Here is a 69,307-nt window from a genome sequence, read left to right on the forward strand (position 1 = left end):
ATCTGTGTTTCCCTAGCATGTCATGATGTGCAGTATCTTTCTCATTCACCCTTTCTGGTGAAGTATTTGTTCCACTCTCACTTTAAAAAAAAAAAGTTATTTATTTGAAAGTCAGAGTTACAGAGAGACAAAGAGAGGTCTTCCATACACTGGTTCACTCCCCAGATAGTCGTAAGGGCCCAGGGCTGGGCCAGGAAGGAGCCAGGAGCTTCTTTCAGGTCTCCCATGTGGGCAGCAGGGCCCAAGCATTTGAGCCACCTTTCATGGCTTCCCCAGGCCATTTAGCAGGAAGCTGGATTGGAAGTGGAGTGACCAGGACTCAAACCAGCGTCCGTATGGAATGCCGGCATCACAGGTGGTGGCTTTACCCACTACACCACAGCACCAACCCCTGTACTCTCACTTTTTTAAGTGTTTTTATACTTGCGTTATGAATTCTTTATATATTCTAGATACTAAACCATCATGAAATGTATGCTTTACAAAGGTTTTCTCCCACTTTGTGGTTGTCTTCTCATTCTTTTACAAGTGGCTTTTGGAACAGGAGTTCTTCATTTCCATGAAGTCCTGTTTATTAAGTTTTTTCTTTTTATGGATCATGCCTTTGGTGTTGTATCTAAGACATCATTGCCCAACCCAAAGTTACAAATGTTTTTCCCTTGGGGCCGGCATCCCATATGAGCTCTGGTTCTAGTTCCGGCTGCTCCTCTTCTGATCCAGCTCTCTTCTATGGCCTGGGAGAGCGGTAGAAAATGGCCCAAGTCCTTGGGCCCCTGCACCTAGGTGGGAGACCTGGAAGAAGCTCCTGGCCTCAGATCAGATCAGCTCAGCTCTGGCCGTTGCGGCCATCTGGGGAGTGAACCAGCGGATGGAAGACCTCTCTCTCTGTCTCTATCTCTCTCTGTAACTCTGACTTTCAAATAAATAAAATAAATCTTTTTAAAAAACATTTTTCCTTTGTTTTCATCCAGAAGTTGTAGCATTTTATAGTTTATCCTTAGTTCTCCAATCCATTTTGAGTTGATTTTTGTCTATGTTCTAAATGTGAATCGAAGTTCTTTGTTAGCACATGAATTTCCAATTATCCTAGCACCTTGTTAAAAAGACCCTCCTTCACCACTGAACGATCTTTGCACCTTTGTCAAAAATTGTCTGTATGTGCACACTGACTATTTCTACACTCAGTTAGCTATTTCTACCCTCAATTCACGTCCACGGACGCGCCCATCTTGGTGTAACTCCCACTCCCTCTTGATGACGGTGCCTTCATTAGGCTTGAACTCACTGGCATTACTTCTCCAACTCTGCTCTTTGTCAAACTGTTTTGACTCGAGTTTTCTGGCACCCTGTGAAAGAGCAGAAGCAAGATCAGGCCCTCTCATCTAGCGCCCAATCTGGCCGAGAAAAACACTCGCTTTCTTGGCGTGGAGTGTGCTCTTCATTCCAGCATCCTCACAGCTGTCGTTGGCCAGCCTGAGGGAGTTTCCTTCTGTTTCACGTTGTTGGAGGTTATTATCAGGAAGGGATGTGGGATTTTATCAACTGCCTTTCCCACGTCTATGTAACATTCATATAGGTGTGCATGTGTGCCTATGTATGTGTGTGCGTTAGCTGAGTAATATGGTGATTGACTTTTGAATGTTAAATGAACTTCCGATTCAAATTAGGGATACACTCAACTTGGGCATGATGTATTCTATTTTTATCTATTGCTGCACTTGATTGGCTAAGTTTTTGTTCAGAAATTTTTGCTACTTTGTTCAAGAGGGGCATCGCTTTCCTTTTCTTGCCAGGATTTTGTGTGAAGGTAACACTGGGCTCACGGCCTACATCAGGGGTGTGCCCTGCTTTTCCATCGTCTGGAAGTATTTCTATGAAATTGGCACGACTGCTTTCTTAAGTGGATGGTAGAATTCATTACTAAAGGCAGCTGGAGTCAGTTTTCTTTCTGGGAAGGTTTCTTGGTTTTGTTATTCTTGTTAACTGCTCCAGGAATGAAAGGGACGCTTTCCGGAGGCCGCCCTGTGCGGGCGGGGCCTCTTTGTCCTCCTTCTCGGGGTGCAGGTTGTCGGTGTGGCCGCATGTCTTCTTGGGGCACTGAGAGCGCGGGGGCCCAGGCGAGCATTGCACCTGCGGCGGATCATGTCACAGTGCTGCGAGCTGGCAGAGGGAGGGCTCGATGACGCCACCTCGCGGGCAGAGCAGCAAGTGCAGGGCGGCCTCTGTCCAACGCCGTAGTCTGACAGAGCTAGATGGTCCTCTGGCTGTTTGCCCGCCAAAACCGGACACTTCAGGTCGGATGGGACCCCTCCTCAACTTGGCTTTCGGCTTGGACATTCTCAATGGTGTCGCTGGGCTCGACCTCAGGGGTGATGGTCTTGCCCGTCAGGGTCTTCACAGAGACTGCATCTACCTCATTGACGAGAAAGACCTCTGGGGAGGTTTTCAATAATGACCTGAAAAATAACAGGTAATAGGGCAATTCAGGTTATCTATTTCTTCTTAAGGTAGCTTTGGAAGTTTGGACTTTTCAAGAATTTATCAAATACAGGGCTGGTGCTGTGCACAGTAGGCTAAGCCACCTCCTGCAGTGCCAGCATCCCATTTGGGTGCCAGTTCAAGTTTCGGCTGTTCCACTTCCGATCCAGCTCTCTGCTATGGCCTGGGAAAGCAGTGGAAGATGCCCAAGTGCTTGGGCCCTTGCGCCCATGTGGGAGACCCAGAAGAAGCTCCTGGCTCCTGGTTTCTGATCAGCTCAGCTCCAGCCAATGTAGCCATTTGGGGAGTGAACCAGCAGAGGGAAGATCTCTCTTTGTCTGTCTCTACTTCTCTGTGTCTGTAACTCTGTCTCTCAAGCAAATAAATAAAATCTTTAAAAAAAATTGTCAAATACATATAGCCATGAAGTTGCTCATAATAATCCCTTATACTTGTAATATCTGTTGTGTCTGTAGTGTTGTCACCTCTGTCCTTGACTTTAGAGACTGAAATTCTGAAATTCTCTCTCTCTCTCTCTCTCTTTCTCCAACTTCATGTAGAAGACCCTCCATGGGAGCCTTCACTCTCTCTTGGCACCCACTCTGAGACCAGACTCTTCACAGGCAGACCCACTTCACCCATGGGTGAGCACTGCCGTCGGCTGAGTTCACACTGGCAGGAGAGTCTAACAACTCCACAGCACACAAACCGCAGCTGCCAAGCTGGGTGTGAGGAGGGAAAGCAGAGGCCTCAGACACAGGCAGCCAGGCTCTGACGCCAGCCCTGCCATGCTCTCCTAGCTGGGTGCTGTTTGAGCCAGCTCAGGCTTCTGTGACAAAGTCTCACAGCCGAAGCGTGTCTCTCGTGGCTCTGGAGGCTGGGAGGCCATGCTCAGGGTGCTGGCAGCACTGGTCTCTGCAGCCTCCCTCCCTGGCTTGTAGACAGCCACCTCCCCTTGTGGCTTCCCGTGGCTTCCCTCTGTCTGTAGCTGCCCCAGTTCCCTCTTCAAAGGGATCACCCTGACAACGTCATCTCAATGTACTGACGGCTTTACAGACTCTGTCCAAACGCAGTCCCACTCCATGGCGCTGGGGGGAGGACTTCAACACAGGCATTTGGGCTGGGGCCAAATTGGGCACAAGTCAACCCCACCCATCTGGGCCTCCAGTTTCCACTGTCCTTGAATGGGGCCAATGGTCCCACCTCACAGGAGCATCATGGGCATCAGTGAGGTACTGCACGCAGAGCCCAGCACGTGGGGAGCACTGGAGTTCTCACTGGCCTTTGCAGGTGTTGCAGCCCATGCTCTGTTCTCTCTGCAGCCAGCCACTCAGGCCCTCCTCCCCTTTCCAGCAATACGCCTTTCTTGTGCTGGGCGATTGCCCTTGGCTAGACAATGGTTAGGTTGCATTAAGCTTGCCTTTGAGGGCTCCACGTCCTTCCCACCCAACCGATGACCTTTCTTCCTCTGTCATAGGCGCCTGTGCACAGAGCAAGGGGAGTGAGTGGCAGGTGCTGCAGCCCGAGGGCCCCATGCTGGTGGCAGAAGGTGGGAGCCTCCTGCTGAGGTGCGTGGTGCTGGGCTCCTGCCTTGGCAATATGATCAAATGGGTCAAGGTGAGCTCTCACGACCAACAAGACGTTTATAACTTCAAACATGGCTCCTTCCCTGGGGTGACGCCCTTGACCCAACAGACACCAGAGCCACTCGATTGCGATTATTCCATCTACATCCACAACGTCACCAGGGAGCACGCCGGGACCTACCACTGCATCAGGGTGGACGGCTTGGGTGAGCGCTCAGAAAGGCAGCTGGAGGAGGGCACATCCGTGCATGTGAGGGGTGAGTCTCAGGCCCTGCTGCTCACACGCTCGCTCTCGCCCAGCTTCCGGCTCGGTCCCCTGTATGCACCAGCACACAGCATCACACCAGACACCAGTGAGCCAGATCTCCATCTCACTCTCGTGTCTCCTGGCATCTGAGGCTGTTCTGTTCCCCGTGTGTCATGCCAGGTCCCAGGCAAGAGAGGTAGCAGCTATTGGGGCTATGTTTTTTCCCTCCAGGGAGTGGCAGAAGGGTAAGAGGTCCAGTCGGTGACCCCAGTGCATCTGGGGCTTTCTGACAGCACTCTGGGCAAAACAAGTCACAAGACAGCTCGGACTCAGCAGGGAGGGACTGGTAGTCCTCCCTTGGGAGGGCGTGACGGGAGTGTGGATGTGACATGCTGTGCTAGGAGGCATCTGCACCTGGAGCTGACTGTGCAGTCGACCCACTCCCTGTGGAATCAGTCACGGTACCTGTGATTCCACCACCGGAGACCCGGACTCCCAAATCCTGCGTCTGTCCCTCGGCGGCATCATGTCCTGAAGTTGGTCACAGAGACTTGGAGGCTTCGGGAGCTTAACTTGCAGAATGGGCCCCAGGTCCGTCCCCAGGGGTCACGCGGGTGATCTGGCACGAGCAGGGAGCCCGTCTGCTCCTGGCTCAGAGAGCGTGTGTTGGGGGTGGGGTCACGCTAATTCAGACAGCGGGTGTTGGGGGTGGGGTCATGCTGGCTCGGACAGTGGGTGTTGGGGGTGGGGTCACGCTGGCTCAGACAGTGGGTGTTGGGGGTGGGGTCACACTGGCTCCACGCCACCCTTCCAGGAAGGCTCCTCTAGCTCCCTCCCAGCTGCAGTAGGGCCTCCTCTGGGGTCCTGCTCTCCTCCAGATTTCCTGTCTCAGGCCAGTTCACTCACTGTGTCCAGCACCTCATGGAGAGTGACTTCAGGGCAGGTGTTCATGTGTCTCTCTGAGCTCCGTCTTTCCCAATCCCAGCATGGGTACAGAGCAGGAATGCAGCAGGTGCATAAGGGAGGAGCTGGGGGGAGGTGGGTGCTGAACACACAAGTCAAGGATCAGGAAGGAATGAGAGAGGAAGTGGGTGGGCGACGGAGGAGGACGGGGACCTAAGAAGGACCCTCTCTTTGGCTTCAGGTGCCGGGGACCCTGAGCCAGATCTCTGGCTCATCCAGCCCCAGGAGCTGGTGTTGGTGGCCGCTGGAGACAACGCCTTCCTGAACTGCACGGCACTTGGAGGTGGCCCCCCTGGCCCCATGAGGTGGTTCCGGGGGGCTGGTCTGAGCCGGGAGGCCATCTACAACTTCCAGGGCATCTCCCACCCCAACATCACCGCCGTGCGGGCCTCCAACAGTGACTTCAGCATCCTGCTGCAAGGCGTCTCCACTGAGCAGGCGGGCACCTACTACTGTGTCAAGTTTCAGAGGAAACCCAACCGCCAGTACCTGTCGGGGCCGGGCACCAGGCTGAGAGTGAAAGGTGGTGTGGGTGTCCAGGACATGTTGGGGAGGGGGCAGATGGTCCACAGGCAACTCTTCCTCGTGTCCCAAAGAAGCCAGCTCTTCCCCCGACCAGGAATCCTTTCCCCTTTACTCTGGAGAACTCGTACTCATCCTTTAAGACCCAACACAAATAGCCCCTCCTCTGTGAAACCATGAAGAGGTCACCACTCCCCACTCAGGCCTCCATAGAACTTCATCGAGGATTCAACACGGGTCTGTCACGTGCTTACTGAGTGCTTTTCCCTGTGCCAAGTGCCTGGGAGACTGTGCTGAATCAGATACTTGCTGTGCCCCAGAGCTGCTCAGGCAGGAGGTCTGACTAGTCCTCCCTAGCCACAGGGTTTAACTCGTAGCCCCCACCCCCACCCCGCCCAGGGTAGGAACTGGCGGACTTGTGTGGGTGGCATGTGCTCCTAGCACAGGGCTCAGGGGTGGCAGAGGGAAGAGGAAGGATGAGCAAGCTTCTTTCCCCTACAGCAGAGCCCACCGCTCCTGAAGACGTAGAATTGAACAGAGGACATGCAGTGCGGCAAGCTCCGATGGGTGAGTGTGCCCGCCCCAGGGGGAGTTCACAGACCCCTCAGATGGGAGACCACGGAGAGCGTGGCTGTGGGAAGGGAGTGGCCCCAGACTCCTGGGGCTCATCTGCCACCCAGAAAGTTCCCAGGGCCCCATCTCAGCTGCACAACAGGAACTGAGAGAACAGCGGTGTAAGGGCTCGGTCCACGAGGCGGTTCTGACAGCCAGCACCATCTCACTGTTCAATGGGCGGTCTTGCGTGAGTGCCTGTGATTGACAGTTCTGTGCCCCAGTGGTGAAGAACGTGGCTGTGTGGCCAGGCCTCCCGGATGCTGTGTGATTGCAGGCGGTGGCCTTGCTCCATGAACCTCTTGATGTCCAACTCCGTGAAGGAAGGGAGACAGGGACAGGAATCCGAGAGCCTACCTCATGGGGCTGCCACCAGCCAAGCACCGGGGACTGACCTGACATGGCGTCTGTTACCAGTCCTGGGCACTCTGTGTCCGTGGGCACACGGCAACCAGGTGGCCCGACTAGTTCCCCCTGATGCTCAGCCCTGCTCCTGCGTTCATGGGACCAGCCAGGGCCCCTCACTTCCTTGACACAGGTGGTCCTGAGCAAATCTCTTCCCCTCTAGATATGCGTCCTCATCCTGAAAATGGGGTCATTATCCAACCTTGGAGGACCAGTGTGAGGATTCAAACAGGCAATAAGAAAGGGCTTTGGGCCGGCGCCGTGGCTCAACAGGCTAATCCTCCACCTTGCGGCGCTGGCACACCGGGTTCTAGTCCCGGTCGGGGCGCCGGATTCTATCCCGGTTGCCCCTCTTCCAGGCCAGCTCTCTGCTATGGCCCGGGAAGGCAGTGGAGGATGGCCCAAGTCCTTGGGCCCTGCACCCGCATGGGAGACCAGGAGAAGCACCTGGCTCCTGGCTTTGGATCAGCGCAATGTGCCGGCCGCAGCGGCCATTGGAGGGTGAACCAACAGCAAAGGAAGACCTTTCTCTCTGTCTCTCTCTCTCTCACTATCCACTCTGCCTGTAAAAAAAAAAAAAGAAGAAGAAAGGGCTTGGCCCAGGGTCCGAGGCAGGGAGCTCAGAAGCCAAGAAAGGAAAGCCCTTGGCAGAGCTCTGTGATGGAGAGGACAGGATGCTGGGATGCGTTCCGGGTTCCGGCGCAGGCAGGAGGCTGGGCCAGGATGGGGTGGAGCGGGAAGGGGTTGCTTTGATGTCCCCTCCCCGTGGTCAATCCGGTCCCAGAGTTTGTACCGAGCTGGGGCTGAGCCTGCCCACTGTGGCTATGAGGGGTGGGTGGGGCGGTGCTCCCCCAGGGGCCTGGCTGAGCTCTCGCCTGTGTCCCCCAGGCTTCCTACCTGTGCTCACGCTCGCTCTGGGGCTGAAGGCCATGACCTTGGCCATACTGCTGCTGACCCTGGCTGCCTGCTGGAAGACGAGACAGCGTCAGGACCCCCGGCCCAGCAGAACTGTGGACATCTCAGCATGGGACAAGGGACGAGAGTGAGAGGTCAGCCCCAGAGCAGATCCTCAGAGTCAGAGAGAAGCCAGGCTCCTCAGCCACCTCTCTGCCTCTGGCCCCAGCCTTCCTACGTCCCCAGGCCTTACATGAACCACCAGCCCCGCACACCTGCTTTCAGCCCACCTGGAATCGCCCTGCTCGGCACTGGGCTCCCCGATGCGGCTCCCTCTCTCTTCCCAGCCCCTTCTGCACCTCTTCACATCTTTCTTGTCTTTCACATGCAACTCAGAGTCTCCTTCCAGAAGGTTCCCTGGGCCTGAGTTCACCCAGCAAGACCGCCTGTGTTTCCCCACGTATATCCCTCTCTCCACACTTTCTGTCTCCTTCTTGGCTTCTTTCTTTCCCGCCATGACTGGCGTTGGTGGCTGTAATAGTTAAAAGGCAGGCTTGGCAACAGTCACAAAGCTCTTAAACAACAATGGTGGGGCCAGCGCTGTGGCTCACTTGGTTAATCCTCCAACCGTGGCGCCAGCATCCCATATGGGCGCCGGGTTCTAGTCCCGATTGCTAGTCCCGATTGCTCCTCTTCCTGTCCAGCTCTCTGCTGTGGCCCTGGAGTGCAGTGGAGGATGGCCCAAGTCCTTGGGTACCTGCACCCGCTTAGGAAACCAGAAGGAAGCACCTGGCTCCTGGCTTCAGATCAGCACAGCACACCAGCCATGGCAGCCATTTAGGGGGTGAACCAACGGAAGGAAGGCCTTTCTCAATGTCTCTCTTTCACTATCTAACTCTGTCTGTCAAATTAAAAAAAAAAATGGCTTAAACCATAGAAAAGCTGACAACTCTGATAATATCCAACCATAAGCAGGTCAGGCCTGCTGTGGAGACCCAGGCTCCCTGATCTTGTCGGTACGAGGTCCACTTTCCAGGCAGCTAGACTGGCAAGAAGGGAGGGAGGGGCAGGGAGCATGACACCCTCTTGTGGGAATGTCCCCGCCTTACTTACCTCTCGTGGTTGGGATGTGGTCACATGGTCATACCTAGCTGCAAGGATGGCTGGGAAATGCAGTCTCTGTTTCAGTAGCAACGTGCTCAGCTGAGTTTTTCCCTATTGAACTGGAGAGTATATGGGGATCCAGTTTGCCCAGCACCGTTTATTGAAGAGAATCCTCTCTCTCCAGTGTATGTTTTTGGCTTCTCTGTAGAAAATCAGTTACCTGTAGATATATGGCTTCATTTCAGGATTCTCTTTTCTGTTCCCTTGGTCTTTTTTTTTTTTTTAAGATTTATTTATTTATTTGAAAGAGTCACAGAGAGGCCAAGAGAGAGAGAGAGGTCTTCCATCCATTGAGTCACTCCCCAGATGGCCGCAATGGCCAGAGCTGTGCAGATCCGGAGCCAGGAGTTTCTTCCAGGGCTCCCATGCAGGTGCAGGGAACCAAGCACTTGGCCATCTTCTACTGCTTTCCCGGGCCATAGCAGAGAGGTGGATCAGAAGTGAAGCAGCCGGGACTCAAATCAGTGCCCATGTGGGATGCCAGCACTGCAAGGCGGCAGCTTTACTCGCTACACCACAGTGCCGGCCCCCCTTGGTCTGTTTTTATGTGTTAGTTTTTATGCCAGTGCCATGCTGTTTTGATTACCATGGCTCTGCAGTATGTCTTGAAATCAGGTATTGTGATGCCTCAGTTTTGTTCTTTTTGTACAAGATGCTTTGGCCACTCAGGGTCTTTGTGATTCCCTATGCATTTTAGGATAATCTATTCTAGTTCTGTGGAGAACATCATTGATATGTTGATGGAAACAGCATTGAACCTGCAAGTTGCTTGGGTGGTGTGAACACTTTAATACTATGTCTTCCATCCAGGAACAGGGGACGTCTTTCCAATTTTATGTGTGTGCTCTTCTTTCTAACTTCCATTGTGGCGGTCTTTCATATCTGAATTTGTTTCAAAGGTTTCTTTTTTTATTGTGAACACATTTTTTATTGTGCTGTTGCAGGTATCGGGATGAACCGCGGGCTCTGTTCCTGTGGCAAAGGCACCCCCTTACTCGCTTTGTGAAACAGCTCAGCCGACCCCCAGCAGAGCAAGTGCTGCTTCCCACCTTCACCTCCAGGGGGCAGCGCCACACAGGGCTGGAGTTCTCTAGTGACTTTACCCTGGAGGACTTGTTATCACATCTTGGTGGCTGCCACTGCCATCTAGTGGTATGAGGCCAGGCTGCAGCCAAACCTCCTGTGACACAGGACAGCCCCAACACAGTGGAGATTTTCTCTGACCCAAGGGTCAGTGGGGCTGAGGCTGAGATCCCCTGATCCCGGGGCCAGAGCGGAGGCCGTGGAGTCAGACCCACATCTGACTTCTTGCCCTGAAGCCTGCACTCCCTCCCTGTGCGCCCTCGACGACAACCAGAGCTGCTTCATTCCTTGGAAGCTTGAGGACAATAACGTGGGCTTCTCTGCACGGTGCAAGAATCAATTCAGGGGCCGGCACTGTGGCGTAGTGGGTTAAGCTGCGCCCGCAGTGCCAGTGTCCCATATGGGCGCTGGTTGTAGTCCCAGCTGCTCCTCTTCCAATCCAGCTCTCTGCTATGGCCTAGGAAGGCAGTAGAAGATGGCCCAAGTCCTTGGGCCCCTGCACCTGCATGGAAGACCTGGGAGGAAGCTCCTGGCTTTGGATCGGCCCAGCTCCAGCCATTATGGCCATTTGGGGAGTGAACCAGTGGATGGAAGACCTCTCTCTCTCTCGGCCTCGGCCTCGGCCTCGGCCTCTCTCTGTCTGTAACTCTGCTTCTCAGATAAATAAATAAATCTTAAAAAAAAAAAAAAGAATCAATTCAATTCCCACATTCACTGCATGTCAGTCCTCCCTCCAGGCAAATCCTTATTGGAATCTACCATGGGGGAACAGAGGCTTTGCCTAGGCGTTTTCCCTTAAACCGAAAACAGCTTGGCTCAAGCCAAGAGGACACGCATTGAGCCCAGGAATTGAATAAATCCTCAAGGCACCAGGCTTCAAAGAAAGGGCAGGCATGGGGCTCAGGAAGGCCATCCCTGCCCCCTAAGATGTCAACGTCCTAATCTCGGGAACCTGCGACTGTCTCCTTAGACGACAGAGGAGGGGCTTGGCAGGCATGAGTCAGTTAGGAATCTAAAGAGAGCGTGCTGGTTCATTAAGGATGCTGAGATGCTGAGGGGGGGTGGTCACTACAGGCAATCACAGGTGTCCTTAGCGAGAGGAATCAGGCCTTGAATCAGACAAAGAGGAGGGAGCAGCGGGACCACAGCCGAAGGAGCGCCTGCAGCCGCCAGACGTCTCCCCCAGAGTCTGCGGGCACGCTGATTCCTGACTTCCGGCCAACAGCAGCCACGGGAAGCTCACACCGCATAGAAGCAGGGAGCTGGGCCCCCATAACAACCAGGATCCCTAAACTGCACATGCCGCCCCTCTGACCTCATCTCCCAGCACCCCTCAGGCCCCTTCTCGGGCACCCACCTGGCCCCTCGCTGCTCCAGCTTCCCTGATTCATCGAGAAGCGATGCCCCTCCCTCCCTGGGCCGTTCTGTGCGTAATGGCACATCCATCACTCTTGGGTCCCCTGGCCACTTCTGTTCTCTTTACAGCACCTACTGCCGCCTTAGAAAAGTGAGTGTATGCACACACGTGTGTATGTGTGTTTATCTGTGTGTAGTGTGTGTGTGTTGTGTACATGTGTGTGCCCGTGTGTGTGCCTGTGTGTGTGCACATGTGTGTGTGTGGACACGTATGCATGTGGACGCACCTAGTTCAATGGCAGTTCGTGATTCCTACTAGAACCTGAGCTGAGGGCAGGAAGCTACCTTCACACCCTTGCAGCTCCTTTCATTCCATTACAAAAGGCAGTTTGGGGCTGACGGTATACACTGAACAGTGTGCTAAGGATACACCAGAGAAGCCTGCATTCTCGATGCTTCCTTCCTGCTGGAGGTAGACAGTGAGCACATAAACAGCGACAAGCAAATGTGCCACACGCTACTGAGTGCCAAAGGCAATAGCAAGGTAGGAGGCAGGGGATGGGAGGGGCTGAGTGGAAGATGATGTTGTTGTTTTAAAGATTTATTTATTTGAAGGGCAGAGTTACAGAGAGGCAGAGAGAGAGAGAAAGAGGTCTTCCATCTGCTGGTTCACTCCCCAGATGGCCGCAACAGCCGGAGCTGCACCAATCCGAAGCCAGAAGCCAGGAGCTTCTTCTGGGTCTCCTATGTGGGTGTAGGGGCCCAAGCACCTGGGCTATCTTCTTCTGCTTTCCCAGGCTATAGCAGAGAGCTGGATTGAAAGTGCAGCAGGCGGGACTCGAACCAACGCCCATATGGGTTGCCAGCCCTGCAGGTGGCGGCTTTACCCGCTACACCACAGCGCCAGCCCTGAAGATATTTTTTTACTCAGAGAGCGACGTGCTATTTGCACTGAGGCCTGGAGGAAGTGAGGGAGGCAGCCTCACAGATACCCTAGGGGAAAATATAATGGCATATGGAACAGGAAGTGCTCCTACCACTCCTGTGGTAGGAGTGTGGCTGACACGGCACACACACAGCAGACACCAAGCAGGATGCCTGGCGCAGGGCAGACCCCTGTCGTCACCTGGAGGGGTCTCCAGGGTGGAGGTGAAGCCCGTGGTCTTAGGAACCTTGCCGCGTGGGTTGGAAGTCGTTTTCCCATGTCTCTCCTGGGTGAGTCTGTTTGTTTCCCTGTGGACTGGTAAAATCAGGAGTGCCTCCCTGATTAGGTGGTTTTGCGGCAAACGTGCACAGGGGCACGTGACCTGTGACCCGTGCCCGGCACCTGGGAAGCACATACAGCAGCTGCCATTACGCAGCTACAGCCGTAAGCTGCAGCCACCACCCTCCACGTGACAGGCAGAGGGCGGCCCCGGGGCCTGGGCCCTTCTTTCATGACTGTGGCCACCACCTGCAGTTGGAGGCTCCTATAGTTGCCCCTGCTTGGGTCAGGCGCCTTGTGGGGACTGGCAGGGGGTGGGCGGGAAGCGGACCCCAAGAAATGCAGGGGCGCCCACAGGGAGCAGAGTGTGGCTGATCCGGAGCCCCCGGGGGGAGGCTGCTCTGGGTTTTTGCTTTCTCTTTTGGGGGTTTGTTGTTGTATTGAGAGGACAGAAAGAGGAAGAGGGAGACACATTTCCATTGGGACAAACAGAAAAATTGCTTTAATTATGCCAAAGAGGACATCAGTTTAGCCTGATAACTGAATAAATTGGTGAATTTATTTCCTAGTTTTCATTTATTTATCTAATGCTTTTAAAAGACAGAGAACTCCCAACTGCTAGTTCACTCCCCAAACGCCTACGACAGCTGGGGCCAGACCAGACCAAAGCCAGGAAGTAGAAACCCAATCCAGGTCTCCCACGTGGGTGTCAGGGTACCCAGTTAATTACTGGAGCCATCACCTGCTGGCTCCCAGGGTCTGCCTTAGCCCGAGTCCTCCGGGGTGGCATCTGGCCTCCTGGCTGGGTCTTAACCGTGCGTTCACATCCTCTTCCAGCCACACTTCTGACGTCAGCTCCCCCAGGAAGATAACCCGGAGCTGCCTCCAGGAAGCAGACACAGACCGGGACCAGGGCAGTCACGGGGACCAAGGCGGGACAGGATGGTACAGAGGTCAGGAAAACAGACTCATGGCCCACAGGGGCCTCGGTTCAAGCTCACGTGGATTGTAAAGCGGAAATGACGCAAACAGAACTCACCTTGCAGGGTCACCCTGAGGATGGCTGAGTCAGGATACTGAGGGCTCATTCAAGAATGTCTGGGGCACGTGGCACGGCCCCGCAGGCTTCAGCGGCGGGGGTGGGAGGATGGGGGGACTGTGGGGGGTGGTTCAAGGCAGGATGTCCCTCTCCACGGCCTCTGGAGGAAGCACAAAGACCCCCTAGCCCAGGAAAGGGCTTTCCCCGGTGGACCAGAAGCAAAGAGGGTGTCACGACCAGGTTCAGAGATTCCAAGGTCAGCCGAAGAGTTGGATCTTGGGGAGCCCATCACCCACAGACCTCTAAGCTACGTTACATCATTGTCAGTTTCCAGAACAAGAAAACCAAGTGCCGATGTGGTCCAGAGAGAGCCTCCGGCCTCCTGGACAGCTTGGGAAGTCGGGAACCATTTCAGATGGACGTGGCCATGAGGAGAACAGGGCTGGTGCCACTGTGGACCCCCCTCCTTGTTTACGAGCAAGTTTCCGGAGGCTGCCTCCCATACTCACAGCCCATAATAGTCACGTGCCTACCTGTGGCCTAGTAACTTGCAGTCTCATCATAGTTGTCTGAACTGGAAAAAAAAAAAAAAAAGGACCTGAAGAGCTGTCTATCAGGACCTCTAATAAAACTGGACAGCACCAGCCAGCTGCGGCCGGCCCCATAACCGGAGCCTGCGCAGGTCAGCACAGACTCACTGGGTTACCTGTGGCTCAGTATTGTGCGAAGTGACACACCTCGAGTGGCTTCCCAGCAGCCATCTGAACACAGCGTGTGTGATGACATGGTTTGTCAAGGCGGGTGCTTCCAGGACCTGCCCCGCCCCTTTCCTCTGCACCTGTCCTGTGCTGTTGCTTGGTTGCACCCAGTTCTGCCCCAGTGACCTGAACTCCATAAATTCCCAGACGCCTTTCTCGATGGGGAGATGGATTGGGGCCTTGACATGACCGCTCCTTCCTCCCTCGGGCCTGTAATCAATAACCAGTGTCGTCTCTCTCAGAAGGTGAGTCCAGTGCTCTTGTAACAGTAACGGTTGCCCGGGAGTGCAGGACCTGCCATCTGCCGCCACAGGGGACTGGGACGCTGGTGCTGGGAGGGCCATGCACCTCAGTCAGGGGGTTCCTCCCCCCGCAGGTCCTGCCAGGGCCCAGTGTAGCTGGAAACCTGCTCAGAACATGTGATGTGAAAACTTCATGTATTGTTTGCATGTGTCAATGGAAATAAACAGGATCTGTAAGAAGGTTAAGGCAGGCGCCAGCTCACGTCCCAGCTGTTCCACTTCTGATCCAGCTCCCTGCTAATGGCCTGGGAAAAGCAGAAGATGGCTCAAGTGCTTGGGCCCCTGCACCCACGTGGGCGACTTGGATGAAGCTCCTGGCTCCAACCTGGGCCTGCTTTGGCTGTTGCAATCTGGGGAGTGAACCAGTGGATGGAAGATCTCTCTCTCCCCGCCCCCACCTCATTCTACCTTTCAAATAAATTTTTAAATGGTTAATATAACATTCAGGGCAGAATATGAGTGACAGGGGTCCGGGAGACACAAGCCCAGTGGCTTTCAAGGAGCCTTGGGAAGTTTCACAGTGGTCAGATGCTAGCCAGAATGTTCTGTCCCACAGTGAGCACCCAGCGGCTTGGCCTAGAAAGGTGGGCTTCAGCCAAGCAGGCCAGGGCAGGATTCCCTACACCTTGGGGGTTAGAAGACCATTGACCAAAAACACCTTCAGAGAGGGGTAGAGTGCTGTCCCGGAACGAGGCCATTGAAGAGAAGGCTACTGGCTAGTCTGGGAAGGCGCAAGGCAGGTGTGGGTGAGGAGCAAAGGGCTGCTCGAGGTTGCTCCAGAAGGCAACCAGGAGCAGGCCCTATGCCGACCTCACCCAGGTGAAACTCACAGAGCGTGCCAGCTCTGTGCTGCTCAGGTGGGAGGCTCAGCAGGTGTTTGAACACCTGGCAGGCTTTTTAGGGACAACTCCTTCTCACGCGTTCTTACCATGCAGCAAATCTTCCAGGGAGGCAATTTACTGAGTCAGTGGAGGGAAGACTGGGCTTTGTGTGGCTCCCAACTTTATCAAGAGGGGTTTGAACGGAGCCTAGGGAGTTGCGCAGGGCCTCCCGGAGAAAGCGCCCCTCAGCGTTGACCAGTGCGGGAGTGTTGAAGAAGGTGCGGGAGTGTCCCAGGCGGGGTAGTAAAGCAGCTGAGGACCTAGGGAACAGAACCGTGTCTGAGAAGGGGGCAGAGGCTGGAGACGGCAAGGGAAAGGTGTTGCAGGCAAAGCGGGCAGCAGGCGTGCGTCTGGAACATTCCAGGAGCAGCAAGCAGGGCGCGGTGCCTGGAGCAGAGGAAGCTGCTGGCACCCGTCGGAGCGAGACAGGGAGCCACGGAAGGGTTGTGGGCAGAGGAGTGAGTGACGTGATGGTCCGGGTCTGGCTGGCTTGTGTTCTCCCCTCTGGGATGTGAGCGACAGGGGGCAGCGACTTTGTTCCACCGCCCTGGAAGAGCCCAAAATCCTTGATGGCTGTCAGTAATGCCGGAACAAGTGAATGAGCGAACGAATGCATTGGTGAAACGAAGGGACGAGCCCCCGAATAACTGCCGATTCGACTCCTTCGGGGACCCTCCGCCCCTCAGGCACCTGCCAGAGAGACAGACTTCTCCCCGCCCCATTCTCTTCCGGGCTTCCACGCCCGCCGTTGGGCTGCGGTGCGCGCCATGGCCGCCAGGGGGCGCGGAGCAGCGCGGTTTCCCGCACGGACGGCTTTGCGTGAGGCACTGCGCGGGGCGGGGCCTGCGGCGGGCGCCCAGGGGCTGGGCCGGCTCGAGCGGCGGGCGGAACGCGGCAGCGGGACTCGGGCCGTGCGGCGGAGTCCGGAGCAGTTTGGGAGGTGCACAGGGCGAAGATGGCGGCGGAGCGGGAGGACGCGCTGAGGGAGTTCGTGGCGGTGACGGGCGCCGAGGAGGACCGGGCCCGCTTCTTCCTCGAGTCGGCCGGCTGGGACCTGCAGGTAGGGCCGCGAGGCGGGCGGCGGCGGGCGGGGAGCGGGCCGCGGGGCAGGGGCGCCCGGCACGGTGAGCCCGCGGCGGCCGAAGCGCACAGTCATCCCCGCCCGGCCGGCCAGCGCCCGAGCCAGGCCTCACGGTTTAGGGGTCGTTTGCTGCGCGTCGCCGGCGCTGCTGGGGCGTGGAGAACGCGAGCGGTCCCCAGCGTGCCCTGCTGGGCCTCAGTTTCCCCCCCTGCCTCGCCCGCGTGGAGCGGGGCCGCCCGGGGGCGTGGCGGCCGCTGGAGGCCGGGGCCGGGCGGGTCGCAATGCCCGGCTCCCGTTTCCGCCGCAGGGTCGCGGGTGGAGGGAGAGGTCCCGCCCGGGAGCTGGCCCCACGCCCCCTCTGGCCTGACCGCTGCGTGGGCCTGCGGGGTGGTGACGTCAGGCAGGAGCCGCTTCACCTTTCGCGGCGAACTTCCCCGTGGAATTCGCTGCCTTGGTCACTGGCGCATAGTAAATGCTCATTAAATACTGGAAGACGACGTGCGAGGGGGCGGTTTGTGCGCCCCGGTGGATCCCCCGGCACGGTGTCTGCCCTGAGTGGGAGACGATTGCATGGCCGGCCTCGGCCTCCCGTGGTGCTGTGATTGCTGGGGCCCTGCCTCGAGCCGGGCGCAGGTTTCGGCCTTGTGGCCTTGGGGCGGTCAGGTGATTTGCTCAGAGGCTCGCTGGCCACGGAGCGGGAGAGAGGAGACTAGAACTCAGCTCTGTGTGGTCGGAGGCAGACAGGTCCGGGAAATAGCCCCGGTGTATGACCGAGGAGCCGGAATCCCAGAGGGCAGGGGCTGTGCCCAGGGTCTCCCACCCAGCAGCCAGCAGCGTTGGGCTGCGGACTTCCCCGTCTCGGTTGCTCTCCAAAGCTAAGGTGCGGCGTGACGCCCCTGGCCCGGCAGAAATGCGAACCAAAAGCTTTGGCCCGGAAGCCCTGAAGGCACAGTGCTGTGCTGCCGGTTTTCCTCGCACTGCCAGTGGGGAAACCGAGGCTCGCGTGTGTACCGCCTGGCAGGGCCGGCATCTAGGCTTCCTGAAGGCTGAACACCGCGCGGGTGGATGTCCTGAGACCAGGCTGCCTCTGAGCTCGCTGCCCCCTGTGAGGCTGCTGGTCTTGGGGGCAGGAGCTGCGTCGTCTTCACCTTTGTGGGTCCCAGGGCCCTTCCCCTGGGAACGAGCCGTTGGTGACTGCCTATCCGTGAGAAGCAGGGTGTGTGCTACATCCCACGGGGTCTCAGGACTCCCGTGGTCCTCCAGTGGTGTAGAGCGAATTCCTGACGGGGTGCATAAATCCTAATGGGTCAACTCGTCCAGGGTGCAGACTGGGGCAGGTGTGCCCCAGTGCGCAGTTTGGGAAACTGGGCTTGAGAAAGAAAGGAGAGGCAGCGACTCCGACTCGTCCCGCAGCCCCAGGCCTCTGGCCACAACACGGCAGCTTAAGGGCGAGAGCCTGGCCAGACTGCCTCCCTCAGACTAACCTCTGTGAAACTGGGGCTGCTTTCTTAACTTCTCAGTGTAACGAGATGGTCGTAGCGCCCGTCGCAACACAGGAGGACCTGGCACATAGGGGGATGCTCAGCCAGTGGACGCTGATGCTGTTCCTGGCCCACGTTCCTTCGCAAGAGGAGAGTGCAGAGTGTGCTCCATCCCAGCGCTCCCTGGTTGGGGTTTGCCCAGGCGACACATAGACTAGCAAGAGGCCTGTTCCCCTTCAGGCCAGTTTTCTGTGGCCCCAGTCACAGGTCTCCTGGTAAGCGTGGCCACATCTGTTCCTTTGTGCGCCAATGAGATGTGGGTTAGGTGAAGGCTGTTCAGGGTCCCAAGGTCCTACCTGTCTGTTTCAGATCGCACTAGCGAGCTTCTATGAGGATGGAGGGGATGAAGATATCGTGACCATTTCTTCGCAGGCAGCCCCCAGTTCAGTATCCAGAGGCACAGCCCCCAGGTAAGAGCCAACTTTGTTTGTTTGTTTGTTTGTTTGTTTTAAGATTCATTTTAGGGAGATAGATCTTCCATTTGCTGGTTCACTCCCCAAATGGCTGCAATGGCCAAGTTAAAGCCAGGAGCCAGGAACTCCAACCAGGTCTCACGTGGGTACAGGGGCCCAAGCACTTGGGCCATCTTTTGCTTTCCTAGGTGCGTTAACCAGCTTTAATGGTTGTCACATGAGTTTTCAGCAATGCTGAAGAGCTGTTTCTGACTTGACAAGGCTGGGGTGTGTGGACCAGAGCTTTGCGTGGGAAAATTAGACTGAGTGGTGGGTGGCCACCACTGAGAGCAGGCCTCCCTGAGTGACTGTGGGTCAGCCTGGAGGTACCACAGAACCTGCTTAGAGTCTTGGAGAGTCTCTAGCCATGAGATACGAGGAGTGACTGCCCTGCCTTTGGAAGTGTTTAAGTAGAAGCCAGAGGACCTCCTGCAGGTGCTGTTAGTGTAAAAGAATAGGGTAGGTGACTACAAAGGCTGTTTTGATATTTCAGGAAGACTGTTAACCTGTAAGAAGTCAGGTAGAAAATACACCTGCGCACATACTTCCCTGGTGGATTAGGGAGACCTTACTGGGGCCCAGCCCCCTGGCTCCCAGGGAGGCAACAGTTGCGATGTGCAGAGTGGGCTAGTGCTGGCTCCCAGGGGACAGGCAGGGCCTCTTCTGGCAGATGTGTCTGCACTATGACTGACCTCTCTGCTTTAGCCTGACTGCTCCTGCTCTCTGATATTTTATTTGGGTTTGAATTCAATCCAAGAACACATGTAGATGTGTTTGTTTGTTTGCCATGAAGTGATAAATTGTGTTTCTTTCTAATGGCATTTGAGTCTTAATGTACATTTCCTGCCTTTGAAGAAGGAGCGCTAACCTCAGATCTCATTGCGTCCTTAACCTCTTTCCCCGCCTTCCATCTCGGGAAAAGAGAGAACTGCAAAGTGAATTTTCAGGTGCTTGTCTGAGAGGTGTCAGTGGGGGCGCGTCGGGCAGTTCCTGCCCAGGTGTGGTTGTTAGGATAGGATGAGGGCTGTTCTTACGGCTGATTGCCCAGAACGTGAGCGTGGTTACTGTCGGGTGGCACGGGAGGAAGACAAGGTGGAGAAGTTGAAACTGGACCTCCAGAGCCGGCCACTCCTCTTCCCTCCAGGGGTCCCAGAGTCGCGTTGAGGCAGTGATTTATTAGACTGTGGCCTGTGTTCAAATCCCAGCTCTGCCACTACTCTGTGACCTTGAGCAGGTTATTATCTCGGTCTGCTTTCCTCACTTGTCAGATGGAGTGACAGTAGTACCCACCACATGTCAGATTACATGAGTTATTATTGAATATAGCAGTGAGAACACACATGTGGGACCGGTGCTGTGGCACATACGTGGTTGAAGTTGCGGCCCACAGTGCTAGCTTCCCATATGGGTGCCGGTTCGAGTCCTGGCTGCTCCAACTTCGATCCAACTCTCTGCTGTGGCCTGGGAAAGCAATGGAAGATGGCCCAAGTCCTTGGGCCTCTGCACCTGTGTGGGAGACCCGGAAGAAGCTCCTGGCTTCGGATCGGTGCAACTCTAGCCATTGGGCCATCTGGGGAGTGAGCCAACAGATGGAAGACCTCTCTCTGCCTCTGCCTCTCTGTAACTCTGCCTTTTAAAAAAAATTAAGAAAGAAAAAGAAAAGACATTATGTATGATCTGCTATTTAAAAAAAAAGATTCAAAAGGCAAAGTGACAGATGCCTTCTATCTGCTAGTTCATTCCCGAAGTGCCTACAAAAGCAAGAGCTGGGCCAAGCTGAAGCCAGGAACCAGGAACTCCATCTGGATCTCCCATGCAGGGGGCAGGTTCCTAATTACTTGGGCCATCATCTGCTTTCCCAGGCTCATTAGCAGGCAGGTGGATTGGAAACAGAGCAGCCAGGGCTCAGACCAGTGCTCTGATATGGACTGCTTAACCTACTACACCACAACACTGACCTCTATTACCTTAAAGATTTATTTATTCATTTATTTGAAAGCAGGGTGTCAGGAGATTTGCTGGTTCATTCCCCAAATGGATGCAACAACCAGGCCTGGGCCAGGCTGGAGTCAGGAGCCAGGAACTCCATCTGGGTCTTGTATGTGGGTGGCTGGCCCAAGCCCTTGGCCATCTTCCACTACCTTTCCTGGCACATTAGCCTGGAGCTGGATCTGCAGTGAAGTAGCTAGTACTCAAACTGACGCTCTGGTGTGGGTGCCAGTGACTCAAGCAGCAGTTTAACCTGCTGCACCACAGTGCCAGCCCCTACAGATGTTTTAAAATAGGCCCAAAAGCCAAAGAATTAACAGCATTTGGGCCGGACGCTCCCCAGGCTCCGAGGCCTTGCTTGTTGCTTTGGTTAGGACTCGGACTGCATACTGGGCTGGTTCCGGTAAGGGAGGGCCGAGTTCACTGTGTTGCTGTCCTCAGCCAGGAGGAAACCCCTGTTTTCGGGAGAAGGCAGACTAGGCTCACTCATCAGGATTCTGTGTGGGACCAGACTCCCTTTGACCTGGCTGTGGCAAGCCCCTTAGCCAGCTCTGCCCTCTCCCTACTCTCCCCTCCATCTTGTTGGGCACCAGTCCGTGTTATCACCACTGCCACAGAGCAACACACCAGTGAGGGCCTCCTCTGACCCTAGAACGTGGGTTCTCAGGGTGGAACCCCTGCACCCTAGGAGGAATCTGGACTGGGTGTGAGAAGGCCCATAAATGGCCTGAAATTGTAGCCAAAAGTTATATTGAATATATTCGGTATATGCAGGTATCTTTCCTGGCAAGAGAATCCATAGCTTTTATCAGATCCTCAAAGGGCAAGGGGACCTAAAAAGGTTAACCGTGGAAGAAAACCAGACCCTCAGTAAGGAGTTCCCGAGTTTGTGTGTGCGCAGCTAGCGGGTGCCAGGCCGGGAGAAAGCCCTCACGCACACACCGTTTCAGTCCTCATGACAACCCTGTGCGGTGAGGACAGGCCAGCTCGTGTCTTCCCACTGAAAACAAGGGTTCCAGTGCAGGGCTATTCTGTGTCCAGCACCTCGGCTCTCGGCCGTGATGATGTTCCGCCTCTCCTTTGAAGTCCTCCGGAGTTTGCCCCAAACTTAATCCCTTTTCCTCCTTTCTTAACTCCTTTGTTCCAGCCGAGCTGATTTCTTTGGTGTCTCAGTTCTGCCTTATTTTTGTTCCACTTCCGTTTAAGCATCTTATCCAAATGGACATGCCCACTCTCTTGTCTGAACAAACCCTTCCACGTTCACCTCCATCCCTACCCCTCTCTTAAGCCTGGTAGCTCTGACATGGCCAGGCAGCGTGCCCTGGTCCTGTCCTTAGACCCGGCCACGCTGCTGTGACAGTATAATCAACACAGTCCGGGTAACTTCTGTGTTGTCTTCAACTCGTTCCTGATATTCAGTTTGATTTTTTTTTTTTTTTTTTTTCCTTTTTAGGTAACTTGTGTGTTTCTGGAAGTGGGAGGCTAGTAGTTCACCGTCTGTCTGTCAGGTTCTGGCAGCTCTGTCCTCTTACACCCCTCAGCAGCTTGAGGAGTAGGGTGAGTGCTCATCGAGTAGCTCACAGCTGCTGTTGGGCAGATGTGAGGCCACATCTGTCTAAATCCAGAGCTGCTTCCACTGCCATGTGCTGCCTCCAGGCCAGCGCCTCCCACCTCTGTGCTTAGGGTTGAGCAGCGGGTAACAACAGCCTCTTCCCTTTACTGTCCCATGAAAGGGGGGAAAGCCGTGCTTTCTTGAGGAGGACTGGTCATTGTCTGATTCTCCAAACCCACAGCCACTGACCTCAGGTAGCTGCTTAAGTTACAATGAAACAGACGTTACAGTAGCCACGCTCAGGTGCTCTGCAGCCACACGTGGCTAGTGGCTTCCCCCCAGGACAGCACAGCCGTCTCCGTCGTCGCAGGAGAGAACCGCTGCAGAGCCAGGGTGAGCAGAGGGAAAGCAGGAGAGGGGCTCTGACTTCGTGTCCCTTCAGCTTGCTGGAGTCAGCTGGGCAAGTTTTTAATGCAGAAAAATTCAAATTTCTGAGACATTTTGCCCATTTGTGGAGATCATAAGACAAAGTATTCTGAAATGGTTAATGGCCCCGGGACACCCCATGCATTTACTCCAGCCAGAGTGGTCATTCTCAAACTTGAGTCTGCAGTGGAAGTCCATGGAGGGCTCCTTACAGTCAGAGGGCTGGCACCGCTCCCTGAGTTTCTGACTTGTGTCTAAAGACCACACTTAGAACCACTACTCAAGAGTGGTGTGTATATATGTGCAGTCAGGCTGACAGGGCTTTGCCTGCGTCCCCTGGCTACACACAGAACGCCCAGCAGGCTGACGTGGTGGCTTCCGTTTGCAGTGAGGAAATGAAGGCGTTGAGAACGGTGCACTCCGGATCCCAGCAGAGGCAGAGTTGGATTGGATCTAGGCACACGGATGCCAGAACCTGTCCGATTCCATCCAGGTCTGGGTGTGAATTTTAACAGACATGGACAAACCCTGCCTAAGTGAGTCATCTGCTCAGAGATGTATACACAGGCATATCTGAAGGGGGTTAACAAGGAAAGAGGATTTTTCCCCGCAGATGCTCACCTAGCCCGCTCATTTGAAGACTGGCCAAGCCTCACTGGAAAACTGGGGAGGGGAGCAAGTCGAGTCAGCCTCTCAGACACTGGTGTGAACATCGCTTGGGTCCTTTGAACTGCGTATGTCCTGTTGTGCTCTAGGGAATGCCCAGGAGGCTTTTCTGCTCACCCAAGCCAAGAGTGCACTTGCCACATTGATGGTCTCTGTCCTGTCACTTCTGGGTGATCAGACCTCAAAGCCTCTTGCGATCCCTGACTGTCTCCTTGGAATAAACCTCAGGACTGAGCTGGAGCTTCCTTCTAGCAGACAGCCTCTCCTCCTTGGCCTTGCTAACGCTGCATTCCCCTCTGCCACACAGGAAACCTGCTCTTCCCCTGAGCATAGAGCTTGTGTCTTAGGATCCTGAAAACTAGGTTTGCTTCTTGAAGACAGGTTTAAGCTAGAACAAAGGTGGCAGTGGGAGACCTTCAGGGGAGAGTTGCCCCTTCTCACACAGTTGTGGCTGTGCCCTTCCCCACCCACACGACTCTGCTGTTCCCCTAAGTAATAATAGTTTTGGCCGGCACCACGGCTCACTTGGCTAATCCTCTGCCTGCGGCGCCGGCACCCCGGGTTCTAGTCCCTGTTGCTCCTCTTCCAGGCCAGCTCTCTGCTGTGGCCGGGGAGTACAGTGGAGGATGGTCCAAGTCCTTGGGCCCTGCACCCACATGGGAGACCAGGAGAGGCACCTGGCTCCTGGCTTGGGACCAGCACAGCACTGGCCGTAGTGGCCATTTGGGGGGTGAACCAACGGAAGGAAGACCTTTCTGTCTCTCACTGTCTAAGTCTGCCTGTCAAAAAATAATAATAATATGGCTGGCGCCGTGGCTCAATAGGCTAATCCTCCGCCTGCGACGCCGGCACACCAGGTTCTAGTCCTGGTCGGGGCACTGGATTCTGTCCCGGTTGCCCCTCTTCCAGGCCAGCTCTCTGCTGTGGCCTGGGAGTGCAGTGGAGGATGGCCCAAGTCCTTGGGCTCTGCACCCACATGGGAGACCAGGAGAGGCACCTGGCTCCGGCTTTGGATCAGTGCGGTGCGCCGGCCACAACGGCCATTGTGGGGTGGACCAACTGAAAAAGGAAGACCTTTCTCTCTGTCTCTCTCTCACTGTCCACTCCGCCTGTCAAAAAATAATAATAATAGTTTTCTTGGCTGGCCTACAGCAGAGAAAGGAGCCTTTTCCACTGCAGTGCAGGGTACCACACACTCATTCCTGCTGCTTCACTCCCTGTCCCTTCTCAGATGCGCTGTGCTCTCGGGTCTGCATTCGCACACGCAGCATTCCTGTAAACACTCTGGTGCCCTTTCCCTGCCAGCCCCCGCCCGCCTGCCTGTCCTCCAGGTCTTTGGCGTTCCATCCATATGGTGCATTTTTCTGGGGGCACCTTTCTTGATCCTCCTCCCCATATCACAATCGGAACAGTGCACACGTGGCCCCATCGTGCAGCATTGAATGGATGCTCTCCTGCCCCATGTGTTCCACTAATTTGTAAGAACCAACTGATTATCTGTATTATCTATGTAGAAGTAGCACCAGATCAGTGCCTGGCCATATTTAACAATTAAACAATGGGGGATGGCTGTTGTGGTACAGTGAGTTAAGTCACCACCGGGGCCAGATGTTTTCTGCTAATGAGCACCCAGGGAGGCAGCAGATGGTGGCTCAAGTACTTGGGTCCCTGCCACCAACATAGGAGACCTGGATGGAGTCCCTGGCTCCTGGCTTCAGCCTGTCCCAGCTGCTGCTGCTGCGGGATTTGGGGAATAAACAGATGGAAGATCTCCCTCTCCTCTCTTTCCCACCCCTTTCCCTCCATCTCCCCTTCCCCATCTCTGCCTTTCTAATAAAAATAAACTTATCAAAAATTAAGTGATGAAAAGTTATCCAGTAGTAAATTTTTAAGTAGTAATGACCGCATCTTCTCCATCCCACAGGACAGCTGCTACTGGTTTCCATTTTACCTCATTTAATTCGCTCTCAGTCCTGTGTGACATTGAAGGGAAAGGCCACATTGTGTTTGCATACAGATTTGGGGGATGACCTTTTCCACATATATCCCTTCCTTGCTCTACCAAAAAAAAAAAAATTAAACCCCAGTGTCCTCAACTCAGCAGCTGAGAATGGAGATTACCTTCTCTAACTTTTCCTGAAGTAATTTTGTTCTTTTTTGTGTCTCCAGTGACAATAGAGTAACATCCTTCAGAGACCTCATTCATGACCAAGATGAAGAAGAGGAGGAGGAGGAGGGCCAGAGGTGAGTCTGATAGAGGGCACAGTGCACAGGAAAGTGCAGTCACAGATAACTTACCAGGGTACAGGCTCCATAGCTGTTAGCCATTACTGTGGACCGGTCCGAGTAGGAGCAGGCTCCTACTTCCTGCAGCTTGGAAGTGATCCCTGTCCCCTGTTAATTTTTTTTTTATGGTATTCTGGGGTGTTGTGGGTTATTGAGAAATATTGGGAAGAAGGAAGCAATTTTTTTTTTTTGACGGGTAGCGTTAAACAGTGAGAGAGAGAGACAGAGAGAAAGGTCTTTCTTCCGTTGGTTCACTCCCCAAATGGCCGCTATGATCGGAGCTACTCCGATACGAAGCCAGGAACCAAGTGCTTCCTCTTGGTCTCCCATGCGGGTATAGGAGCCCAAGCACTTGGGCCATCCTCCACTGCCCTCCCGGGCCACAGCAGAGAGCTAGACTAGAAGAGGAGCAGCTGGGACTAGAACCGGCGCCCATATGGGATGCCAGCGCTGCAGGCGAAGATTAACCAAGTGGGCCACGGCGCTGGCCCCAAGGGAAGCAAATTGATAAAAAGTTGTTCATAATACCTCAACTTGGACATGACCAGGTTATCAGTATTTTGGGAATATTTCTTAACAGCTTTTTGTTTTTAGCTGAAAAAGCAACATATCACATAATAACAGAATAATAGCCTTACAAGTATATATTCCTCCAACACACACGCTGTTTGTTTTAACTCTTGGGAATGTCATAAAAATTAATATGCACTGTGGAAGATAGACTGGTGTAATGAGAAGTCTAGCAGTAACCCATCCTTTGGTGACTGCAGTTAATATTTTGGTATATTCCCATTCAGTTTCAATTAGTTTGTATTTCACATGGAGAGGGTCAGATCATTTCATTTCTTGCTGTTGTTGAATTAATGCAACTTTTTAAAAGTTTGTTTATTTGAAAGAGAGGGAAAGACAGTCTTTCATCCACTGGTTGACTCCCCAAATATCTGCAATGGCCAGGGCTGGGCCAGGCCAGAGCCAGAGCCAGCAGCTTCATCCACGTCTCCCATGTGGGTGCAGGGGTCCAAGCACTTGGGCCATCTTCTACTGCTTTCCCAGACACATTAACAGGTAGCTGGATCAGAAGTGGAACAGCCGGGACTTGAACCAGCACCCATATGGGATGCTGGCGCTACAGATGGCAGCTTAACCTGCTGTGCCACAGTGCCAGCCCCAGATAAATGCTACATCTTAACACTTCCCCCTCATTAGTATTCTTTGTACACACTTGCAGTGGCTGTAATCACCATATGCGATGTCCAACATCTAGATTGTTTACGTTGTTTTACTGTTGTAAATATCAGTGCTCTGAACATCTTTGTGTATTGATCACTGGCCATGTTTCTGATTAGTAGAATAGTTCCTAGAAATGAAAAGCAAGGTCAGGAGCATGAATATCTGTAAGGCTCCCAGCTCTTAAAGGAAAGCTTTAAGATCCCTTAATAAGACCTTACAGTCCGTTGAGCAGAACTTTATCCACCTGGCATAAACAAGAGTGAACTGGCTGCAGCTTCATTTCATGGGTTTCAGTTCTCCATGGGCTCTGCCTCGGTCTGGCAAATACTTCTAAGAACATTGTGTAATAACCATTATGGAAATGCACTTACTTCGTCACGGCCGGTCTTTGGGAAGTGGCCTGAGAAATTACATATGTTCTGTTCTCTGTTTTAATCCATGACCTTCACACTGCCTCCGAACTTTCCTTTGAGATACACTCAAGGCTCAGGAATATGTTAATTGTAGAGTTTTAACTCCTTGAGTGAAAGGCAGTGTCATCAAGTACAGGGTACATCAAAAGTTCATGGAAAATATTTCTCTTTTTTAAAACAAAATTTATTTTTATTTGAGAGACAGAGAGAGAAGTAGAGACAGAGAGGTCTTCCGCTGGTCTACTCCCCAGATGGCTGCAACGGCCAGAGCTGTGCTGATCCGAAGCCAGGAGCTTCTTCCGGGTCTCCCACGTGGGTGCAGGGGCCCAAGGACTTGGGCCACCTTCTTCCATCCAGGCCATAGCAGAGAGCTGGATCGGAAGAGGAGCAACTAGAACTAGAACCGGCGCCCATATGGGATGCCGGCGCTTCAGGCCAGGGCTTTAACCTGCTGCTCCATAGTGCTGGCAGGAAAACAGAATTAAGATAAGTTTGTTTTAGGTGCAAAAATTTTTAAATGTATGTACATGAGAGATCTAAAAGAATGTGGGAAATGCATATTATATGAAAACTATGCCCAGATTTCAAAAATTTTGACTCCAAAATAGGTATCCTTTAATAAATTTTCCACAAACTATGCTTTTTTAAAGATTTTTAAAAGTATTTATTTTGGGCTGGCACTCTGGCACAGTAGGCTAAGCCTCCGCCTGTGGCGCCAGCATCCCACATGTGTGCTGGTTTGAGTCCCGGCTGCTCCACTTCCAATCTAGCTCTCTGCTATGGCCTGGGAAAGCAGTAGAGGATGGCCCAAGTCCTTGGGCCCCTGCACCCACGTGGGAGACCCAGAAAAAGCCCCTAGCTTCAGATCTGCCCATCCCCAGCCGTAGCAGCCATTTGGGGAGTGAGCCAGCAGATGGAAGATCTTTGTTTCTCTCTCTTTCTGTAACTCTACCTCTCAATTAAATCTTTAAAATTTTTTAAATTTATTTTGAAAGAGTTACAGAGAGGGAGGGAGATACACAGAAGGATATTCTGTTTGCTGGTTTACCCCACAGGGCTGCAACAGCCAGTGCCAGGCCAGGCTGAAGCCTGAGTGGTGGGGGCCCAAGCACTTGGGCCGTCTTCCGCTGCTTTTCCCATGCCATTAACAGGAAGCTGGATCAGAAGTGCGGCAGCCAGGACACACACCGAGCCGGCATCCTCAGGGGATGCCAGAGTTGCAGGCCGAGGCTTAACTTGCTACACCAAATGCACTTGTGGGACTTGCTAAGCAATTCTCCCTGCCCCGCCCTGACCAGTGACATGTTCTGAGTGATGTTCCTTTACTTCACGTCCCCAATACTTCTGGGCCCCTCAGCATTTCACACCCAAAAAGATGCTGGTATTCTTGTCCTGCCAGAGAGCTTTGCATATCCTGGTGAATGCTGGGAAATAGAGAGCCGGGGATGATGTTACAGGTTTTCAGTTCAACCCACTCGGGAACTATCTGGTGACTTAACTGCGAATAGGAATGATAAGGAGTCAGGTTAAAAAAAAAAACTAGCTGAATCTCAGGCCATGCCTGGCCTATTGCTATGCCCACAGTGGGCGTCTCAGGGCCTGGGTTTGAGTATTTGAGATTGGAGCTTCCCCTCTCTGCTTGGGGCCACCAGTGTGTGTCCCAGGAACAGTGTGGTGCGGTGTGGGGGAGTTCCTAGGGCTGTGTCACACCACCTTACATGTGTGCGTTACTCTGTGCTTGTTCTTTTGCATACATCCGCTGATTTGAACCTCACGGCCCTGACTTAAGGAGCAGGTAGGTAGGGCATGTGCTACTTCCTTCCGGTTTCAAAGACAAGGGAAATGTAGAGGGCAGCAAACTGGCTTAGCAGGTCCCACAGTGGCAAAGCCAGGATGCAGCCCAGCTGCTTGTACTAACCACACCACTACCACCAGTAACCTGGAGCTGCTGGGGTAGTGCTTCTGACCAGTGTAGCTGCTGGCCACTGGGTGATTCCCAGCGGGACTCTGAGCTGACATGCTGTTGCGCATGCCTGGAATGCTATTCCCTGACCTCACCTGACCAGCTCATCCTCAACACTCGGCCCAGGAGACACCCTTCCAGGAAGCCTCAGCTGCCCTCCCAGCCCAGTGTTCCCACTGACTGACTTGCACTGCTGCTCATGCTGCGTCGTACCTGCCTCCTCACCTCTGCCCCCAGCAGGTTCCTTAAAGATGAGCATCGTACGCTTGACCTTGTGCCCACCACCTGGCCTAGTCTGGCGTGTGCTCTCCTACTTTCCAAGTGTGTCTGATACTAAGCCACACGTTTTCCGTGCAGGTTTTATGCTGGGGGCTCAGAGAGAAGCGGACAGCAGATTGTTGGCCCTCCGAGGAAGAAAAGTCCCAACGAGCTGGTGGACGATCTCTTTAAAGGTGCCAAGGAGCACGGAGCTGTAGCTGTGGAACGTGTGACCAAGAGCCCCGGAGAGACAAGCAAACCAAGGGTGAGTGTGCCGGCCGTCGTCTGTCCCCAGGACCCCCGGCTGGGGAAGGGGGCTTTTGCTCATGCTTTTCTCACTTGCTGGCTTGGCCTGCTCTGCAGAAGACTAGTATAATTTCTCTCTTTAACCTTTCAACACGAAACTTAAGATTTGGGGGCATAGTTCTCAGACCTGTGGCGTGTGGGTCCTGCACATGTTTTATTTGTCCTGTCCAGTTTGGCCTACTAGATGTTTTGTTTTCATTGGATTAATGGCTACCTGTTTTACATAAAATCTAATTTCTGGCTTCTCTGGAAAAATCCAAGTCTTTAGTATATTCCTGCACCCAGGTTCCTATAGGGCCCTGTAACTAGAGCCTGGTGGCAGCTGCTCCCTTTATCAGGCATGCACTCCTGCCAGCTTGCACTCCAGTTTGGGTCCTTTATTTCATTTGCCATCCTGCCTGGCCCAGTAGGCACCAAGTGTGATGCCCAGAGAAAGTGGGCCTGGTGAAGCAACTTGGTTAGGAACCGTGTCCTCTTCCCCACTCACCTGAGAGGCATCATCGTATCTTAGTAACGCTCCACCCAGCGTTTATCAATTTGTCCTTTATAGCCATTTGCAGGGGGTGGCTACCGCCTGGGGGCGACACCAGAGGAAGAGTCAGCCTACGTGGCAGGAGAGAGGCGGCGGCATTCCAGCCAAGATGTGAGTATCCGGGAGGGGAGGTGGGAACTGCTGCTCTGCCAGGCTGGAGAGGGAGGCCTGCGTCGATGGTGCCCTGCAGTCTCCCTCAGTGGACCTCGGCAGCTCTCTGCTGGGGCAGGGAGGAGGCACAACTTCGTGTCACCTGCCTAGAGCCACGCGGCTGGAGAGAGGCAGGAACAGGACATGCTCCTGGTCTCGTTAAAATAAAGCCCCTGCTCATTTCCCCACGCCCAGCACCTTCCTCTTGAGGTTAGTGCTGATTTGGTTGGACACTGGTTGATTTCCTTTTGCACACCTGTGTGTACATATGTGTCCAAGGGTTGGTTGGTGTTCTAATACCAACACAGTGAAAGAGGAGAAGCCTCACTAATTTAGGTTCCGATTGGTACACTCAGCAACCTGGCAGACGTACCAGCTGCCTGACCTCCTGTCCATTCAGGTTCATGTAGTACTGAAGCTCTGGAAGAGTGGATTCAGCCTGGACAACGGTGACCTCAGAAGCTACCAGGACCCGTCCAACGCCCAGTTTCTGGAGTCTATTCGCAGAGGGTGAGCTGAAAACCACCTTCTGAACCAGTAAATGAGATGGCAGGTGCAACAGGAGGCAGAACGTGTATGATTTGAGAAAAACTTTCTGAATACTGATTTATTAGAGAGCCCCCATCTGCTGGCTCACTCCCTAAATACTGGCAACGGCAGGGCCGGGCCAGGCTGAAGCCGAGAGTCCAGAACTCAATCCTGGTCTCCCACATGGGTGGAGGGACCCAAACCCTTGAGCTCCCCGGGTTTGCACAGGCAGGAAGCCGGGGTAGGCACCAGAGCTGGGGGTTGAATGCAGGCACTGCAGCATGTGTGTCTGACCCACGAGGATAAGTAACCTGCCACAGGAAAGTAAATTCTTTAAAGCAGATTTTGCGTGGTTGAGATACAGATCTGCTCCAGAAACCCTGTTTGTCCATTTTCCCTCTGGGAGCAGAGCCAAATGGCCAAATAATAGGCGTGTGCCCATGGGCGACAGGAGCAGAGACTATTCCTGTCAGGCAAGCTACGTTTCCAACCTCTCCTACCAACTCCAGAAACTTCAGCCCTCTCCTCATTCCTCGGGTGGCTCCAGTGGGGTTGGGGGTTGTGCAGACATGCGGGGGAGTTGCATAAATGCTCAGGTGTGTCCCGGGCGAGGCCCCTTGTGGAAGGGAGGCCCTGGGGGCCGAGTATGCAACCCACTCCTGCCCAGTCTGCACAGAGCCCTGGAAGCGAAGTGCTTGCCCATGAATTCACGGTTCAGTTTTTTGTATGTGTTTACTTAGGACTCAGATGGAGAGGGAGGAAAGTCGAACTGCGAGAGAGAAGTGTGTGTAGGGACGGAGCGGGTGGAGTGGACAGCTGGGCACCAGAGTCAGCAGCTCCCTCCAGAGGGCCAGCTGGCTTCACCACGGGGCCTGAGAGGTCTCGTCTCCCCTCAGCCCCAGCGCTGTCGTTTCCACCCTGCTTGCCCTTTCTCCCACAGGGAGGTGCCAGCAGAGCTGCGGAGGTTAGCTCACGGTGGGCAGGTGAACTTGGACATGGAGGACCATCGGGATGAGGACTTCGTGAAGCCCAAGGGGGTCTTCAAAGCCTTCACCGGCGAGGGTCAGAAACTGGGCAGGTAAGGAGCGGCCAGGGCCAGCTGCTCTCTGCAAACTCTGCCATCCAAGAAACACTCCGGTTTATTTTGTGAGAGGAGATGTGTGCTACAGGTTGAACAGACCTGATGCTCGGCCTGTTTCCTCTAAGGAGTCCTTACCCTGGTGTTCCCACAGCAAGGTCAGTGTCATTGTGACTGACTCAGCAGTCTAGGGTAGCCAGGGAAGGCAGTGTCTCCCTGATGGCTTCAGGCCTGAATTGGAGCTGCTGAGGGGAATAAGAAATTGGAGAGTCCCCTGCCCCACCAGGCCTCCCCGTAGCATTGATCCAAGGAAGTTCCAGGGCAGGGTTGCCCCCACTCAGGGCTGCCCAGCAACTCGTCTTTACCTGGCACTTGCTTTCACCACCCTGTAGCCCCTCTCCAACAGATATCCTTGATCTTGCATTTCAACCCCACTGGAGTCTGACTGGGTGATCCCCGAAAGGCAGAGTTCTCTCACCAGGCCCTTGCCAGCTGTCTTCTCTCAAAGGCCCACTGTTGGCCTTGAGGTTGCACAGGCAGGCAGATCTGTGACCCTCTCCTTGCCAATACAGCCCTTACTTTACACTGGGAACACTGAGGCTCTTGGGTTTCAATGGTTTGGCCTGTTTGCCTTATCACGATCTGTAGGGGTCACAGCCTGGTCGACCTGCAGCTGGCCCTCCTAGAATGCCCTCCCTACCAGCCATTTGTGCCTCATTGGGAGCAAGCGTCAGAGGTTAGGGTGGCAGAGAGCCACGGCTTTGATTTACTGGGTCAGCCTGCCTGGAGTGAGCCTCCGTGTGGCTCTGGGCAGTGTCTGTGAGGCATCTGGCAACTTTACCCTTGCATTTTAGAAGAATAGTGCAGATGAAGAACAACAACTCCCTGGAGCCCCAGGAATGGCCAGCTCACACACACGCCCCGCTAGCATTGCAGGTGTTTGGTGCTTTTAGCACCTGCTTCTGCCACAGGTACTGAGGTCATTCCATAGTCACAAATGCATTTCTACACTTTAGTGTCCATGTGAGTTCACTGGTCATAACTAAACATTCAGGCAAGCAGCCAGGATTATGAACAGTATTGCAGTGAATCTAAGTAAAGTTTCGTGTACTCCCTAAAGCTGAGCTACAAATACAATTGCTGGCTCAGAAGGTCTTCACATTAAAATGTCAAACTGCCCTTCAAAAAGGTGGTGTCAGTTTTCTACCCCACATCCGTTGTAAGGGGCCGTGCAGGCTGGGTTTAGTGGACATCCTAGCCCAACAGGAGGTGCCGGTGCCACTGGAAAGTAACTGCCGTGCGCGCCAGCGTCCAGGGCCCCTTCCACTTCACTCAGGATTGGCTTTTCATGGAGACAGACGTTCAGAGTTTTATACAGCTAAGCTAGATGGAAAACCTTCCCTTTGCTATGTTTAAGAAAATGTTCTCAAGTTTGCCTTGGAAATAAGCAGTTCTGAGTTACATTTCTCTAATATGCATTATGTCCATACGTAGCTTGATTAAATCAGACTGCACCATCTCGGAGCCTCTGCTGTCCCAGCTGCCAGGGAAGCTGCTGCTGCTGTGGCATTTCCTAGCTCTCCTGGGGCCTAGGGCTTGTGAGACACAGACCTGCACTTCGATTTGCTACAGGTGCCCTGCTTGGGCTGAGAAGACCAGGGTGAAGGCGAGCAGTAGGAGCTGGTCAAATGAGAGGCACAGCAGGGGAGGTTAGTGCGTGCTCACTTACCAGCTTCCGTAGTCTGCCAAGAGGGAGGCAGGGCAGGGCTCCGAGGAGAGAACGGGGCTCCGGTGGTGAATGGGGAGTCTGTAGCATCAAGGACCCCCATGCTTTAGGTTAGTCTGCACAGAAACTGAGCAAGGGAGGTGCCCCATCCCTTGTTAGAAATCCTATTTATTGTCCTTGTTGAGTAACTTAGCCAAGGCACACGCCCAGTGGGGGAGTTCCAGCCTTGGTTCATCTCGTGCCGAGGTCAGCGCTCTGCCCACTTTAGCAGACGTTGACACTCGTGAACCTCCACGACATCTCAGTGCGCCCAAGTTGACACCATAGGATGCAGGCCCAGGCCACCTCCTGTCACCAGTCAGCCGCCAGGCTGTGCCAGGACGGTCCAGCCCGGTGAGCCTCTGCCTTGGCCAAGGCTGGCCTGCGTCTGCTTCCCCCACGTCCAGCCCTTGTGCAAGTGAGGAAGGACATGGACGCGGAGTCACTCGCCCGGTTACACAGGATGGGGAGAGCGAGCAGCAGTGTGTGGTTCCGGGATTGAAGCTGCTGGCTCTGAAGTTCTGCCTGGGCAGCTTTGTCAGGGACCACCAGAGACTGCTGAGAAGATTCCCTTAGGGCCTGGGTTCTGCCTGTGTCCTGACGGGTCCTCTCCCTCCAGCACCGCCCCCCAGGTGTTGAGTGCCAGCTCTCCAGCCCAGCAGGCAGAAAACGAAGCCAAAGCCAGTTCTTCCATCCTAATCGACGAGTCAGAGCCTACCACAAATATCCAAATCCGGCTTGCCGACGGCGGGCGGCTGGTGCAGAAGTTCAACCACAGCCACAGGTACCTGTGTTGTCTGCTCTTGCCTCTTCTATCAGAGAAGTAGAGCGCCGTACTTCCTCCCGACTGGCGGGCACCTGTCCCCTTCTTCTCACTTCCTTCAAGCTGAAGGTTGAATATATACGACCAGGACTGCTGTTCTCCGTGAGACCGAGGGGTCACAGGGCCAGTAACCTGGCCTTTGAGAATTCTAACACCTGTTTCCACTGTCTCAGACCCCGTGGGCCAGACTAGAGCAGACGGTGCCGCCTCAGCGTTCAGGGCGAGGAAGCAGAGGCAGTGCGAGCTGGTGGGTGGTTGCCGGTAGAAACACAGCAGCGGTTTTCTGTAGAACAGGGTGGCTGCATCGTGTCAGCCAGGCCGAGTGGGCCCAGCCAGTGGGGTAGCAGTTCTTGAGCGTCCACGGGTCCGTCTAGGGTGTGAAACAAGCCACGGCACATCTCTTCCTCGCCCCTCATCAACTCCAGCATGACTAGGGGACAGCCCACACAGCAGCCCACACTGCCTCCGTGTGTCTGGGCCCTTAGCTGGGCCGGCTGTCGGGTGGGAGGCAGGAACAAACGTCTGCCATTTCCTAGGGAAGGAGGCGGGCTGTCCCCACTCTCCACATCCCAGGCACCAGCAGTGGGAGAAGGGATTCCTGGCCCTTGTAAACTCTCATAGATAGGGAGACACAAACATGACACTTTGGCCCTTGTGAAAATTCCTTGGCTACAGGAGACGGTCTCCTTCTCCAGGATAAGTGCAGGGGAGGAGGGGCAGGGGTGAGCTGTGAGGGGGAACATGGGAAGCAGTCAGGAGGGAGCCTCTGGAACATGGGACCCGAATGTGGCCTGATGAACTAGAAAGGCGAGAATCAAGCCAGGCCCCGCTCACCACCTCTCTGCTTACCCCACGCCAGGGTCAGCGACATCCGACTCTTCATCGTGGACGCCCGGCCCGCCATGGCTGCCACCAGCTTTGTCCTCATGACCACCTTCCCGAACAAAGAGCTGGCGGACGAGAGCCAGACCCTGAAGGAAGCCAACCTGCTCAATGCCGTCATCGTGCAGCGGTTGACATAGCCTCCCGGCGCCGGCAGCCCTGCCCCCTACCCCCGTGCACACCCCCAGTCCAGTGCACACCGGGTCTCGGCCGTAGCTCTGGGCTCTTAGCTCTCAGTTGGACATTTGTTTTCTCCTTAGTTTCATTTCCTGGGTTTTTGTGAAGATGGACTTTAAAGAAAAATAATAAAACCACCAAAAAAACCGAAGGACTGTCCCCAGCATGGTCCGTAGACGCTATGGCGGGAGCAGTGCCTGCCCCCATAACACTGGACAGCGGCAGGGGCGCGGTGCACGTGGCTACCCTGCTGGCAAGTGCTGCCCTGCAGGCCCCTCCCACTGCCCCCCACCGTGGACGAGTGAGCTACACCTCCTGGGTTTCTCTGCCTTGACACATTGTCCGAGGTGGGGGGTTTCCCATGAGATGGCTCATGGAAGCCCGAGGGAGCTGGGCCTAAGAGTCAAAGCACCGTGGGGCAGACGTGCTGCTGGCTGGGGTTTGCAGCGCCTGCGTCGCAGTTGTGCCCCGCTGACTTGGGGCAATGGGGGCAGCTGTCCCAGCCTGAAGCCTCTGCCACCCCCAGAGCTGGGAGAGATGGGGCCCACTCACCTCCCCATTGAACACGTCAAAGTCCATCCGAGCCTCGGGCCTCCTTCCACGCAGTCAGTGCCAGTCCTCTGCTGCTGCACCCCGGGCCAGCCGGGCCTGCGGTGTCCACAGAGCCTGAGCTGGGGAGGGGGTCCTGCAGACGGCAGTCACTGGAAACAGGCAGGTCTGGAAGGCCCAGTGCCACCTTGGCCATTAAAAAGCAAAACGAGGACAGAGTTGGTGCTTCTGAGGGGCTGCTCGGAAGGAAGTGACCGGCCCCGGAAGTCCCCAGACAGTGCCGGCACAAGACTGCAAGAGCTGGGCTCAGGTGCTACCTGAGAGCGCCCAGGACCTGCGCCCTGTGTGCCCCGGCCCCTTCCTGCCGTGTCCTCAGCCCTGCATTCACGGGCACGCACCACTTAGAGAGGAGCCGGCCGAGGGCAGATCCACCCAGCGAGACAGCTGGTGCGAATGCTGTGCAGGTCAGGTGGCCCCAGGGCCACGGATTGCAGCGAGCTGATTCCAGGCCAGGCTCTCTGGGTGGCCTGGGGGAGGCTCGTCCACCCCAGATCACCTTTGGTGGAAGGTGAGTTCAGTGATAACCTCAGCCACTAGTTCGAGGCTTCTAAATGAAGGGCAGTTTTCAAGTCCCCCCAAAAGGTGGTTGGTGACAGGACCTGGCATGAGACGGGCTGGGCTAGGGGCGTTTTACAGTGACTGGCACACATGCCGACACACAACCAAAACTACCGGAGGGAAAAATCCAGCCAGTCAGCTCGGTGCCCACCTGACCACCAGGGGACACTGTGGGAAGAGCTGTACACACATCTGCCACGGAGCGGACAGGTTTGGGGGCGGCCGCAGGGCTCTGGCAGGGACCTGGTCTGTGCCCCTCAGCAGTGCACGGCCTACCCCTGCCCACCAAGAATCCCTGCGACTCGGAGTTCATCCGATGGCTGTAAATGATGTTGAGCCGAGCCGCCCCCCGCCCCCGCCTGAACCACAAGAGGCTCGTTACTGAGGCTCAGGGTCCCCGCGCCCAGAGACACGCAGAGGGCCAGAGGAAGCACAGCCTCCACTGGATCCCAGCCCGGGCCAGCCCTGCACCTTGGGACCGCACCTCTCACTATCCTCACGCCACGTCCAGGCCTCAGCAAGTCCCCTGGGCACCGCTGGTCATCCCTGGGCTGCCCTCTCCTGGACCAGCCTCCACGTCCCACAAATGCAGTAGCCTCGTGGGTGCCTGCCCTGACAGCTGCTCGCACAGGGAGCGCAGCCGCCACTCCCTCTGCAGTCTCCCCGGGGCGACCAGACAGCCCCACCCGTCCCCCTCTGCCTGCTCTTCCTTCCCGCCTCTTCTACTCCGTGTCTGTCTTCTGGCCCTCATCGATGCTAAATGCCTGCAGGCAGGCATTTCCGTACGCTTCACTCCGCCACCGTGACACTCGGGAGGCCCTCAACCAATAAGGCTGAGAAAGATCACAGCCCGCTGGGCTGGAGGAGGAAGACAGCACTGCTGGGAGCGCCCCCGTGTGGTATGCACTTGGAACTTTCGCCCCTCCGTCCCTGCCTCCGGGTGCAAATTGTCGGTCAGCCACAAGGTGGCATCGCTCCAAAGGCACCTGCAGCCTCAGGTCCTCCCAACTGGTGAAAAGACCGAGTGAAAACAGGCGCGAGGTGGGGGTGGGGGGGTCCGGGAGAATTGAACACCCCCAGCACCTTGCCCAGCCCCTCAGCTCCACTAGGTACACCAACGGCCAGGTTCCCACGCCAGCAGCACTGGAGACCCTCCAGGACCAGACTAGGCCTTTAGGGGTCAACTCTGGTGCAAGTTAAGCCATGGCCAGCAACACTACCATCATACATGACCACCAGTTAGAGTCCCAGCTGCTCCACTTCTGGTCCAGCTCCCTGCTAATGCACCTGGAAAAGCAGGGGAGGATGGCCCAAGTGCTTGGGTCCCTACACTCACATGGTGAAGCTCCTGGTTCCGGCCTGGTCCAACCCTGGCCATTGCAGCCATTCGGGGGAGTAAACCCAGCAAATGGAAGCTCTCTTCCCTCTCCTCTCTCCTCCCCCCTCTCTCTACCTTCCTCCCTAACTCTTCCTTCCAAATAAATATTTTTAATTTTTTTTTTAAAAAAGGCTCCAACTTTAGCCTTTAGCTGCTGCCCATAGTAGCAGCTGCAGTTTGCTGGGCACTAACTTTGGGCCAGGCCGTGTGTACAACAACCCAAAGGTTCCATGGCTGCCCACCTTACAGAAGACAGCACTGAGGCCCAGCAGGTGCAGGGACTTGCCTGAACTCACACACGAAATAAGAGGCAGAACCACACCCAAACCCTCACCGCAAAGCCACAGCCCTGGGGCACAAGGCTCTGCTGCGTGGCTGACCAGTGCAAGTGGACACAGGAGCCACAGGAGGGCGCCCTGGAGCTGCATTCTAAAGGGCGATTCCTGGGCTGGTTCTCAAACAAGGAGGTCGAAGATTCTCTATGCCTTAAGGGATAAGCCCAAAGGGCATCTGAAAGCCTGGGGCAGGCAGGCCTGGCTTTGAACTTGGCTTCCAGTGATCACCAAGTATGAACTTGCAGAGCCTCCTGAGCTTCTTGTCCAAAGACAGCCAGTAGTCCTACTACACTGCAGGGATTAAACACAAGGTTGGCGAAGCCTTAACACACAGTAGGACCTTCATCAATGGGAATATGGCTGCCATTGACCAAACCCTCACCATGACGTGCCAGGAAGAAACAGTGCCTGACACACGACAGGCAGCCCGTACATTAATCTTTGGAGAGGGGCCAGCATCATGCACAGCAGCAACAGCAACACGGGCATCCCATATGGGCACTGGTTCGAGTCCTGGCTGCTCCACTTCCAACCCAGTTCCCTGTTAATGGCCTGGGAAAGCAGCAGAGGATGGCCTAGGTGTTCGGGCCACTGCACCCATGTGTGAGACCCAGAAGTAGTTCCCAGTTTTGGCCTGATCCAGCCCTGCCATTGCAGCCATTTGGGGAGGTGGGCCAGCGGATGGAAGCATGCTCACTCGCCCAGTCTGCCTCTCTAACTCTGCCTTTCAAATAAATAGATCTTGAAAATAATCTGTTGGAGACAAGCGGAGAAAGCTTGTCCGAGACACACCGTTAATTAAAGACAAAGCTGAAACATGAGCCAAGGGCCACCCAGTGCCACATTCCCGCCCCCTGCCCAGGACCTCCCCTCAGGGCAGTTCCGGGGCTGGGAGGCGTCTCGCCTAGGGGTCAGACGATGGGCACGCACCCTGCAGGGCTCCTTAGATGGACCCCCTCAGGAGACAGTCCATGCACGCAGCTATTTCCATCCCATGCGGCTGGAGTCCCAGACCTCGCCTCCCAAGGTGAGAAGCCGCCGCTAGACTCCTGCCTCTCTCCCGCTGCGGACGCTGGAGGACCAGGTGGAGAGGTGAGATCCGAGCCCACGGCGGGAGGGACAGCGGGCTCCTCTCCCTCGGCCTAGCGCGTGGGGGCTCAGGGAGGCCACGTGGGAGCCCGGGCCGTCCCGACAGAGCACGTGCAGCCGTGACCCTGGAGTCCGTAGCCGAGGGTGCAGCTCCCCACAAGGCCCACAAGGGGGCGGAGCTGCTGCTGCAGGACCGAGGGAGGAGGCGCCGCTCCGGGCAGGGGACAGCAGCCTGGAGAACCCACAGAGGCACCTAGAGGGGGCTCAGCGCCTGCACCCCAGCCCCAGGACACCAGCAGGAACAGTCCCACCCTGCCTCACCCTCAGCCTGGCCCTGAAGGAGGGGCCAGCTGTACCCCTAAGTGAAAATCAGAGCCCTGACCATGACATGAGAATGATAAAAAAAAAAAAAAACAAAAAAAAAACAAAAAACTGGACATGCAGTCACAGCGCTCCAGAGAGGCTTTTAGGGAGGTTTTTCCAACCCCATCCTGTTTGCCTGGTTCCCTTCCTTTGCTCTCTGCAAGTTTCCTGCGTCTCCACCGGAGCCCCGGAGCCCAGAGCAAGGCCCCATCTACGTACATCCTGTGTGGGACTAAAACGTGGAGAAACAGCCCGCGGATCTGACATCACCAAACAACTCAGCAACACGAGGGAGTCTCTGAGAAGCTCGTGAGATGTGTCTTACGAAGGCATTATTTTGCACCCAAATAAACCGATCAGGCTGAGTGTTTGGACACAGCGGCTCGGCCACTGTCCAGGATGCCTGTATGAATATCCAAGCGCCTGGGTTCGAGTCCCAGCTCCGCTCCCAATCCCAGCTCCCTGCTAATGCACACCCTGGAGGCAGCAGGTGAGGGCTCCAAGACTTGGGCCCCTGCCACCCACATGGGAGACCTGGATGGAGCGCCTGGCGCCTGACCTCGGCCTGGCCAAGCCCCGGCTGTTGCAGCCATTTGGAGGGTGAACCAGAGAAGGCAAGATGTCTCTATCCCCCTCCCTGCTTTTTAAAAATAGTAGTAATAAAACTACCCTTTAAGTGCAGTGTCCAGGAACCATGTGTTTCTCTCACATGTTCCCCTTGGATGTACGCCCACCACTGACGCACCAACGGCGCGTACGTCCCAGCCCAGGTGCGCTCTCGGAGGCGAGACCCAAGCCCGTGGCCAGCTCAGTGGTGGCCACGGTTCCCAGCCACACGCAGCCTGAGTGCCTTTCCTCCCGGCGAGTTGGAGCCGGGGACCTACCGTGCTCCTTGGGCACAGGGAGTCTGCGACTTCTCCCACTTAACAGATCCCGTGGGGGATGCCCCGGGGCAGCGCATGCACGTGGATGGCGGACACCACGAAGCCGCGCAGTGGGAAGTCGCGGCGTGGGCCATTTACTCACCAGCATTCCGTGGGCGCCAGTCCATTCTTCCGCGGAGTCACCAGGAGGGGGCGCTGCACGCACCAGCGGCCCCCCTGCAGTTTTGAGTAAGGATTGATTGAAGACCTCTATACTTCATCAGGAGCTCACTCCTTCCTCTACCCACCTGCTCTGAAGCCCAGAACAACCCAGAGAGCTGAAGCCTGGAGACAGCCGTGGGGCCTGGCACCTTCCAGCGTTGGCCGCTCTGCACCCTGTCCCCCCCAAAGATGGACGGTGTATCCCTTCGTGGTTCCAGGTGAGAGCCTCCGGGCTCGGCGCGGGCTTGCTGCATTCTCAGCGTGGACATTTCACGACGGACCCCCTCGCCCCCGTGCAACTTCGGCCCCGGGACGACGCTCACGGGCTCCGTGCTACGTGGCCAATCTGGGGCGAGTTGGTGAAACGTGGTCATTCCACCTGTTCACCTCTCAAGCGCATGGGAGCAAGCCGTTTCTTGCGGACGTGGTTTGCCGCGGCTGCCGGCTTTCTATGTGGCTTTGTTGTTCAGGACGCTTGCGTGGCAGCGACAGGCTGGTCCACGCTGCCCTTCACGTTCAGGACGCCAGCGCCCTTCCTGCGCCCCGCCCGGCTCCCTCCCCTCTGACCTGCCGCCCCTCTCCCTCTGTTGGAGATGCTGGACGTTTGCCACACGCACGTCACACACACTCCTGAAGATGCAGAAGGAAGCAAGTGCATCTCGAGCCCAGGGACCCGCGCCGCCTCCCCAGACAACTTCTTGTGTCCCCAGACCGGGTTTCCGCTTAACGCGCTGTCTCCACTGATGGCGTGGCCTCAGCGAGACCTTAGTGCCAGTGAAACAAGAGTAAAAAGCTCTCAAGCTGCGGTCTCTAAAAAGACTTCTGGTCAACCACTCTGTCTTTTGAGAAGTTTCAGGAAAAATCCAAATTTTGAAAAAAATAGATATTACAAGAAAGATTTTACCACAGTATAAAAAAACAGACGATCTATGAAAACCCCAGGAAGTGAACCAGTGGAGGGAACCTCTCTCCTCCTCTGCCTTTCAAGTAAATGAATCTTTAAAAAGTGCTGCTGCTAGGCCGGCGCTGTGGCTTAACAGGCTAATCCTCCACCTTGTGGCGCCGGCACACCGGGTTCTAGTCCTGGTCGGGGCGCCAGATTCTATCCCAGTTGCCCCCCTTCCAGGCCAGCTCTCTGCTGTGGCCCGGGAAGGCAGTGGAGGATGGCCCAAGTGCTTGGGCCCTGCACCCCATGGGAGACCAGGAGAAGCACCTGGCTCCTGGCTTCAGATCAGCACGGTGCGGCGGCCACAGCGCAGCGGCCATTGGAGGGTGAACCAACGGCAAAGGAAGACCTTTCTGTCTCTCTCTCTCACTGTCCACTCTGTCAAAAAAAAAAAATTAAAAAGTGCTGCTGCTAAGTGAGATCAGGTGGAGGGATTCAGGAGATGCTCCCCGTTCCCCCACCTGCTCCCCAGCTCCCCTCTCCTGCAATGTTCTGCCCTCATCAGAGGCTGGACTAATGGCTGCACAGCCTCAGACGGTGAACCTCAAAGCTCTAAGCTGAAAGCAAACCTTCTTTCCAAAGAAGCTCCCCTCACAAGTCTTAAAATAACAAAAAGCTGACTAATACATGACCTCATGGGTTAGCAGTGCAGAAAAATATGGTCTGTGTACAGCTGCAAGCCTGCCCCATGGTTAACCTTTCCCAGTCCATCTTTTCGCAGAGACAGATGTTCCAGCCACTGGGTCACTCCCCAAATGGCCACAGTGACCGGGGCTGGGCCAGGCTTAAGCCAGGAGCCTGGAACTCCATCCGGGTCTCCCATGTGGGTGGCAGGGACCCAATCTTCCTTTGCCTTCCCAGGTGCGTTACCAGACAGCTGGATCAAAAATGGAGCAGCTGGGACTCGAACCAGTGCCTGTATGGGATGTGGGCATCGCAGGCAGCGGCACCTGCTAGGCCACAACGCCAGCCCCCATATTGGTCCTTTATAATCCCACCCTCCCAACTTCAGCCCTGCATCCCCCGTTGTGCGTCACTGTGGTTTGTTTCTTTTCCAGGACATCACATAAGTGGGGTCGGCCTCTTTCACTCAGCAAAGCCTCTGAGATTCATCCAAGCTGTTCCGTGTGTCAAAAGTCTGTTATTTCTTAATCACCAAGTAATACTCTGCAGTACGAATGCACAGGGATCTGTTTATCCATCCAACAGAGATTTATTTATAAATAAATCCATATATATATGGATTGGATTAAGATGGCAGAATAGGGAGAGAGCTTACTCTCAAGTCTAGGAGAAGACAGTTTTTAAAGTAGAGAGAGTAAGGTCTCAGGGAAGAGTTAGGGCAAAAACGGCAGAGGGAACTCCATGAAAATTAGAGGGACACTGTGGAGCTACATGGAGGCTGTGGATGCACACAACTCAGGACCCCAGCAGCCGAGAACCTCAGCACCAGCTCTGGAGAGAAGTGAGACCAGGTTACATCAGCCCCAGCCACTGGCAATAAAGCTGCAGGAAGAGCCTGGAGGAAATCTGGCTTGGAGCCCTGTGGGGGATGGTGTACCCGCCAACCTAGAGGAGAAGAGGGGGAGGGGGGCACGTTTCTTGCTCCCTGACCACCCTGCAATGGTGTCCTGTAACAAGCCGATTGAGAGCAGGCACCATTTAGGACACACATAACAACCTGCCAGCTTCTGTCCACATGCAGCAACCAGCCGAGCAGACTCCTGAGTCTGGCAGGGAGAGCTGACAGGGGGCTGGGTGCTCGTGACTGTGGGAGGCTCGTGTGCTGGGACTGTGAAAACACTGAGGCTGTGTGGGCATGGCTGAGACTTTGGGCAGTCACTGTGGGAGGCTTCATGTGCTCAGATGACAGGATTCTATATACAGGGGATCCAAACGACTCCACTAAGAGACTACTGGAACTCATAGAAGAGTTTGGTAAAGTAGCAGGAAATAAAGTCAATACACAAAAATCAACAGCCTTTGTATACACAGACAATGTTATGCCTGTGAAAGAACTTCTAAGATCAATCCTATTCACAATAGCTACAAAAAAAATCAAATACCTTAGAATAAATTTAACCAAGGATGTCAAAGATCTCTACAATGAGAATTATAAAACATTAAAGAAATAGAAGAAGATACAAAAAATGGAAAAGTCTTCCATGTTCAGAGATTGGAAGAATCAATATCATCAAAATGTCCATACTTCCAAAGCAATTTACAGATTCAATGTGATACCAATCAAAATACCAAAGACATTCTTAGATCTAGAAAAAATTATGCTGAAATTCATATGGAAACACAGGAGACCCCAAATAGCCAAAGCAATCTTATACAACAAAAACAAAGCTGGAGGTATCTCAGTACCAGATTTCAAGACATACTACAGGGCAATTATAATGAAAACAGCTTGGTACTGTACAAAAACAGAAGGATAGACCAATGGAACAGAACAGAACTCAATCCAAACATCTACAACCGATTTATATTTGACCAAGGGGCCAAAGCCAATCCCTGGAGCAAGGACAGTCTCTTCAACAAATGGTGCTTGGAAAACTGGATTTCCACATGCAGAAGTATGAAGCAAGACCCCTACCTTACACCTTACACAAAAATCCATTCAACATGGATTAAAGATCTAAATTTACAATCTGACACCATCAAATTGATTGAGAACCTTGGGGAGACCCTGCAAGATATTTGCACAGGCAGAGAACTCTTGAAAAGACCCCAGAGGCACAGGCAGCCAAAATCAAAATCAACAAATGGGATTACTTCAAACTGAGAAGCTTCTGTACTGCAAAAGAAAGTCAGGAAAGTGAAGAGGCAATCAACAGAATGGGAGAAACTGGCAAACTACACAACTGATAAAGGATTAATAACCAGAATCTACAAAGAGATCAAGAATCTCCACAACAACAAACCAAACCATCCAGTTAAGAAATGGGCAAAGGACTTAAACAGAAATTTTTCAAAAGAGGAAATCCAAATGGCCATCAGAGACATGAAAAACTGCTCAGGATCACTAGCCATCAGGGAAATGCAAATTAAAATCACAATGAGGGGCCTGGCGCTGTGGCACAGTGGGTTAAAGCCCTGGTCTGCAGTGCCAGCATCCCATATGGGCACTGGCTAGAATCCTGGCTGCTCCACTCCCAATCCAGCTCTCGCTATGGCCTGGGAAAGCAGTGGAAGATGGCCCAAGTCCTTGGGCCCCTGCACCTGCATGGAAGACCTGGAGGAAGCTCCTGGTTCTGAATCAGCACAGCTCCGGCCATCGCGGCCATCTGGGGAGTGAACCAGCAGATGGAAAACCTCTATCCCTCTATCCCTCTCTCCCTCTGTCTCTCCCTGTGTAACTCTTTCAAGTAAATAAATAAATCTTTAAAAAAAAACACACACACACAATGAGGTTTCACCTCACCCCAATTAGAATGGTTTTGATACAGAAATCAACAAACAACAAATGCTGGAGATGATGTGAGGAAAAAGGTACTCTAATCCACTGTTGGTGGGAATGCAAACTGGTAAAGCCACTATGGAAGACAGTATGGAGATACCTCAAAAATCTGAATATAGACCTACCATATGACCCAGCCATCCTACTCCTGGGAATTTACCCAGGGGAAATGAAATCAGTAAACAAAAAAGCTATCTGCACCTCCATGTTTATTGCAGCTCAATTCACAATAGCTAAGACACGGAATCAATCTAAATGCCCATTAACTGAAGACTCGATAAAGAAATTATGGGATATGTACACTGTGGAATACTACACAGCAGTTTAAAAAAAATGAAATCCAGTCATTTGCAACAAAATGGATGAATCTGGAAAACTTCATACTTAGTGAAATAAGCCAGTCCCAAAGGGACAAATATCATATGTTCTCCCTGACCTGTGATAACTAATAGCACACCTAAAATGAAAGCTGTACAAGTGAAATTGACACTATGAGAAGCAATGACTTGAACAGCCCTTGTCTTGACTGTCGAGAAACAGTTTATTTTTTAATTTTTTTAAATTTTCTCCTCTTCATATGTTGAATTCTTTACTTAATGAGTTAATCATATGTATATAAAGTCAATTATATATTAAGTATATATACAACCAAATGTATATAAAGTCAACGGTGCAGTTCTGGCCGTTGTGGCCAATTAGGGAGTAAACCAGTGGATGAAAGATCCCCCTCACCGCCTCTCCTTCTCTCTCTGTGTAACTTTGACTTTCAAATAGATAAATCTTTTAAAAAACAAAGTCAAATGAAAATAGATCTAAGTTAAAAAAAAAAAGGAGGGGGGAATAAGAGGGAAGAGGAAGTTTGTATCTGTAAGGCTGTAAAATGTCATCTTAATTGTTAAAGTGAGCATATTAAGTGTTAAAGTGAACATATAGATGGGATCAAGTGTTAAAGAGACCATATAAATAGCATCAAGTACCTGGTAATAATAATAGAATTAAAAAGGAGGGAATGTCCAACATGGGAAGCAGTCCACACAGCAGACTCATAGAATGACAATCGCTTTAAATAACACTCTGACCTCAGAATCAGACCTTAAGGCATTCAGATGTGGCTGAAAAGCCCACGAAAGCAATTCAAGCATGGAAAGCCAAGACACTGTGGCAAAAAAAAAAAAAAGAAAAAGAAAAAAGAAATGTTCTACATGAAAGATCTCTGTGAATGAGACCTCAATGGAAAGAAAGGGTGATCAAAGAAGGATGTACTTTTCTCTGACAGGAGGAGAGAACTCCCAGTTTGTTTATGGCCTTATCTAAATACTGACAGAGTCTGTGGTCACAAAAAGCTTCCATAGCCTTGGCAGCTTATGACAAGAGCCTCGGGTGATCACCGACTGTTAGAAAAATGGTGCAGTCTTATCTATGGCATGATCTATACCCTGATCTACATCCTAGGCCCTAGCCCCCGCCGCCATTGCTGAAAGCCACGTAGCCACATGGCCCAACCACCAGTGTCAAGCTCCAACCCCAACCTAATGGGATTTGTTATTCCTACTTCCCTGCCCGCCCCCTGGAAAAGAGATTTCAGACCTACTTCCTGGACACACGTTCTCTTTTTTCCTTCCTCTCCCCTTCCCTCTGGCCTCTTGGGTTTTCCCCAATAACCCTTTCCCTTACTCCGGTGTCTGGTATGTTTCGTGGCAACCTTACATTGGTGTCGTGACTCAGATCCAGGTTCCCCCAGTGACTTTGCTCTCCCTTTGGGGATCTCCGAGCTGCCCTGGGGTCCTGGATTTCTGCCAGTCACAAAACACACCCCTGGAACTCCTTCCCCACCACCAAACGCTCCGAGTTCTCCACCCACACACCAGCCTTCCAAATTCTACACTTGATCTTAGTCAAAAGGCTGAGAAGTGATAAGCCTTCCAAATTCTGAGGTAAGATATGGAACAGAAAATTCTCACAGCGACTTCTACTTTTGAGTTGTGGTCTACTGTCATCTGCTTGTCTGAGGCTTTTCTATTCTTGTAAAAGTCATAGTACTAGGCACTAACCACAACTCCTACCTAAAGGCTTTTAGTCTCTACAGACGCTGTGTCCGGGCAACAGTGGGTGTGAGTGATGACTCAACCTCTGTTTCCCTTTTACAGCCTAAGCCATGGGCTCCAGTGGGCGCTTGGGTGACAAACCTGCCTTCTGCTCGTAGACCCTCTCGTTAGTCAGATGGCCGAGACTCAAGGACAATTGCAATCCACCGATCTGACTTATTAAGTCACCACGGGAAATCTCTCCTCTTGCATTCCATCCAATTCTCTTGGTTGCCTTTTAAGTAATATGGTCCCTCTCAAATTGGCTCCAGCCCTAAAACATCGATGCCTCATCTTTCTCTGTAACTGAATGTGGCCCAGGTATGGCCTTGACAGTCAATTGAAATGGCCCCTCCATGGTACTTTTGACCCTGATGTCATTCAAGATCTTTATCACTTCTATGAGCGTTCGGGAAAATGGAAGGAGATCCCATATGTTCAAGCTTTTTCCTATCTTCGATCTAAACCTTCTCTGTGTACTTCTTGCTCTCCAGCTCAGGTCCTTCTGGTCTCCAAGACTCGTACTAGAGGTCAAAGGCCTGAGCCGAAACCCTTCTCTTCTACCTCCAATCCTGTCACCGCCACTACCACAGCCTCCTTCCATCGGCAGATGAACATCCCCTTATCACTCCAATCCACAGGCACCGGCTCAGCCATCTCCCGGGGCCCCAGCAGCAGAAGTCCCGGTGCCATTATCTCCCACGGGACGGCTACAGAATCCACCATCTGCTCCAGCCCTGGCCGTCACCTCCCTCTCCTGCCACATTCCAGGAGGCGGTGTCAACTTCTGCTCCTGCTTTCACTGCAGTCCCGTCTGCATTCTCTCAAGCCCCCTGCTCGTCTGTTCCTCAGGACCGTTCTCTGCCCACATGTGCTCCTTCCCCAACTTCTACCCCTGCTCTCCCTGTACCTCCTTCCACCTTACGGCAAGTCCCTTGCTCATCTCGTCCTCAGACCATGCCTGCTCCTGCCACGCCTGCCACGCCCTTGACCCTGTCCCAAACCCAATCTACACTCCAAGCTTCACCCTTGCCTGTGCCTTTCCCTGATCCACATTCCATCCCCACCCTGCCTCTCCCTCAAGCCCCTCCCCCACCCCACCCTTCGTCCAGTCCCCGAGTTGCTCGCTCCCGATCAGCAGCCAGAGAGCCCACTTCCATGCTACCCCTACAGGAAGTGGCAGGGGTGGAAGGCGTCATAAGGGTCCATGTTCCTTTCTCACTTGCTGATCTTTCACAGATCGAACAAAAACTGGGTTCCTTCACCTCTAACCCAATGTCTTACATTAAAGAATTTTGCTGTTTAACCCAATCTTATAATCTGACCCTTCATGATATCTTTATGATCCTCTATAATACCCTTCTCCCAGAGGAGCGAAGGCGAGTGTGGGAACAAGCCCGTCTCCATGCTGATGAGATCCATCAGAAGGACCCTGCCCGTCCCACAGGTGCAGATGCGATCCTGGAACAGGACCCCAATTGGGATTACAACTCTCCCGGTGGTATAACAGCCAGAAATCATTTTATTACCTGCTTGCCAGCTGGCCTCAAGAAAGGCTGACTACTACTAATAAACGAGCACTAACATCCTACTTCAGGAGTTTATCCCCCGTTTCGGGGTTCCTAGCTCTCTGCATCAGATAATGGTCCTCAATTTACATCCCAGGTAATTCAGCTGCTAAGGCGCCTAACATCCCCTGGCATTTCCACATCCCTTACCACCCTCAATCCTCAGGGAAAGTAGAAAGGGCAAATTGTGTTCTAAAAAACACTGACTAAACTTTCCCTTGAGCTTCACTTGGATTGGACTAAACTACTTCCATTGGCCCTGCTCCGTATAGGGGCCCTTCCAAGAAAACCTCTCAATATTTCACCTTTCAAACTGATGTACGGACATTCCTTGATTCCTCCAACTATAGACTCTCAGTCTCCACTCCTACCATCCCACCTACTCTCGCCTCTCCTCAGGCATCTCTGAACAGAGCTATGGAAATATACAGACACCTACTGCCCAGCTCCAAGTTCAACAACCTCAGACAGCTCCCCTCCCATCACAGTGGGAGACGTGGTCTTCCTGTCCTCTTCACACCCCTCCTTACCCCCCACTCCCACTAAACTACAGGCTAAATGGACCGGACCTTACCGAGCTATTCTCACTACTCCTACAGCAGCAAAGTCACAGGGAATCCCCCACTGGATCCACTTCACCCCACCTTAAGCATTTCCCTCCCCCTCATTATACAGTTACTCCCACAGGGCCACTCACAGTCAGGTTCACCCGGACTCGAGCTCCATTACCAATGGTACCTGAAAACTCAGACCCTCCTGTGCTTAATGAACCCACCTCGGAGAAGCAGTGACCATCCAGCCACCCGCCATTTCCAATACCAGACAAGTATTGATCCCCTCTTCTATCGCTACCAGCTCTTCCTACAGCTCCTGTGGGAAGAGTACCAGACGCACTCCTTACCCATCGACCCCTCTGGGCTCCTTTCAGATATTGAAGACGTACGCTTCCAGGGAACCTTCTCAGACTTCACTCCTTCCGAGAGCCACACTTTCCCATACCTTCTCCTATTATCTCACTCCCTCTTTTATACACCACGATGACTCTCTCAACAATCTCATTCCTTCTGCTCTTCTGTGTCTGTCCCACATCTACAACAGCCCCCGGAACACGTTATGCATGGCAGTTTCAGATATCCGCCACTTCCATCCCAGCCAAACTACTCAGCGTGACCTTTTGCCCCACCACAGGCTGTGCAGGCCCGATCACTCTGTACTTCAATTTCACTCAGGCCTGCACACATAACTGCTATGACTGGGGTAGATATAGTTTATCTCACTTCATAGCAAATCCATATTATCTTTGCCTAACTAAGGACAACACAGGCTCATGTAATGATGACTATTGGAAAGGGTGCTCATCCTGGTCCTGTAACTATTACCATACTGATCAAGGACAGGGCCTCCTCGGAAAGCAATTTTATAAGGTCCTCCCCCAGGAAAAACCCGCTCTAACTAGGAGGCCACAGGTAGGCCCTGACTACTGGACCCAACCCCTCTTAGTCTTCCCCATAACTGACCCCCACCTTCAGGTCTGGCAATATGGGGTCGAGGGATCCGTCACCTTGTATAGAGGAAACAACCTGCGAGATCCCCATGGAACCATAAAGATTATCAGGATCTGTACTCAGCTCCCGACAGCTCCCATGGATGTGGTGGTTGATATGGTAAAGAAATCCTCTGAACACCTGTCCCAGCTAATTAACCCAGACAAACCTCCCCTAATGTGGCTACAACTTATCGATCTGTCTCTTGCCCTACTTTATCAACTACCCAACTCTTTACCCCCAGCTCTTTATCAACAACAATGCTTTATATGCGCTCCTCTTTGGGAACCTCCAATTGCGGCTACCCTACTCACCAATGTTGCCGCTTCTAGGAACTCCTGCACCCCCAATCCTCAGAGAATCATCCGTCATCTTCCTTTGCATTCCGGAGGCCAGGACGCAACGTGCTGGATTACCACCATAACAGAACAATCTAACGGGACTTGGCCAGCCAACATTCCTTGTGTTATTAACATAACCGTTACTCCCACAGCTTCCTTCTCTAGCCCACCTGGAACCTCACTTCTCTGTAACCGCACCCTGTACACTGGTATTAACCATTCCACACCTGGCCCATGTGTACTGGTGACACTCTCCCCCATCTAACATTATATGACTACTCAGTTTCTTTTACAGGTTAATCCCCCTATCTGCAAGAAACGCGCAGTCCTCCCCCCGGTCTCGGTTGGAGTCAGCCTCGCAGCTTCCCTCTCTTCCGTGGTGGTCTTGGGAACTGCTCTGGGCCACAACATTATGTCCATCAATCGGTTCCAAGAGCAGCTCCAGCAATTACGAGAGGAGATCTCTAGGTCCATTGAAACCTCAGCAGACGCCATTTGAGGCCTCCAAAGTCAGATCACCTCACTGGCAGATGTAGTGTTACAAAATAGACAGCTCTGGACATTATAACAGCTGAAAAGGGAGGAACTTGTGTTTTTCCGGGAGAACAATGCTGCTGCTACTACGAGAATCAATCAGGGCAGGTAGAACAAACTGTTAACAGGCCAGCAGCTTGCACCTAGTCTGCCCTAGGGTCCGGAGAACCTCTCCTTTCGTCCCCCTTATGGAGTCTGCTCGCCACTAGGTTAATGCCACTCCTAGGACCGTTGGCCGCTATTCTAACCCTGTCTTTTGTATTACCATGTCTGTTTAAGTGTTTACAGGGGGTGATCGTGGAGCGAACCAAAGTCCTCACCAACCAGGCGGTCAACCAGATGCTGCTGCAGGGATATACTCGGCTCCCCACCCAGGAGACAGCAACCTAAGACTCGTCGCCCTGGGTCAGCAGGAAACAGCTAGAGCAGACAGACCATCGCCCCTTCTCCCCTCCTGGACTTTCGGAACAATGTAATCCCATACAATGCCTGCTTTATAAAAAACAAAAGGGGGGGATGTTGGGAAAATGGTGAAGTCTTATCTATGGCACAATCTACACCCTGATCTACATCCTAGGCCCTAGCCCCACCTCCATTGTTGAAAGCCAGGTAACCATGTGGCCCTACCACCGGTGTTAGGCTCCACCCCCAACCTAATGGGATTCGCTATTCCTACTTCCCTGCCCGCCCCCTGGAAAAAGGATTTCAGACCTGCTTCCAGGACACACGTTCTCTTTTTTTTTCCTTCCTCTCCCCTTCCCTCTGGCCTGCTGGGTTTTCCCCCAATAAACCCTTTCCCTTACTCCAGTGTTTGGTGTGTTTTGTGGTGACCTTACACTGACATCATAAATAAGAGTGTTAGTTGTTAACAGGAGTCACTGTGCACTTACTCCCCATGGAGGACTTCTGTTCTCAATGAGTTTTACTATGAGAATTAACTGCAAAACTTGTTCTCAAACAGTACTTTTTACATTGTGTGTGTGTGGGTGCAAACTGTTGAAATTTTTACTCAGTATAGAGTTGGCCTTCTGTATATAAAGTTAATTAAAAATTAATCTTAATGAAGAATGGGATGGGAGAGGGAGTAGGTGGTGGGACAGGAGTGGGGGTGGGAGGGTGGTATGGGAGGAAAAGCCACTATATTCCTAAAATTGTACCTATGAAAATTGTATTCATTAAATAAAAGCTTTTTTTTTTTTTTTTGACAGGCAGAGTGGACAGTGAGAGAGAGAGACAGAGAGAAAGGTCTTCCTTTTTGCCGTTGGTTCACCCTCCAATGGCCGCTGCGGTAGGTGCGCTACGGCCGGCGCACCGCACTGATCCAATGGCAGGAGCCAGGTGCTTCTCCTGGTCTCCCATGGGGTGCAGGGCCCAAGCACTTGGGCCATCCTCCACTGCACTCCTGGGCCACAGCAGAGAGCTGGCCTGGAAGAGGGGCAACCGGGACAGAATCCGGTGCCCCGACCGGGACTAGAACCCAGTGTGCCGGTGCCGCAAGGTGGAGGATTAGCCTATTGAGCCGCAGCGCTAGCCTTAAATAAAAGCTTTTTAAAAAAGAAAAAAACAAATCAAAAACACAATAAAGTATAGCTTCCATTCAAATAAATAAATAAAGTCAATTGAAAATAGATCTTAGTAAAAAAAATAAATAAGAGTAGGAATAAAAGAGAGGAGAAGACGGGCGGGAGGGCGGGTGTGGTGGGAAGAATCACCATGTTCCTAACATAATGAGAAGTGTATGAAGTTTGTAACTGTAAAGCTCTATAGTTCTGCATACATTACTACAGACTTACTTCTAAGGGTATGGTTTAAAAACCTGCCATGGGACCCCAAATCCCCTCCCTGGGTGGTAAGAACACCATCTTAAGTATTGGTGATCATATGGATAGAATTAAGTGTTAAAGTGAGTGTATAGAGGCCGGCGCCATGGCTCAATAGGCTAATCCTCCAACTTGCGGCACTGGCACACCGGGTTCTAGTCCCGGTCAGGGTGCCGGATTCTGTCCCGGTTGCCCCTCTTCCAGGCCAGCTCTCTGCTATGGCCCGGGAAGGCAGTGGAGGATGGCCCAAGTGCTTGGGCCCTGCACCCGCATGGGAGACCAGGAGAAGCACCTGGCTCCTGGCTTCGGATCAGCGAGATGCGCCGGCCGCGGCGGCCATTGGAGGGTGAACCAATGGCAAAGGAAGACCTTTCTGTCTCTCTGTCTCTCTCACTATCCACTCTGCCTGTCCAAAAAAAAAAAAAAAAAAAGTGAGTGTATAGATAGGATGAAGTGTTAAAGTGATCATATGAAAAGGATCAAGTGTCTGATAATAATAATAGAATTACAAAGGAGTGAATATTCCAACAGGGCCAGAGCCTTGTGACTGTTTGCTTTTGATATGCCGGGGTGTGAGTTTTTCATTTTATTCTCTTTGGGGTCACTGAGCTGCTTGAACCTGTGGGTTTCTGTCCCTCACAAAACTGGGGATGGTTTGCAGTTGTCACTCTTTTCATCACGGCATTCTTTCTCCCCTCCCTGGGACTCCAACGACAGGAGGCAGACCCTTGCCGTCCCACTCAACCCTAAGGCTCTGCTCACTTGCAGCATCTTCCCTCTGTTGCTTAGGTGCTGCTGCGTCCACGGGTCTGCCTTGAACTTCATCATCTCTTTTCCTAGTTCCTGGGGGCGCTGTAACAAGTCCGGCAAACCCAATGCTGGAAAACAGAGATTTATCTTCTTGCGGTTCCGGAAGCCAGAGTGGGTAGTTGGGCCGCCCTCTCTCCGAGGGCCCTAGGGTGCCACCATTCTGACCTCTCCCTGCTCTCAGGGGGAAGGGGGGTGTCTCTTGATGTTCCCCAGCTTGCAGACACATGGCTGTAATTTCTGCTTCCACCATTGCCGCCGCTCTCCTGTGTCTGTGAGCTTCCTTCTCGTACAGGGGTGTCAGTCATTAGAATTAGGATCCACCCTAGCCCAGCGTGACTTCATCCGACTCCATCGCCTCGGCAAAGACCCCAGGGTCGCAGATGCATCGCCTGTGGGATGTGGTTCAGCACGTCCATTCTGCTACTGAGCCCATCCAGTTCTTTATTTCAGCTGTTAGATTGTTCGACTCCAAATTTTTTTTTTTTTTTTTTGACAGGCAGAGTGGACAGTGAGAGAGAGAGAGAGACAGAGAGAAGGGTCTTCCTTTTTGCCGTTAGTTCACCCTCCAATGGCCGCTGCGGCCAGCACGTGGTGCTGATCCGAAGCCAGGAGCCAGGTGCTTCTCCTGGTCTCCCATGGGGTGCAGGGCCCAAGGACTTGGGCCATCCTCCACTGCCTTCCCAGGCCATAGCAGAGAGCTGGACTGGAAGAGGGGCAACCGGGATAGAATCCGGTGCCCCGACCGGGACTAGAACCTAGTGTACTGGCGCTGCAGGTGTAGGATTAGCCTGTTAAGCCACGGCGCCGGCCTCAACTCCAAAATTTCTGCTTGTTTACTTCTTTAATGAGAATTTCTTTCCATTTGTTTCAAGAATTCACCCTTATTTCACACTATTGCAAAAATCAACTCAGAATGTGCCGATGACTTAAATACAAGAGCTGAAACAACATAGCTCTTAGAAGAAGACATAGCTTTTGGACTTGGCAAAAAAAAAAGTATTAGATGTGACACCAAAAAATTGAGACATAAAAATAGACAAATTTCATAAAAATTAAGAAAACTTTGAATAAAAGGTCATTATCAAGAAAGTGAAAACACAGCAACTCAGTTTGGAAGGAAGTACTTGCAAATCCCATGTCTGAGGAAAGCATTGTACCCAGAAAGCATAAAGAAGTTACTATTCAACAACAACAACAAAAAAATAGAATGTACACCTTGCACACATGCTAAGGTCAGCATTACCTCAGCACCAAATTCAAAGACTCCTCAAGAAAATTACAAACCAAAATCCCTTATGAATACTGACTCAGAAAGCTCTCAACAGGGGCCAGCACTGTGGCATAGTAGGTTAAGCTCTTCCTGCAACACTGGCATCCCATATGGACACCACTTCCAGTCAAGCTCTCTGCTAATGGCCTAGGAAAGCAGTGGAAGATAGCCCAAGTGGTTGGCCCCTGCACCCACATGGGAGACCTGGAAGAAGCTCCTGGCTTCAAATCAGCCCAGCTCTGGCTGTGTAGGCCATTTAGGGGGTGAACCAGTAGATGGAAGCCCTTTCTTGTTTCTCCCTCCGTAACTCTCTCAAATAAATGAATAAATATTAAAAAAAAAAGCCCTCAACAAAATGCTAGCAAACTAAAGCCAGCAACACACTGAAAGGATAATACACCATGACCCAGTGGATCTCTCCCAGAAATTCAAGAATGGGTCAATATAATACAAATCAAGTTAACACAGCACCAGCAGAAAAACAATCTCAATAGATATAGAAACAGCACGCAACAAAATTCAGTGCCCTTTCATGACAGAAGCTCAACAATCCAGGAATAGACAGGAACTTTCTGCACCTGCGTGGGAGACCTGGAAGAAGCTCCTGGCTTCGGATCAGCCCAGCTCTGGCCTTGTGGCCATTTGGGGAGTGAACCAGCAAATGGAAGCTCGCTCGCTCTCTCTGCCTCTGCCTTTCGGTAACTCTGCCTTTCAAATAAGTCTTTAAAAAAAATAGACTAAAATCTTCTGAGATTAGGAATGAAACAAGAATGCTGGGGGCCATTGATGTGACACAGCAGGTTAGGCCTATGCCTGAAACCCATGTCACAGTGCCAGTTCAACTCTGGGTCGCTGTACTTCCAATACAGCTTCCTCCTGATGTGCCTGGGAAGGCATAAGATGGCCCAAGTCCTAAGGCCACTGCCACACATGTGGGGCACCAGGATGGAGTTCCTGGCTCCTGGCTCCAGCCTGATCCAGACTAGACTATTGCAGCCATTTAGAGAATCAGCAGATGGAAGCTCTCTCTGTCTCTCTCTCTCTCTCTCTCTCTGTTGCTCTTTCAAATAAAATGGTAGTTTTTAAAGACAAAAATTCTTGAGGCCAGCGCTCTGGTGTAGAAGATCAAGCCTCCACCTGCCATGTTGGCATCTCACATGGGCGCTGGTTCAAGTTCCAGCTGCTCTACTTCTGAGCCAGCTCCCTGCTAATGCTCTTGGGAAAGCAGCAAAAGATGGCCCAACTCCTTGGGCCCTGCACCCACATGGGATCTCAGAAGAAGCTCCTGGCTTCGATGTGGCCCAGCCCTAGTCATTGAGGCTATTTGGGGAGTGAGCCAGCAGATGAAACATCTCCCTCTTTCTCTATCTCTGCCTTTCCAATAAATAAGTAAATCTCAAAAAATATTTTTGAAAGTCAGAGAGGCAGAGAGAGAGAGAGAGAGAGAGAGAGAGAGAGAGGCAGAGAGAAAGAGGTTTTCCACCTGCTGGGTCACTCCCCTGATGGCTGCAATGGCTGGAGCTGTGCCAATCTGAAGGAGCTTTTTCCAGGTCTCCCATGTGGAGCCCAAGGACTTGGGCCATCTTGTACTGCTTTCCCAGGCCATAGCAGAGATCTGGATCAGAAGTGGAGCAGGGACTCAAACCAGCGCCCATATGGGATACTGGCACTGCAGGGAGCAGCTTTACCCGCTACATCACAGCACCGGCCCCATAAGTAAATCTTTAAAAAAAAAGAAAAAGAATTCCTGCTTTTACTATCTCTATTCAGTATTATACTGAAGTCCCAGCCAGAGCAATTAGGCAAGAAAAAAAATGAATAGCACTCAAATTGGAAATGAAGGAATTTATCTCTATTTGAAGATGCAAATATTCTATCTATAGGAAATCTCATGGAGTCTCACGCACACACCCCTACCAGAGCCAATAAACAAATTTAGCAAAATTGCAGATTACAAGATAAACACATGAAATCCATTACATTCCCGACACCAGCAATCAACAATCTTCAAAAGAACTAACAACAAAAGTGCCCGCCCCGAGAGGCAGGGCCAGAGGCCGAGATCTTGCGGCCACTCACACACCGGTCCTCGTTTACAGAGCTGGGGAGTCCAGGCGAGAACCCATGGGGCCTGGCTTTAGTACAATAAGAAACGATGCACTGAGGAAGCAGGAAGAAAAGGGTTGCACCTATCACCTGTCATCACCACCCCCAGGGAAATAAGACCAGCACTAATGGAGCCAGTTCTGGGGCATAGCAGGTAAAGCTGCCACCTGGGTGCCAGTATCCCATATGGGTGCCAGTTCGAGTCCCAGCTGCTCCACTTCTGATTCAGCTCTCTGCTATGGCCTGGGAAAGCAGTAGAGGACGGCCCAAGTGCTTGGGTCCCTGCACCCATGTGGGAGACCCAGAGGAGGCTCCTGGCTCCTGGTTCCTGGCTTCAGACTGGCCCAGCTCTGGCTGTTGCAGCCATTTGGGGAGTGAACCAGCAGATGGAAGACCTCTCTCTCTCTCTGCCTTTCAAATAATAAATAAATAATTTTTAAAGATTTATTTATTTGAAAGGCAGAGTTAGAGAGAGGCAGAGAGAAAGAGAGAAAGAAAGGTCTTCCATCTGCTGGTTCACTCCCCAGATGAGTGCAACGCTAGAGCTGTGCTGATGTGAAGCCAGGAGCTTCTTCTGGTGCAAGGGCCCAAGCACTTGGGCCATCTTCCACTGCTTTCCCAGGCCATTAGAGAGCTGGATCGGAAGTGGAGCAGCCAGGACTCGAACCAGTGTCCATATGGGATTCCAGTACTGCAGGCAGCAGCTTTACCTGCTACACCACAGTGCCAGCCACTAAATAAATAAATCTTAAAAAAAAAAAAAAAAAAAAAAAAAAAGACCAGCACTAAGATATGAAATTCAGTATCAGGCAGGGCCCACAGCCCCTGTTCCCAGGCCAGGCCAGTGCTTGTAGACTGAGTTTCTAGAACTATGTTAGCCAGATGGCTAAGGAACTGCCTCTACCATTTGTCCCTGAACTTTGGACAGCACAGCGTGGAGAGTGCAGTAAGAAAGTGAGCACAGGACCAGATGTTACAGAGCCAGGAGGTGGGCGGCGGCTGCATGAAGAGAACCCAGCACGCTGCCTCTGCTGTTCCGTGGCTCAGATCCATCCTGAGTCCAGAGGGCTTCATGCAGTGGGGGAGGGAAGGCAGGAGACCCTCGGCCCCACACCCCCACCGCAGGGAACCCCGAGCACCTGCAGCCCCAGCCTGGTTTGGGAGCTTCTGGGTAATCACACCATTGCACACCTTGGAGACAGAGCCCAGCCCATGTCACACCCTCCCCCAGCCAGGTTCTTGCTGCACAAAGCCGTCCTGAGAGACCACCCACCCAGGGGCTCTGGGAAGCAGTCACTCCCAGCAGCTCCACTTACCTGGACCTGGGAGCCAGCTGGAGGCCCAGCCCTAGGATGAACCTGGGCAGAGCACCCCAAGAAGCTCAACTGCAGGGGCCTCTCTCCCAGAAAACAGCTGGGAGGCTACACCACTCTCCTGCTGCTCCAGGGGTGGCCCAGGAAGTGACCAGACAACCAGCCCCAAACAGCTGAGCCCACAGAGGCCCAAGGACACAGCCCTGCCCACCCATGACCCCAGAGTGAGCAATCCCTAAGTGGCTTAGCCCACTAAAGCTCCTGGGAAGCAAGTGGGTGGCTCCAGCCTCCTGCTGTGGCACCAAGGAGCATCTGGGCGGCCTACTGTCGGAAGCGTGACTCACCAAGGCCCTGAGAAACAGTGTCCAGCCTTACTCATCCACCCACAGCCCTGGACGTGGGCAGGGGCGCCATCAGAGCACAATGCTGTGGCCCAGCCCCTGTGCAGCCCACAGACACCAACAGGCACCCTGCATTGCACCCACCTGGACTCACCTGAGCAGCCCTACGTTCACACAGCCCATGGAAACCGACAGGAGGGCCACATCTGCAGCTGGGTGCACACCTGTCCCACCTAGGGGAGCCGTGTCCCCACTGGTGGTGCCCTTCTACAAGCCCTGTGGCCTGGGCCACCAAGACATACAGAAACACCCCTAGTGTTGATGGCAGCTGAAGCAGCTACATAGACACGACACTAAGATGCCCACTTGGAATCAAAGCCAAGACCGCACGTCCAAGCGACATCGCGTGTCCAAGCAACACCCAGGACACTTGGCCAGCAGAAACTCTTACTAGGAAGCCACCCTGTGAAGTGAGGAGATACAAGTGACGCATCAGATGCACAAAAACCAATATAGGGGCACAAGAAGCTTTTTAAAAAAAGATTTATTTGTGAGGTAGGGTCACAGTGAGGGGGAGAGAGAGAGGTCTTCCATCTACTTGTTCACTCCCCAGATGGCTGCAATGGCCAGAGCTGGGCTGATCCGGAGCCAGGAGCCTCTTCCAGGTCTCCTACATGGGTGCAGGGGTCCAAGTATTTGGGCCATCTGCTGCTGCTTTCCAGGTCATAGCAGAGAGCTGGATCGGAAGAGGAGCAGCTGGGGCTAGAACTGGCACCACAGCCAGAGGCTTAACCTACGGCACCACAGCTCCAGCCCCCAAGATGCTTTTTTTTTTTTTAAAAATCAAGGTATCAATCCAGCTCTCTGCTAATGGGAAAGCAGCGAAAGATGGACCAAGTCCTTGGGTCCCTGCACCTGTGTGGGAGACCCGAAGGAAGCTCCTGGCTCCAGATCGGTCCAGCTTCAGCTGTTGCAGCCATCTGGGGAGTGAACCAACAGATGGAAGACCTCTCTCTCTCCCCTCCTCTGTTTGTAACTCTACCTCTCAAATAAATAAATCTTTAAAAAAAAAAAAAAGGTATCATGATGTATGTAAAGGAACACAAAAACTCCCCTGTAATAGACCATGAAGAAAATGGAAATTGATCAGTCAACTGACAGGTAATTAAGTAAACTTCATGATACAAGAGAATACAGAAGACAGTCCATTGACATTAGGAAGACAACGATATAAATGATGAATTCAGCAAAAAGAGCGATCCTAGGAAGGATGAGTCAGGAATACTGGAGCTAAACAATGAATGAAATGGCAAACGCAGCGGGAGCCTGAGCAGCAGAATTGAGAAGGCAGAAGAACGAACCCTGGGCTTGAAGACGCCACTGCAGTGAGCCAACGTCTGCGTCATGGGTGTGTCCGAAGCAGACGGGAAGGGGAAAGGCGGAGGAAAAGAGCCGCTGAGAACTTTCCAAGTCCCGGGAAGAAGCAGGGACAGGCAGGCCCAGGAGGCCCAAAGGAGCCCTGGGAGAGGGGAGAAGGGGGAGGCTTAGCCGAAACCTCGCTGGCCAGGAGATAATGAGGCGAAAGGCAAAGCCCTCACAGAAAAGACTTTGCCAGCCAAGGGTCACCAGGACAGCTCTCCCTCAGAAAGGCCCGAGAACTGCAGGCACCTGTCACCAGCACATGGGCCCAAGGGACACGCTTCCCGGATTGCACACGGGGAGCGAGAGGACGGCACTGTCAGGGAAGCGGGCAGGACAAGCCTCAGCTTGGAGCGGATGAGCGGGAACAAAGTCTCGGGACTCACCCTACTGTTGCTTTGTCCTGGGTTTGGTTTGCCCTCCACTGAGCTGGGAATGGTTTTCCGCCTGCGTCCGTGTGGGTTGTGGTGCTGAGACTTCCTTCTTGTGCTCGCTAGATTTTTTTTTTTCTGACAGGCAGAGTGGACAGTGAGAGAGAGAGACAGAGAAAGGTCTTCCTTTGCCGTTGGTTCACCCTCCAATGGCCGCCATGGCTGGTGTGCTGCGGCCGGCGCATCGTGCTGATCCGAAGCCAGGAGCCAGGTGCTTCTCCTGGTCTCCCATGCGGGTGCAGGGCCCAAGCACTTGGGCCATCCTCCACTGCCTTCCCGGGCCATAGCAGAGAGCTGGACTGGAAGAGGGGCAACCGGGACAGAATCCGGCGCCCCAACCGGGACTAGAACCCGGTGTGCCGGCGCCACAAGGCAGAGGATTAGCCTAGTGAGCCGTGGCGCCGGCCACTCGCTAGACTTTGATATCTGGGTTAAGTTGCCCTCTTGAGTCGCAAAGCATTTGCTTTTTCTGTTTTCTAAACGAGCACATCCTGGTACTACCATTTGTCCTCTGAATGTTTGGCAAGATTCACCACTGTCTGGGCCTTCAGTTATTTCTGGGGGAAAGCTTTGAACATGAATTTAGGGGCTGGCATTGTGGTACAGGAAGTCAAGCTGCTGCTTGTGACGCCAGCATCCCGTATCACAGCGCCGATTTCCGTCCCAGCTGCTTCACTTCTGATCCAGCTCCTGCTACTGCACCTGCGGAGGCAGAAGATGGCTCGAGTACTTGGGCCCCTGCCACCACGTGGGGGACCAGGATGGATTTTCTGGCCCCTGGCTTTAGCCTTGCCTAGCCTTGGCCATTGTAGCCATTTGGGAAGTATAAGCAGTAGATGGAAGATCTCTCTCTCTCTCTCTGTAACTGATTTTCAAAATAAATAGGGATCAGTGCTATGGCATAATAGGTAAAACCGCTGCCTGCAGTGCTGGCATCCCACCCACATGGGCACTGGTTTGAGTCCCGGCTGCTCCACTTCTTTTTTTTATTTTTTTGACAGGCAGAGTGGACAGTGAGAGAGAGAGACAGAGACAGAGAGACAGAGACAGGTCTTCCTTTATGCCGTTGGTTCACCCTCCAATGGCTGCCGCGGCCAGCGCATCTCGCTGATCCAAAGCCAGGAGCCAGGTGCTACTCCTGGTCTCCCATGGGGTGCAGGGCCCAAGCACTTGGGCCATCCTCCACTGCACTCCTGGGCCACAGCAGAGAGCTGGCCTGGAAGAGGGGCAACCGGGACAGAATCCAGCGCCCCAACCGGGACTAGAACCCGGTGTGCCGGCGCCACTAGGCGGAGGATTAGCCTGTTGAGCCACGGCGCCAGCCTCCGGCTGTTCCACTTCTGATTCAGCTCTTTGCTATGGCCTGGGAAAGCAGTGGAAGATGGCCAGGTGTTTCGGCCTCTGCACCTACATGGAGACCCGGAAGAAGCTCCTCGGCTCCTGATCGGCACAGCTCTGGCTATTGCGGCCATTTAGGGAGTGAACCAGTGGATGGAAGACTTCTCTCTTTCTGTAACTCTGCCTTTCAAATAAAATTTTTTAAATACACATCACAAGTTTTAAAAAAATGAATTTTTATAAGACGCGTGTATTAGAGATGGTGGCCATGCAATACATTCTAGTGCTCACCCACCCCCAACAGACGCCAGGACAAGCCACCTCCGCGAGTTCTAAGGAAGCCGAGCGTCCAGGGCAGTGCCTGGCCTTAGTACAGTGACAAGGAAGACACCTTGAAGAGCAGGAAGCGACGTGTCACCACCTCACTGCTCCCGCAGCTCCAGGCTGTGCAGCTCGGTGTCTCCTGCCTGGCGGAAGAGGGTGGATCGAATCCAGACCTCGGACTTGAAGCCCAGTACTAGGCCACCGCTGTAAAACCCCCAAACCTCCCCACCCAGGCCGAGACCTGCAGACTGAGTCTTTGTACCCTCCTTGGCCAGGACCCCACCACCACCCCTACCCCGAACTTCTGGCAGATGGCAGAGCAAGGTTCCAGCTGCTGGAGAGTGGGAAAGCCAGTGTAGGACTTTGCCTTGGAGCTCAAAGCCGGGCCTGCCATGGTAAGACCCAGCACCAGAGAAAGCTGGGAAGTTTGTGTTTCCAGGCCTGAGCTCAGACAGACGCTGTCAGCCATTCATCAGCGACGGATTGGTGACAAACCCTGGGTAAGCGCGTCCTCTAGTGTTGAGACAGCGACAACACATCAGAAGCCAATTTGCGGTCAACCACGATTTACGGCGCCATCTAGTGCTGAAATAGCAGAAGTGCATACAAGTTCAGCGACTGCTTAGAATCGCTTGCAAGACACAAAGAAAGCCAGTTAGGCTTGGAAGAAGTGCCTAATCCTCCAACCAGTGGATGATGTAATACGCCAACAAGCATCAGGAGCTTTCAGGGAACCATGAGCTCACCCAATGAGCCAGATGAGGGACCAGAAACCGGTCAGACAGAAACCTTTCGATGCAAGATCTCCCATGCAGAATTCAAAGCAGCTGAAACTCCGAGAAATTCCGGAAAGCACAGACCATGACTCATTACTCTAAGAAAAACTTAGAGGTATGGAAGTAGTTTTTTAAAAAATCAAATCGAGCTGAAAAGCACATTAAGAGAAATTTAAAATGTTCTCAGCTGGGCGTGCCTGCAGCGCGAAGCGTGGCCAGCATCCCCCAGAACTCCTGGGTGGCCTGTGTTGTTGTTGACTTGCTGTGAAACCCATCAGGTCCCCGCCTGAGCCGCAGAGTCTGCATGTGGAGAACTCCTGTGAGGCTTTTCCACTTGCTAACCACGGGGCCTTGGGCAAGTTGCCTAACATTCCTCACCTGTTACATGGACGCGTTCACCAAAGGCGTGCTGACCACCTGCTAGGTGCTAAGTTCTAAAAGAACAGCAGGGAACAAAAGCCATCCTATCTGCTCCATAGTTTACCTGTTACTGGAGATAATAACTTACGTAAACAAATATGCAGCAAGGTGATCGGTCTCTGAAGACTCTAATGAGAAACAGAGTGGCTACAAGGGACAAGGGCGTGATATTTAAGCCGAGATCTGAGTGTTGAAAAACCAACCATGCTGAGGTCTGGGGAAGCGCTCTCAGCAGAAGGAGAAGCAAGTGCAAAGGCCCCAGGGTGGGAAGCAGCTTGCTATGGGTGCGGAATGAAGTCACCATGCCCCTGGTGACTGGCATGGAGGGAACGGCAGAAAGAGGGGTGCAGATCAACGGTGTGGGTGCAGCAGGGAACTCGGGGGGGCTGGGGGCCACTGAGAGGCCTTCGGATTTGTAGCCTGCGCCATTGGGCGTCCATGACTTCCTGTGGGCTATGGCTCCCTGGCCCAGGTAGTGTGGACTCCTCAAGGTGTCGCCTGCACCAACAGGCCCAGCTCTGCCCTTGACCGGACGCAGCTGCACATTGGAGTGACCTTGGGAACTCAGAGGGCTCTGGAGGCCTGGACGCGGGGATTCTGCAAAAACTCGCTGGAGGACCGAACGCCCAGCCAGGCTGGAGAGCACGGCCCTAGTTAGACGCCCAACACCTGCTGCTGAAGCGAACCACTTAGCATGCTTAACACAACACAAAGCCTTCCCCTTACCAGCCTGTGGGTCAAAGTCGGGCACAGGTCGGGTCCCACTGGGCTCCCAGGAGGCGTCAGCAGGGCCACACTCTGTTCCGGAAGCTGCAGCACCTACCCCAGCTCGCAAGGCCGCCCACGCCCCACGGCTCCCGGATGCGCCTTCTGTCCTCAAAGCAGCCATGTCAGGTCGAGTGCTTCCCACACTGCCTTGCTCTGCCTTCCTCTTCCGCGTCTGAGAATCCTGGTGATTACACGAGGCCCAGCTGGATAACCCGGCACACCCTCCCTTACAAACAACCTTAATTCCACCTGCAGTTGTCCTTTCATTGGAAAGGCAAAGAGACAAAGAGCTCCCATCAGCTGGTTCACCCCCAGCTCAATCCAGGTCTTCCACGTGGGTGACAAGGCCCCAAGCACTACGACCTGCTGCCTCCCGGGGTCTTCACAGCAGAGAGCTGGACACAGGAGCCGGCGCGAGGACTCTAATGTGGGATGGGGGTGTTTCACCCAGCATCTGAACCCCTCGGCCAAATGCCCACCCTACCTGCAGCCCTGCTTGCCTTCTGCCGGGTGAGGGGCCGCAGTCCGAGCTGCAGGGGTCATTGGGACAGAGGCGTCTTTGGGAGGGGCACCGGGAGGACAGGGCTTTGCCAAGCTCTGCACACAGTGGGCGCCCTCGTTCCCATGGCTTCCAAATCCAGCCCAAGACAAGTGTCGTTTCCTTTGGGAAGTCTCACTTCACCCTACGTTCAAGGCTTCAGTTTTCTTTGCAATAAAATGGGGCTGAAAACCGTCACCTGGCGAGGCGGCTGTGAGAATGGAGCCCCCGCTCTCGGGAACCCTCTACCACCTGGTAGCTGCTCTCGGAAGGGCAGTTCTCCCCGGCGCCATGGTCGCCCAGTCATGACCCACACCCTCTGCCTTCTCCCAGAAGGCTCTGGTCTGGCTTGGGCAGCTGTGTGTCCAGGGAGAAAATTGGGGAAGCCAGCCATGGACTTTGGAAAGATTACAAGTCCTGCAAAGAGACAGAATGGGAGGGAGAAAGCCCCCTCCCCTCTCCCCCTTCCCTGAGGCCAGGACACAGGGGGCTGGGAGGGAGGCCTCTGCAGCATGCCGGGGCAGGCAGAGGGGACCCGTCCCCAGAGCCGGGCTCACTGATGGCGTCCTCACGCTCGACGGCCCTGGGAGTGCCTCCCTCCTGCCTCCGCCTGCCAGACCAACACTCTGCTGTCTCAGCTGGCTCCAGTGGGGTTTCTGTCCCCTGCAGCTGGCTTCAACCATTTTCAGAAATGGGAGTGCCCTGCACACACACAGACGTGCACACATGGGTACTACACACCCCACGGGGACGCCTCTGTCCCTAATTTTTTTTGAAAGGCAGAGTCTCAGATCCTCCATCCACTGGTTCACTCCTCAAATGGACACAATGGCTGGGGCTGGGCCAGGCTGAAGCCAGGAGTCAGGAGCTTCCTTCTGGGTCTCCCAGGTGGGTGCAGGGGCCCAAGCACTTGGGCTATCTTCCGCTGCTGTCCCAGGTGCACTAGTAGGGAACTGGATCAGAACTGGAGCAGCTGGGACTCGAACCGGTGCTCATATGAGATGCCAGTACTGCAGGCGGAGGCCTAACTTATGCCACACCCGGCCCCTCTCCCTAATTTTATAGTGGTCTTGGTGCAGTCAGAGACCACAAGCAGGGCCATGGATGGAACCAGGAGATCCCCCGGTGAGGTGAAACTCCCTGCCTTCTCCCACCCCACACCCTTCTGCCCTTCTCTCTTATCCTAGCAGAAAATTCCGGTCTTTACACAAAATGAAGACTACATTTCCCAGGCTCCCCTGCAGCTAGGGATCAACAGCTGTGGGATCAAGTTCCCACGAATGGGTGCAGCTGCGTCTGCTTCCTGCTTTTCCTGTGGCTGGAATGCAGACACGACAGGGAGCTGTGCAGAAAAGGGGCTCCCCCTAGGGCAGGGGGTGAGCTCTCAGCTCAGCGCTGCCCTGGTGGAGTGGACCTGTATGCAGGAGAGGGCACGGGAGCTGCTGTTCTTTGGGTCTCTCTTGTGAAGTAGCACAGCTACAGCCCCACTAAATTAAATTTCTAGTGGACGCCGGGAGAAGGGCCTTCTGGAGGCTGGGGGAGGCCATCGCCCCACAGGCAAGCATCAGAGCTCAGGGCTCAGCAGAGTAGATAAAGGGCTGGAGGGAGAGGGGCTGAGGGAAGGCCCTGAGAATGCCGATGGGTGGACGGAGAGCTCACCAAGACGACCCCAGGGCCAGCACAGGGCCTGCTGCACAGTAGACGCTCAATAGTTAGTAGCTATTGTTACTAAGACCTACTGGGCATTCACAAACGTTCGTGTGCACCTGTTAGTGACTCTATGTCAGCAGCGGTGCCAGCCGGCATTCCCTCGGCCCTGGTGTGGCACGCACCATCTCAGCCTGTCCTGATGACAAATCCCGAGAGATGGGCGAGTCGATCCCATCGTGAAGAAGCTGACTCTCAAATGATCACGCAGCTGACCAGTGGCAGGGCTGGGACTGAGATCCGGCTAAGCCACACCCTGTGGCCCTCCATGCACGCACACCACTGAGCTGATGCCCTTCCAGGGCAGCAGCAGATACAGACCTGGAGCCAGCCAGCCTGCACTGGAATCCCAGCTCTGCCACTTCAGATAGCTTATGTGACCATCCTGTGCCTCTCTTTCCCCATCTGGAAAATGGGAATAATAATAGTGCATGTCAAATTTCTGTCGCTGTGAGGTTCTCAGGAATCATCCCAGTGTGGAGGGCTGTACCTGGCACACAGCTGGGGCTCAGAGCATCAACAGCCAGCACCACAGGGTGAAAACGTGAGCCGAAGGCTGAGAACTGGGGAGCCAGAGGATAGGAAGGAGGGAGCCCCTGGCTGGTCAGACAGTGGAGGGACTGAGCCCGCCAGGGAAAGGGCTTGCCAAGGAGACCCCAGGAGGACAGAGACACTCGGGGTGCAGCCCTGCTCCCCTCTCCTCACTTCAACGCTAACAGTATCTTAACCCTCCTGTTCTGGGGCTGGTGTGGGAGCAGCAGGTGAGCTCAGGAGGTCTACATCCCATACCAGCAGTGGCCAGTTCAAGTCCTAGCTCCATTCTCATCCTCGCTTCCTGCCGATGTGCACCCAGTGATAGCTCAAGTACGTGGGTCCCTGTCACCCACGTTGGAGACCCAGAGTTCCTGGCTCCCTGCTTGGTCCAGGCATTTGGGGGGTGAACCAAGGGATGGGAGGTCTCTGGATCTTTGATTTTCCAATAAAGAAGTCTTCCAGGGGCAAGCGCTGTGGCCTACTGGGTAAAGCCGCCACCTGCAGTATCAGCATCCTATATGGGTGCCGGTTCAAGTCCCAGCTGCTCCATTTCTGACCCAACTCTCTGCTATGGCATGGGAAAGCAGTGGAAGATAGCCCATATGCTTGGGCCCCTGCATCTGCATGGGAGACCCGGAAGAAGTTCCTGGCTCCTGCCTTTGGATCAGCTCAGCTCCGGCCATTGCAGCCATCTGGGGAGTAAACCAGCAGATAGAGGACCTCTCACTCTCTCTGCCTCTCTGTAACTCTGCCTTTCAAATAAATAAATAAATCTTTAAAAAAAAAAAAAAAGTCCCCCAGGCCGTGCTCTCCTGCCCTCTGTCCTCCTTGACTGCTTAGGCCCGAGGAGCTGGTCACCTGAGTGACCTCATCTACCATGCTCCCCAGACTCCCCTCCACCTGGCACGTGCCCCCACAGTTGGCAGCCAGACGCCCTCAGAGACGCATGGGAATATGATGTGCTGGCCAGAAGGATGGAGGGGCGACCGCGGCCTTGCCAGGAGCACAGGGCAGGAGTGAGGGGCTCATGCGGGGTAATGGGGAAGCATTCACAGAGGAGTTCAACTTGACCTTGGGCCACTCCAAGGATAAAGGAGAACCTGATGGAGCAGGGATCAAGGCAGAGGGGGCAGCATGGATGATTAAAGTTTCGGAGGCAGGAGAAAAGCATAGTCTATTCAGGATTCCCTACATCTGTGTTAGTGTGAGTGCACGAGTGTGTGTGTGTGTGTGCGCCCGCGCCCGCACGTGTCTCCAGGGCAGCAGGACATGAGTGGCAGGTGCAGTTGCCTGTGGTCACACTGCAGACTCTTGCATACCTGGCCAGGTGGTTTGTCCCAGGCAGAGTTACTGAGTTTTAAGTGATTCCACGTGCAGCATCCAGCAGGACTGCAGTCACGGCCTGGATTTTCTCCTCCTGGCCACCCTGGGCCTGCATGTTGGAGGAGGAAGCACCTGCCACCAGAACGTGCTTGAGAAACACCTGTGTGCTCTGATCCAGAACCCAGTTTATTGTTTATAGTGTATTTCATTTTAGTTATTTATTGTAGGTATTTATTTGAGATGCAGAAACCGAGCTCTCATCTACTGGTTTGCTCCCCTAGATGCCTGCAACAGTCGGGGCTTGGCTGGGGCAGAAGCCAGGAACACTGTCCAGGTCTCCCACATACGTGGCAGGAGCCCGGTTACCTGAGCCATCACCACGGCCTCCTCCGAGCGCCTGAATTAGCAGGAAGCCAGAGACAGGAAGCAAACTCAGGCACTTGGATGTGGGACGTGGACACCCCAGCCAGCGTCTCCCCCTCTAGGCTAAATGCTCACCACTGGTCTAGATTTCTAACAGCTCCCTGCACAAGCTGGAGGAGAGGGGGCAGAGGAAGGCCTGAGTGTCCACCCAAGAAGG

At 53.5% G+C, this 69,307-nt stretch overlaps 2 protein-coding genes and 1 pseudogene across 2 annotated transcripts; 2 read left to right on the forward strand and 1 right to left on the reverse strand.

Annotated features, from left to right (window-relative positions):
* Nucleotides 1–1,920: 1,920 nt before the first annotated feature.
* LOC133768156 (ubiquitin-ribosomal protein eL40 fusion protein-like) lies at nt 1,921–3,562 on the reverse strand (annotated as a pseudogene).
* A 109-nt stretch (nt 3,563–3,671) lies between these two features.
* On the forward strand, nt 3,672–7,859 carry SIRPB2 (signal regulatory protein beta 2). The gene is made up of 5 exons (XM_062202530.1): nt 3,672–3,705; nt 3,956–4,321; nt 5,456–5,797; nt 6,298–6,363; nt 7,702–7,859. The coding sequence occupies exons 1-5, from the start codon at nt 3,672–3,674 to the stop codon at nt 7,857–7,859; spliced, it is 966 nt and encodes a 321-aa protein (XP_062058514.1).
* An 8,564-nt stretch (nt 7,860–16,423) lies between these two features.
* On the forward strand, nt 16,424–35,743 carry NSFL1C (NSFL1 cofactor). Its single transcript, XM_062203962.1, has 9 exons — nt 16,424–16,554; nt 18,426–18,526; nt 25,371–25,445; nt 29,451–29,616; nt 30,208–30,300; nt 30,740–30,849; nt 31,808–31,945; nt 34,330–34,494; nt 35,393–35,743. The coding sequence occupies exons 1-9, from the start codon at nt 16,450–16,452 to the stop codon at nt 35,553–35,555; spliced, it is 1,116 nt and encodes a 371-aa protein (XP_062059946.1). The 5' UTR covers nt 16,424–16,449; the 3' UTR covers nt 35,556–35,743.
* The last annotated feature ends 33,564 nt before the right edge of the window (nt 35,744–69,307 follow it).

This window comes from Lepus europaeus, chromosome 10 (assembly GCF_033115175.1).
Source record: "Lepus europaeus isolate LE1 chromosome 10, mLepTim1.pri, whole genome shotgun sequence".
Taxonomy (NCBI): Eukaryota; Metazoa; Chordata; class Mammalia; order Lagomorpha; family Leporidae; genus Lepus; species Lepus europaeus.

Bases quoted from the DNA above. Each gene is read 5' to 3' on its own strand.
- SIRPB2 (XM_062202530.1), top strand. From the start codon at position 3,672: ATGGTCCCACCTCACAGGAGCATCATGGGCATCA. The intron at 4,322-5,455 runs GTGAGTCTCAGG...CTTTGGCTTCAG, and splicing joins CACATCCGTGCATGTGAGGG to GTGCCGGGGACCCTGAGCCA. The intron at 6,364-7,701 runs GTGAGTGTGCCC...TGTGTCCCCCAG, and splicing joins AGTGCGGCAAGCTCCGATGG to GCTTCCTACCTGTGCTCACG.
- NSFL1C (XM_062203962.1), top strand. From the start codon at position 16,450: ATGGCGGCGGAGCGGGAGGACGCGCTGAGGGAGTTCGTGGCGGTGACG. The intron at 29,617-30,207 runs GTGAGTGTGCCG...TGTCCTTTATAG, and splicing joins GAGAGACAAGCAAACCAAGG to CCATTTGCAGGGGGTGGCTA. The intron at 30,850-31,807 runs GTGAGCTGAAAA...TTTCTCCCACAG, and splicing joins CTGGAGTCTATTCGCAGAGG to GGAGGTGCCAGCAGAGCTGC.